The sequence below is a fragment of the Trichosurus vulpecula genome, chromosome 2 (genome assembly GCF_011100635.1).
Source record: "Trichosurus vulpecula isolate mTriVul1 chromosome 2, mTriVul1.pri, whole genome shotgun sequence".
Lineage (NCBI taxonomy): Eukaryota > Metazoa > Chordata > Mammalia > Diprotodontia > Phalangeridae > Trichosurus > Trichosurus vulpecula.
In genome coordinates this window covers 56,198,213-56,269,665 of record NC_050574.1, presented here as the reverse complement: position 1 = coordinate 56,269,665, position 71,453 = coordinate 56,198,213, and the positions used below count along the sequence as shown (strand labels likewise).

Genomic DNA, 71,453 nt, shown 5'->3' with positions numbered 1-71,453 from the left:
CTGAGAGGTTAAATGACCTTTCCAGGGCTACACAACCAGTATTGGCTTCCTGGGTCAGAGGCTGGCCTTTTTATCCACTATGTCATGTTTCTTCTCAGGAATGTTAATAATAATAAGTGCATAAAATACCATATAAACTTGGATTATTGTTGGCACTATGAATGCCACCCACATTTTACATGCAGGAGGCTCAGAGAGGTGAAGAATTTGTTTATATTTATTAGTAAGTGTTGGAACAAGGATTTGAACCCAGATCTTCTGACTCGAAGTCATGTCTTTATGAGTCACTACGAGACTCTGTGAGTCACTGTATCTCTCCCCCTTGTGTGTCCCGCCAATAGCATAAATATTTTCATTTAAGAACGTCACCAGACCAGAAATTCTACCCAGTACAGAATCATTTGGACCAACAGGATTCTATATTAAAATCCAGATCCCTCTGAAAGGGTTAAAAATAGCCAATCACTCATTAGTATGAATTAGCTCATTGCCTTCTTGATCATAAAATTTGGAGCTTAGAGGTCATCTAGTCCAGCTTTCCCTTTTTACAGATGAGAAAATTGAAGCCCTAAGGATGAATTCATTTGCCCAAAGTCATACTAATACATAACTGTTCTATTGTAAATACCAAATGAGTTAATAATGGGTAAAAAGTGCTCCAGAAGCTGAAAATATACGTTGTATATGTGAGATGCTCTCCTCTTTCCCCTCCTCTTCCTCCTCCTTCTTCTTGTTCTTCATTTTTACTTTTCTTTCTCCTCTTCCCCCTCCCTCCTCCTCTTCTCCTTTTCCTCTTTCTCCTCCTCCTCCTCCTCTTGCTCCTCTTACTCCTCTTCTTCCTTTCTCCTCCTCCTTCTTCATTCTTCCTCCTCCTCCTTTCTTCCTCCTCCTCTTCCTCCTGCTGCTCCTCTTCTTCCTACTGTTTCTCCTCCTCCTCCTCCTCATCTTGTTCCTCCTCCTCCTCTTCTTCCTTTCTCCTCCTCCTTCTTCATTCTTCCTCCTCCTCCCTTCTTCCTCCTCCTCCTCCTCCTCTTGTTCCTCCTCCTCCTCTTCTTCCTTTCTCCTCCTCCTTCTTCATTCTTCTTCCTCCTCCTCCTCTTGCTCCTCCTCCTCCTCTTCTTCCTTTCTCCTCCTCCTTCTTCATTCTTCTTCCTCCTCCTCCTCTTGTTCCTCCTCCTCCTCTTCTTCCTTTCTCCTCCTCCTTCTTCATTCTTCCTCCTCCTCCTTTCTTCCTCCTCCTCTTCCTCCTGCTGCTCCTCCTCTTCCTACTGTTTTTCCTCCTCCTCCTCCTCCTCTTGCTCCTCCTCCTCCTCTTCTTCCTTTCTCCTCCTCCTCCTTCTTCATTCTTCCTCCTCCTCCTTTCTTCTTCCTCCTCTTCCTCCTGCTTCTTCTGCTCTTCCTCCTTTTTCATTCTTCTTCCTCCTCCTCCTCTTCCTCCTGCTGCTCCTCCTCTTCCTACTGTTTCTCCTCCTCCTCCTCCTCATCTTGTTCCTCCTCCTCCTCTTCTTCCTTTCTCCTCCTCCTCCTTCTTCATTCTTCCTCCTCCTCCCTTCTTCCTCCTCCTCCTCCTCCTCTTGTTCCTCCTCCTCCTCTTCTTCCTTTCTCCTCCTCCTTCTTCATTCTTCTTCCTCCTCCTCCTCTTGTTCCTCCTCCTCTTCTTCCTTTCTCCTCCTCCTTCTTCATTCTTCCTCCTCCTCCTTTCTTCCTCCTCCTCTTCCTCCTGCTGCTCCTCCTCTTCCTACTGTTTCCCCCTCCTCCTCCTCTTGTTCCTCCTCCTCCTCTTCTTCCTTTCTCCTCCTCCTTCTTCATTCTTCCTCCTCCTCCTTTCTTCCTCCTCCTCTTCCTCCTGCTTCTCCTCCTCTTCCTACTGTTTTTCCTCCTCCTCCTCCTCCTCTTGTTCCTCCTCCTCCTCTTCTTCCTTTCTCCTCCTCCTTCTTCATTCTTCCTCCTCCTCCTCTTGTTCCTCCTCCTCCTCTTCTTCCTTTCTCCTCCTCCTTCTTCATTCTTCCTCCTCCTCCTCCTCCTCTTGCTCCTCCTCCTCCTCTTCTTCCTTTCTCCTCCTCCTCCTTCTTCATTCTTCCTCCTCCTCCTTTCTTCTTCCTCCTCTTCCTCCTGCTTCTTCTGCTCTTCCTCCTTTTTCATTCTTCTTCCTCCTCCTCCTCTCCATGATCTCTGTAGCCTTTACACCCAGAGCACAGATCAGCCATCCTTACTATTTTCCCCACTCTCACTCCTCAGACTGAGCTTCCTGGGGCAGGAGCTAAAATCTCCTTCTCGCACCATAGGTTAGGATACTGAGCACGACTGTTCAGTAAATGACTATCTGAATGAGCCCCATCCTTCAAGGTCCATTTCATCTGGGAAGCATTTTCTAAACTCCTGTAACCTTATTGTCTGTATTAGTACACATAGTAGCAGAGCGATTTTCTTTTCATGTAAGTGGGTCTCCACAACTAAACTGTGAACTCCAGGGATCATAGAATGTCAGTGAGAGAAGGCTCTTTAGAACAGCCCAGAATGGGAAAGCCTAGAATGGCAGGACTGAAAGGGGCATCGGACCACAGTGCCAGAACCAGGAATTACCTTGGAATACAGAACGCTAAAGCTGGAAAGGTTCTTAAAGATCGTCCACTCTGATTTTTTTTCTTCAAATCTTCTATATCCAGCGGTGTGTTGGTAAATGTTTACTAACTGGTTTTCCAAAGAGGCACAATACATTTTTAAGTTTAATTTGCAGTATTTACATTTTCTTCATCACTTTCTTAAGTCTAGACAACCAACAGAACTCTAAATTAAGCCCCAATTTGTAGCATTTGCTGATTTCCGAGTTAGCAATGCTCACACTGAAAATTTTGCAGTTGGTTCTTGAGAGCCGGTATAAGTTGGCTCCTGCATACCCCAGTATATTAGGTCTCAGCCGCTTAATCTGTTACAGGTAAGGATTTGGGACTAGAGGGTTTCTAAGGTTCTTTCCAACTACATCAACCTTTTCTTGATTGTTCTATAGATTTGTCAATGTATGACTATGTTCTTAATTTAACATTTTGTATTATAAGGGTCCTCCCAGCTCTGACACTCTGTTCTCAGGCCCCTCCCAATGCTGACATTCTGTGTTCTAAGAATCCTCCCAGATCTGCAACCATGTTCTAAGGGCCCTCCCAGCTCTGACATCCTGTGTCCTAAGGGCCTTCCCATCTCAGACATTCTATGTTCTAAGAGTTCTTCCAACTTGAATATCCTATATAACCTATGAGCTGTAGTATGGCATTGAACTTAAGAGTTAGGAGATCTGAGTTGAAATCCAAGCTCTGCTGCTTACTAGCTGTTTCACCCAGGGCAAGTCACTTAAAATCTTTCTGCCTCAGTTTTCTCATCTGTAAAATGGTAATGGTAATATGTAGATTACCTCCTTCACAGGGTTTGTTATGCAAACTTTTCAGACATGAAAGTATAAGTGTGAGTTGCTTTGTTGTCTCCCACTGTCCTGGGTGGTCAGCGACTCAGTTGACTGCTGCTACTGATGTGTGAATTTGAGTTATTTAATTTGTGTTTGCCTCAGTTTCCTTAAATGTAAATAATAATAGTAATAACACCTACCTTACAGGGTTATTTAAGGATCAAATGAAATAATTATAGGGTGTTTAGCATGGGACCTGTAATGGCAAGCAGAGTTTGACTTTTTGCTGCTTTTCCTTTTGGAGTGCTTCTCAGCACTAAGGCAGTCAAGTACCTTTGATTGAGTCTTGCCTTTGATTGAATCAAGAGTCTTTGATGACCTCCTTAAGTCACAAGAAAGTCTAAGTCACATGAATTTGAGTCACATGGTTGTGATGCCCTCTGACCCTGAAGAAGTGTATATGTACTCTGAGGTTAGCATTTTGCTTTGGGGGCTCATTCACTGGAAGAGTGTTGGTGTGATGTAGCCAGATGAGACTCTGGGTGGCCATTAAGGAGTCCACCAGCTTTGAAAACACAAATGTTGGTGCTTCTCCCTCTGGTAACTTTGTATGTGTGTAATGGTCAGACAGCTAGAAGCCCCGTCTGTTGATTTGTGTTATTTTCTCTGCTTGTAATTTCTGTTTGTATTTTCTCTGAAGTGCAGGGTGCTGACTTTTCCCCCTGAACTAAGTAAATGATACATGTTTAATCAAAGTAAGATTGTTAACCCCTTAAAGTTGCTTTCCTTTAGAAAAGCAGATCAAAGAACCTGTGCTAGCAGCCCTCCTATGTGCTGGTGTTATTGGCCTTATACCTTTACAGCAGTTGCAAGCAGCATTGTTGTTACAGGGCCTAGTGGGTGTTATTTAAATACTGGCTATTATTATTATCATTATTATTTCTATGTTTAGAATTGAAGCACAGTGAGGGATTAAGCCCCTGCATGGGAGTAGATCCATATAGCATTTATTTTTTACAGAAACTGCAAATGAGCCACCCATTTAGGGGAGAGAAACATTGTATTAAGCAGAGTTTATAATAAACCCTTTTGGTTAGATATTAAGAATTAATAGTTTTCTTCAAAGTATAGTCCCTTGTAACTTCATAATTTGCATACTGAAGGTTCAACAGATTTTTTTCTCCTTTGTAGTTTTTTTAAATTTAATTTTTCCTCAATTACATGTAAAGAAAAAATTTAACATTCATATCTTAAAATTTTGAGTTCCAAATCCTTTTCCTCCCTTCCTTCCCTCCTCTGTCCTTGAGAAAGCAAGTTGATATAGATTATACATGTTCAGTCATGTAAAACATTTCCATATTAGCAATCTTCCAAAAGAAAATGCAGATTAAAAAAAGAATAATAAAGTTTTTAAAAAGTATGCTTCAATCTGCCTTCAGCCTTCATTAGGTAGTTCTTTCTTCAGAGGTGGATAGCACTTTCGTCATAAGTCCTTCAGCATTGCATTGGATCATTGTATTGCTGAGAATAGCCAAGTAATTCACAACTGACAACATTGCTGTTGCTATGTACAATGTTCTCCTGGTTCTGCTCATTTCACTTTGCATCAGTTTATATAAGTCTTCCCAGGTTTTTCTGAAACCATCCTGTTCCTCATTTCTTGTAGCACAGTAGTATTCCATTACATTCATATACCACAATTTGTTCAGCCATTCCCCAAATGATGGGCATTCCCTCAATTTCCAATTCTTTGCCACCACAAAAGAGCTACTATAAATATTTTTGAACATAGAGGTTCTTTTCCTTTTTCTTTGATCTCTTTTGGATACAGACCCAGTAGTGGTATTACTGGGTCAAAGGGTATGCATAGTTTTATAGCACTTTGGACATAGTTCCAAATTGATTTCCAGAATGGTTGGACCAGTTCACAACTTTACCAACAATGCACTAGTGTTGCTATTTTTCCACATTCCCTCCAATACTTACCATTTTCCTTTATTTGTCATGTTGGCCAACATGATAGGTATGAGGTGGTACCTCAAAGTTGTTTTCATTTGCATTTCTCTAAGCAATAGTGATTTAGAGCATTTTTTCATATGACTATAGATAGCTTGGATTTCTTCTTCTTAAAACTGCCTGTTCATATCCTTTGACCATTTATTAATTGGGTAATGAGTCATATTTTTATAAATTTGATTCAGTTCTCTACATACTCTTTATAATTTTAAAAAGCAGCCTTACTGAGCAGTTTTTCCTTACTCTCTTCAACGTTCCTTCCTCCCCATTCCCCCTCCAAAATATATTTAAAATATATGATAGATACACATATGTATATTTTTTCATACATATAATACACACACATATGTATATATTATATAAGCTTTGTCAAGGTCATTTTCAGGTTAATTATTAGTACCTCAACTGAGGAGGATCCCCAACCTGAGATAAGTCTCCTCCCAAGCTCACTGAATATATGGTTTTCTTTAGGCTAATTATGAGAAACTGCCCATTATAGACCTTATCTCCAGATCTCTGCATCAGAGGATGCTGAGAATTTTAATGCAGGCCAGGGTTGTGTTGCCTGAAAGACCAATCATGGATTCAGACAAGACTCTTCATGAACTCAGTCACCCATACCTTAGTCATCTAGCACTCCAAACCTTCAAGACTGATTTTTTTTAAAGGTAAACTTTCTTGATTTCAGAGGCAAAGTGTTTTCTTTATATAAGCAAGAAGAACCCAACCTTTACTTGCTTTACTCCTGAAGATTTGCCCATCCCTCTCAGGTAGATGCTGAAACCTATATTGCTGTGTCTGTGGTTGACATAGAACCCAAAACTCTACAGGCCTGGAGAAGTGTAGCCCTCACCTGGGAATACCTGTGGCGGCCTTTGAGAAAATATTTTTAAAAGTGCTTACCACAGTGCCTCACACATAGTAGGTGCTTAATAACTACTTATTCTCTTTCCTTCTTTTAACTCTTCCCACTATATGCTATCTATCTAGAACCTGGCCAGCCATACCATATCCTCCAGCATAGTGGCTACTCAGTAATTGATTATTTGAATTGTTCTCATCTTTCAAGGTTCGGTTACACTGGAAAGCCTTCCTCGATGACTCTTATGTTCTCTATCGCTAATCTCCCGTAGACTCATTATCTGTATTGCTCATTTTATAGAATGGAGAGTAAAGTAGTTATCTTTTTATGTGGGTGGGGTCTTTCTCAACTAGATTTCAATCTCCCTGAGTCATAGTATGTCATGGATAGGAAGGCATTTTGGAGGGAATAAGCATTTATATAGCACCTACTGTGTGCCAAACAAATACAAATATTATCTCATTTGATCCTTACAACAACCCTGGAAGGGAGATCCTATTATTATCCCCATTATACAGATGAGAAAACAGAGGTTTAGGGACTTTACAAGGATTCAACAGCTAAGTGTCTGAGGCCAGATTTGAACTCAGGTCTTCCTGACTCCAGGCCCAGAGCTCTGTATGCTCCAGCACTAGCTGCCTTTTGGGAGATAGAAGGTTAGTACATAGAATGCCAAACCCCACTGAAACATGTATGATTTGTCCATTGGATTTTACCTTTTAGTGATATAGCATGTACCATATAATGTGCATTTAGAGGGGCATTTGCTGCTAAATATTGGGATATGAGCAGGAGAGACCGATTACCTGTATGATTCTATGAATTAGATCTTTAAATATAGATATCTAGAATAGCTATATCTTCCCAGAGTTGGGCAAATACCCTAGTAAAGATTTGATAACTGATTGAAAGCAATAGGGCTGTTTTCTACAGTGCCTTGCAATTTGCTAAATGAGTTCATCCCAGCAGCTCTGTGAAGGAGGTGGTACAAGTATTATATCCCCCATTTTATAGAGGTGGAAATTGAAACCCAAGGAGTTCACTGAACCACAGAAGTAAGAACTGGAAGTGACTTGCCCAAGTTTACACAACTGGTTAATGGCAGAGCCAAAACTCCAACCCAGGTCCTTGGAACTACAAGGTTATAATGCCTGTATATAATGACACTTGCATATGATAGAACACTAATTATAGTATACGCTCAAGTTTTATGGAAGCAACATTTGAGGACAAGCCCAGCCAATATTCAGACCAATATGTCATGCATTCATTTATCACGGTCTAGAAGAAAGAGTGTCGAACTTGGAATAAGAGACCTGGGTTTTAATCCTACCTTTGGCATATGCTAGCTAGGTAACTATTTTTTAAGACTCAGTTTCCCTTTCTTTAGGAGGCAGGATGGTACAATAGAAAGAGCCCTGGCCCTGGAGTTAGGTTCCAATCCTGTCTCTGGTGCAGTATGATCCTTTAATCTTTAAGATCTTCATACGGTCCCACTGAGGGCTGTAACCCATTTGGCTTTATCACTCCTGGTGCCGAGAGCTATGGATCACCCGTGATACTGGGTTGGCCAATATTTGTTGAATGAATGAATGGACATGTGCTCAGGCCCCTCTAGCTCTAGTCCTGGTCTCTTGCTCAGAGGTGAAGCTAGGTTAGATAATTGGAGCTCTTCTGTGAGTCAGAGAATCTACTGAATCAGCCTACTGAACAATCTACTGATACAGAGACTCACCATTAGTTTAGGCCATATGGGGAAATGGAAAGACAGGTAACCAAAGTCAGAACTGGATTCTGACCCCAACCTTGCCAATTAGCAGTCTTGGACAAGTCACTTATTCTTTTTGGGCCTCAGTTTCCTTATCTGTAAAATGAAGATAATGATTCACTTCCACAGAAGTGTTGTGAGAACTGTGCCAGGTGGTACCAATGTGCCTCTCCAATGGTGGAATTTCTGGCAGTGTGATACGGTGGGTGGGATGGAAGAGGGACTTCCTGAAGCCCCCCAGGAGATTGTCTATGCCACCAATGGGGGAAGGGAAATCTTAGGCACAAGGTCCCCGGATTGTAAAGAAATGAACTTTCACGAGTTAGGGAGGAAGGAATGATTGTGTGATCCTAAATGTAGACTATAATGCAGCATAATGGAAAAAGCATTGGTACATACGAGCTGAATCTCAGTTTCCTTTTCTGCAAAATGGGTGTAATAACACCTGCCCTGCCTATTTCACAGAGCTCTTGTGAGGAAATTGCTTTGTAAAGCCTGGGATGCTATAGGAAGTGTTCTCTCCCTCTCTCCCTCCCCTCTCTTCTCTCTCTTCCCTCTCTCTCCTCTCTCTTTCTTCTTTTTCTCTGTCTCCTCCCCTTGCTCTCTCTTTCCCCCACCTCATAGACCCTCTTTTTTAGGGAACTTTTCTTTAGAAACCCTTTCCGCAGATTGGAAAACGTGACCCAACCTTCAATCCCTTGTCCAGCATCATACAACCAGGATATGAAAAAGGCAGGATTCTAACTCATGTCTTCTTGGCTCCCAGGGTATCTCTCAGTGCATTCCCTCTGCCAGGCAGCCTCTCAGGGCTGGCGTTGTGTGGGTATTAGCTTGCATTTTCCTCCAGTGGTTGGAGCATGCTCATGGATAGAGCCAGGACCCCTCAGCCTCTCCTGGAAATATGATGGGGTGGGATAAAGAAAAGAGAGAGGCAACAAGCCCCCTCCCAAGCCAGGGAGGGGACAGCCATGGCAGCTGGATCTGATGCAATCGGGGGCTCAGCTCCCACAGCAGGAGAGGTTTGAGGTTCATAGGTGGGCACCTCTTGTGTCCAAGCTAATGTAGTGGGTCCTAACTCTAGGCTTGGTTGTCAGTCATTTCCTAATGCTCAGCATTAGGTGTTTGGCACATAGTAGGCACTTAATAAATGTTTATTGATTGACCAACTATTATTCTGCATACCCTAAGGTGATCAGACTATCTTCCCTTCTTGTTAGCACGAAGGGACAGCAAGGAATAGTGAAAAGAAGATTGACCCCAGACCAGCCAATTCTCTTCTCTCTGGAACTTAATTCTCTCCCTTGTGAAACTGGGATAAAAATGTTTTCACTGCCTACCTCACAAGGCTGTTGGGGGGGAAACACTTTGTAATAATTTCTCTTCATCCGAAGTTTTAATGATGACCTCTCCTTTCTGTTACTAGAAGGAGGCAGCCTGGTGGAGTGACTGAATTGAGAGCCTTTTTCCTGAGATCCAGCCTGCCCTGACTCCTGACTCTGCCTGTCACTCACTCTGGGATGGGGTGATTTGGGATGCCAATTCCCTTTTTAGGCTCTCAGCTGCCTCAGTCGGCGGAAGGTGGGGGCTGCGTTAGATGAATTCTGAGGCTTTCCAATCACATCAATCCTTTTCTTGATATTCTATGTTCTTGTAAATGTATGACCATTCCTTAGTTTAACATCCTGTGTTCTAAGATCCCTCCCAGCTCTGACATTCTGTGTTCTGAAGGCCCTCCCAGCTCTGACATCCCTTGTTTTAAGGCCCCTCTGCTCTGACATTCCATGTTCTAAGGGCCCTCCCAGCTATGACATCCTGTGTTCTAAGGGCTCTCCCAGCCCTGACAAGTCTCTGTTCTAAAATTCCTTCCAAATTGAAGATCCTACATTCTAAGGTTCCTTCGGGCTCTAATCTTGTACAAATTTCCTCTATTTCTGACCTTGGACACATTCCCATCATCCCTCTGGACCTTGGTTTCTTCATCTGTAAAATGAGGGGTCTGGCTCTAGGTTCCCTTTTAAATAGAAATTCACAAGATGTAGAACTATGATCTTATAAGACTTACAAGACAGTTATGGCAAAAACCCATTTCTGAGGAGTCTAAGGGGAAAGATGCAGGGCTGGGGTGTCTAGGCAAGCGCAGGCTGTCTCTGGCAGCCCTGGTAGTCTGTGAGTATACAGAGGGAGTGCACTGGCTCCAAGAGCTGGACCTCAGTCTCACTAGGATCAGTCAGGATGGAGCAGTGGGCAGAGCCCCAGATTTGGAGGTGATGGAACCCTGGCTTTGCCCTTACTGCCAGTGTGACCGTGGGCAGGCCACTTCCACTCCCCGGGCCTCAGTTTCTCCAGCTGCCACCCCTGCTGAAACTTCCTCACAAGATTGTTTGTTGAGAATGAACTAGAATGATGGGGGTGAAGCCTTTGTAAACTTCAAAACACCATATAGATTTCAGCTCTCCAAGACCAAGGGGCCAGAGCAGGACAATGGAAAGGACACCAGATCTGGTGGCTGAAGACCTACGTCCAAAGCCTACCTGTGATATTTATTTAATAAGGGTTTGGGAGCTGACTGGCATCCTGGGATTTGTAGTTCATAAGATAACATAATCAGACTAAATGACTGCCCCCCCCCCAAAGTCCCTTCCAGCTTTATACCTCCGATCTTATGAATCAGCCCAGGAGGGCTTAGCAGTGTTCTCACAAGCATAATGGGCCGACTCCACCCTAGGCTCCCACTCAGCTGTTCTCCCACACAGGCCACAAAGAGAGAGGGATATGGGCACAAGATGAAGAATTTATTACTCTCCTGGGCAAGTTGTTGACTCAGAGTGAAGAACACAGTGAGGGCTTTGGTGCCCACGGGCAACCTCCTGTCTCCAGGGTGGAAGTGGGAGCCACACTTGGTCCAAATCAGTCCTTCTGACCAAGTATCTTGAGGGATCCCTGTGCCCTGGGTGGACTGAGAGGCCCGGGAATGTGTGTGTGTGTGTTTGTGAGCAGGCCAGGGCCCAGCCTGATGTTGTGCTGTGTCCAGCCCCAGTCCCCAACTTCCATAGGAAGGTAGGACAAATTGGAAGAGAGAGAGAGAGAGAGAGAGAGAGAGAGAGAGAGAGAGAGAGAGAGAGAGAGAAGAGAAGAGAAGAGAAGAGAAGAGAATAGAAGAGAAGAGAAGAGAAGAGAAGAGAAGAGAAGAGAAGAGAAGAGAAGAGAAAAGAGAAGAGGAGAGAAGAGACCTTGGTGGCCTCAGGGGTATATTGGGCCAGAATTATTGCAGGAACAGAAAGGGCTCAGGGCCTTGGAGGTGCCCCGTGCTGGTGTGTCCTTGGGACAACTGTGCTGATTGGGGGGTGATGGGAAGGAACTAGAGGGGGATGGAGGCCTGGCCCAGCCCCTCATCCCATTCTCCATTGCAGGCTGAGGCAGTGCAGGGGCTGAGGGGAGCCTGCTCCTGACAGCTCCTCCAGCTGCCCAAGACAGGGGCCCCAGCTGGGCCTGGCCTTCTTTTGGAAGATCCATACTCACACTTGGTGGCTTTTTCTGTGCTTTGAAGACCATGTTTGCATTGTTAGGAAGTCCGGAAAAAATTCTCAAACACAAGTAGAAAAAAATATTTACATACCCTGGGGTTGGAAGTAGTGAGAGGTTAAAGGGGGTGCAGGGTCAGATTCTGAGAAAGGAGGGGATCTTTGCAGGCCTCCTCATTGCTCCCCCTAGAGTCAGAAGCTTTCAATGTGGGATGTGGTTAGGGCAAAGAGCATTGGAGTGGAAGTCAGCAAATCCAAGCCTAACTTCCATTCTGTTACTCAATGACCCCCTGAAAAATGAGGGGTTTGGTCTAGGTGGTTTTCAAGGGTCCCTTCAGCTCTGATACTCTCCATTCTAAAGTCCTTTCCATTTCCGACATTCTGTGTTGTTAAGACCCCTTCCAGTGCTGACATGCTATGTTCTAAGGACGCTCTCAGCTGACATTTTGTGTTCTAAGGGCCCTTCCAGCTCTGACATTCTCTGTTCTAAGGACCCTCCCAGCTCTGATAACCTATATCCTAAGGGCCCTCCCACATCTGACATTCTCTGTTCTAAAGGCCATCCCAGATCTGACATTTTGTGTTCCAGAGACCCTCTGGGTTCTCACAGTCTAAATATTTCCAGCTCTTTCTAGGCCCTTCTAGTCCTATCACTTCTGGCTCTAAAGATCCTTTCCTTCCTCATTCTATCCTTCTGTGGCCTCTAACCCAAAGGAAGGGCCAGCTGATGTGAGGGGTCCGTTGGCCTGGGGAGTGTCTGGAGCCTTAGGCTCCTCAATAGAGGCTGGGCCTTCGGGCAGGAATTGCTGTCTTCCATGGCCAAAGCTTGGCCTAACTCTGCTCAGTGTATGTCGGGGACAGGGGGGTGGTCAGGCATTGGGGGCCCCATGGGGGCAGTAGGGGCCTGGCAGCCAAAGGTCACATTCCACCCCCGCTCCCTGGCCAACAGGGCAGTGGAGGGTGTTTAGGATTGGGGGAACCCCTAGGTAGCTGTAGTAATATCTTCATGAAAAAGAATTTGTGATATTGACAACCCTGTTATCCCATTGAAGCAGCAAAAGGACTGAAAACGTCCCCAGGACTGGGGTGGAGATTGGGTAGATGGGAAGGGAAGGCAAGGGGAGAAGGGGCTCCAGACTCTGGAGATTGAAGATGTGCAGACACTTTGGCCCAGGAGCTCCCCCAGAGCTGATGGGGGAGAGTCGGCCATGGGGACAGAGGACCAGGAAGAGCACAGTCTCCCAAACCTGAGGTTGGATCTGTGGTGGTCCTCACTTGTCCCTGGGTGGGGTGATGGGGTCTTGGTGCTGGTGAATTTTAAAACAAGACTGGTTTCTCCTGGAGTGCCCGAGTGTGTGTGTGTGTGTGTGTGTGTGCGCGCGCGCGCGCTCGTGTGTGAGGGTGGGGGTGGGGGCATTGATCACAGAACCTAGGCATCTATCAGGTGTTCTATGACCCATGAACTCAAAGTGGGTGTGTGGAAGTGAGTAAATGGGTGGGAGTAGGGGGATAAGGGGAAGACTCGAAACCCTGTCACCTCACCGCAACCTCACAAAGAGGGTACCTTCACACCAACCCACACACAGCTTCACACAGGCAGCCCAGGGGGACACACTCACACAAACTCACAAATCCATCCTCTCAGGATCCTGTACCTTCCCATGAAATGGGAATATGTACATTCACAAATATACTCCCAGACACACACACATACACACACATATATACACATGCATCTTCACAGAAACACATTTTTATCAGGCATACAAACACGCACCTATGTACACATTCACACCAGGAACACAGGCAAGGGTCTTCAACACAGGACACCCACACACTGAATCTGGGTGTGAACACACGTCCAATCATAGAGTGGACCTGAGAGGTCATCCAGCACAACCTTTGCCTTGACAGCGATCCCCACTACAACCCCCTGGAGCGGTCATCCAAACTCTATTTCAAGACTGCTGGGGAGTGGGAACTCCCTGCCTCCCGAGGCAGCCCCTCTGCTTTGAGATCATTTTAGTTATAGGATTATAAAATAAACCTCGACTTTCTGCCCTGCCCATTCCCTTCTCAGGAGGGCCTTATGGATCCCCTCATTCAACTCCACTCATTTTAAATAAGGGGAAACTGAGGTCCAGAGAAGGTAAGTGACTTGTCTAAAGCTGGGCCCTCCCAAGCAGCCCAGAAAAGGCCCACTGGTGTGCTGCCCAGGAAAGAGGTCAGAGAGGTAGAAGAAGCCTGGAGACTTGGCGGTCAGCCAGTCCAACGCCCTCCTTTTCTTGATGAGAAAACTGAAGTCCAGCGAGGGAAGTGACTTACCCAAGGTCAACAGGTAGTAACCATTAGGCAGGTTTTTCCCTCTGCTATCAGGCCTCCATTTGCCTCTCTAGCTCCTAACTACTGCTCCTGGTTCTGCCCTTAAGAGCAAACAGAACTAATCTAATTCATATTCCAGATGACAGCCCTCTAAATACTTGAGGACAGTCTCTCATATCCCCCTGTCCCAAGTCTTATCCCTTCCAGGCTAACCCTGTCCAGTTCCTTCAACCTGCTCTCCCATGGCATGATCTCAAGACCTTCTCTACTCTGGCTGCCCATCTCTGGCAAATCTCTAGCTTATCAGCATTTTTTTCCAAAATTGGGCACTCCAGATAGAGTCTGACCAGTTCAGAATACCTTTGAACACACACATCTCAGTGCAGGGAACACACATACACAGGTCCTTAGAACACACTCACACACCATCACGTAACCCTGTGATACACACATACTTTCACACACTGATATACATGCACACTAATGTGCAGGACAGAGGGACAGTGTCTTTGGCTGACACCAGGAGTTGAGGCCCAGATGGGGCCCACCAGCCTTTGGGGATGAGTTCCCAGGACCCTGTGGGAACCTTGGTGGAGGTGACTCTGTCTGTCCCCACCCCACTCCACCCCACCCCACCCCACAGGCCCTGGATGGTGAGCAGACACATCAAGGATAGGTGAGGGGCTTTCAGGAGGCTGAGGGCAGTGGCATGTCCATCCTGAGAGCCAGGGAGCTTCTAGCCAAGACCTTGCTTGGCTCCCAACCCCTGTGCCCCCATGACCCAGCCCAGGGGGGCAAGTCTGATGGTCAGAAGGAAGCATGGAGGAAGGGATGGGGGATGGGGAGGGTGGCCTCCACCTCCCTTCTGTCCTGGGCTGGGTCCTAGGCCTTCTTTCCACGGAGCCAGCTCCAGTTTGCCCTTGCAGACCCCCCTTCCCTCCCTGGTAGGCCTTGCTTTGGGCTCCCTCTTAGTCCCCACAAGCAAACAGCAGGTCAGAGGGGCCTCCGAGGCCCATTGGGGCTGGTCAGCTGGGAGCGCATGGCCTGGATGCTGCTGACAATCTTCTTCTGGTGTCCTGTGAGGGTGATGCCCAGGCCACGAACATCCCTGACAAGGCAAAAGAACTCTGGTCAAGGCCACAGACCTTCTCTCCCAAGGCAAGAGAGTATGGATGGTGAGCCATGAGCCCTTTGCCAGGAAAGGGGAATATTTTTTCAGCAGCAGAAATGGACTGCATTGGGACCACCACACTCTCTGAACTGGTTCTAATAATCCATTATTATGGCATGATGTCCTACTGCTGTCCTCTTCCCATCTCTACCTTCCCCTTTCCCTGCCCCAACTCCCTCCAGTTCAAAAGATAAGTGATTCTTAACCTTTCTCTGTGTCGTGGACATTGCCTTTGGTGGTGAGTCTGGCAAAGTCTATGTACTTCTCAAAATAATGTTTTTAAATGCATAAAATAATGCATGGAATTATGAAGAAAACAAATCATATTGAAATAGTTGTCAAAATATATATAAAAAACAAATAAATTCAGAGATCTCAGGTTAAGAACCCCTGTTCTAAAACTAGGAGGAATCTCAGAAATCACTGACTCCAACTGTCTTATTTTATGAATGAGAAAACTCAGACCCAGACAAACTAAGTGAAAAGCACCTTATTCCATGATCCAGTGGCACTGGTCTCCAAGCTTCTCCTCCCATGAGACACCTACACCCCATTTCTCCTTCTTGCATCTTTACCCGCTGCTCCCCCAAGCCTGGGATGCTCTTCCTCTTCCTCTGCCTTCCTCCAAGTCCTGGCTAAAATCCCACCTTCTGCAGGAAGCCCTTTTTGATCTCCCTTCATTCTAGTGCCTTCCCTCTGAGAACATCTCCAAAACATCCAGTTTGTACGTTTTTATTTGTACGTTGTCTCCCCCATTATTAGACTGTAAGCTCCTCGAGGGCAAGACTGTCTTTTGCCCTTTTTTGTATCCCCAGTACTCAGCATGGTGCCAGCATTGGCACTGTTGGCATTTAATAATTACTTCCTGCCTTGACGACTCGACCATAGCTAGTCATTTGCAAAGGAGTAATTGATTTAAAGGCAGAATTTCGGACTCTCAGGTTTGGCATTTTTTTTTCCCACTGTATCATCCTGTCTCCTTCCATATCCCTGCCCCTTGGGCTGGGCCCGCCCTGGTTTGTACTCACTGGACATTCATGCGCAGGACCATGCCCAGAGATGAGTAGCCACCTGCTGCAAAATGCTCCCGGTACCGACCCATCCTGATGGAGTCCAACCAGTCTCCCACGGTGACGCCACCACCACCACCTCGAAGGTCAAAGCAGCTCCGGGCAAAAGCTGGGGCTGGGCACCTGAGGACAGAGGAAGGCCTGGTGAGCAGACATTGCCCGGGCCAGGACCTGGTGCCCTCCAAGAATCAGTCCTGGGGGAATTTGACCCTGGGTGGGGCCCAAAGCTGCAGGCTTCCCTAGTCTCTGGCTGAGGCCAGTCACTGGTTCCTTTGCTCAGCAGTGATCCAAGGGGATTCCTGAGTGGGATCATCGTGATGAGAGGTGGAAGGATCTTAGAGAAGCTTAGAGAACCCAACCCCTTCATTTTAGAGATGAGAGACCTGAGAACCCACAGAGGGGAATAGATAATAGATGAGCTGGGATTCGAACCCAGGTCTTTGGACTCCAAATCCAGGGGTCTTTCCACCACACCATGTGGCATCAGTAGGGCAGGGCCGGTACCTGTTCACTGTGGCAGTGACCCTGAGAGTCTCGGGGTCGCGGATGAGTGAGTCGAGGATGCTGACGATCTGGGGGAAGCGTGGCCTCTGGGTCCGCTCCTTCTGCCAACAGTCCTGCATGAGCTGGTGGAGGGCTGTGGGACAGCCCATGGGGGCAGGGAGGCGGTACCCTTCCTCCACTGAGCTAATGACCTGAGGGGCAGGAAGGTACCAGGATGCGACTTCATTCTGGCATTTGTCCCTCTCCATCCCACTTACTTCCTCCAGCCCCTACACGGCCTTCCCCTCTCCCTCTGGCCTGGCTGTATCTTTTACCAGCTCTCACTCTGCCTGCCTCCCTAATTGACCTCACCACTAAGGCCTCTTTTATCCTGATTCCCCACCAGGCTTCCCACCCTCAAGAACCTTTCATCCACGAGCCTTCCCAACCAAGCTCTCCTTAACTTCTCTGGCCCTCAGCTGGCCTCTCTCCTACGTAACCTCTTCCTGGGCTGGCTCCCTTGCTAGCTTCTCCAGCCAGCTAGAGAATATCTATTTCAATCATACTCATTTTAGTTTTCATTTTCAGAGGCAATCGGGGGCTAAGTGACTCGCCCAGGGCACAATGCGTTCTGAGCGATTTGATGCAGACTCTCTAGCCGGGGGTCTGGCCGGTGCACTGGCCGCCAAACCGGACTTGGGAATGAGAGGGCCTCGCTTGGAATCCTGACTCTGTTTCTAAAGCTCTGGGTGATCTTGGGCAAATCATTTAGCTTCTGGGCTTCATTTTCCTCCTCTGGAAAATGAGCAGGTTGGATAAAAACCCACATTTGAAATCCCTTCCGTCTCCGTCTTGTGAATCCATGTTGTTTCCATGATTCCACACCTCACCCCCAATCCTTCTCTTTGCCCTCCCCCACCTTGTCCCACCCCCAATCCCTCTTTCCCCTGGCTCCCTGACCTTCCACATTCATCCTCATCCCCGTCCCAGGCTGGATACTTACATCACGGTTCGTCATGTTCCAGTATGGCCGCTCCCCGTAGGCCAGCACCTCCCACATCACCACCCCAAAACTCCACACGTCACTGGCGGAGGAGAACTTGCGGAAAGCAATGGCTTCGGGAGCTGTCCAGCGGATGGGAATCTTCCCGCCCTGAGACAGGAAGAGGCAAGAGATGGGGTAGTAGTGGGAGGCTCCCTCACACAGATCAACCCTAAGCTGAGCACCCAAGGAATGGGAAAGAAGGTGTGGGAGAGCGTCTGAGGCTGGCTAGGGATCAGCGTGAAGTCAGAGCATGTCTAAGCTGGCAAATACTATAGATCATCCAGTCCAGAGGAGGAAACTGAGGCCCACAGAGGGATAATGACTTGTCCAAGGTCATACACTCAGTACACGGAAGACTTTGAACCTAGATCTTTTCATTCCAAGGTCAAGGTTCTTTCCATTACCCGGGAAGCCAAGGACAGGGTTAGGAGGGGAACCCCAGAGCACCCCAAGTGCTGTGAACTTTCTACTATCATGGGTTAGGGAGGGGGGAAGACAGAAAGTAGTTAAGTCTGTCAGTCTGGAAGGTGCTCCGATCTTGTGGGAGGAGAAAGCCCTGAGCCACTGAGAGGCACTGTCTGCCTACCGTGGTGGTGTAGGCGGCATCAGGGTCGTCTTCCAGGACACGAGAGAGGCCAAAGTCAGACACCTTGCACACTAGCTGGCTGTTGACCAGGACATTGCGGGCAGCCAGATCTCGATGGACATAACCTAGGTCAGAGAGGTAGCGCATGCCAGCGCCCACCCCTCGCAGCATGCCCACCAGCTGCACGATGGTGAACTGCCCGTCATGGGTCTGAGGGGGAGAGAGAGGCCTGGCAGCCTTAGGCTGGCTTTAGCCAAGGGCTCCCATTGCCTGGCCCAGGGTACCAGCTAATTTGGTCCTTCCCCCCTCCCTCCCTCCTTCTCTTCCCCTCCTCTCTTCCTTCCCTCCCTCCCTCCCTCCATATCTCCTTTTTCCTCCTGTCTTCCCTTTATTTCCTCCTTCTATGTCACCTTCCCTCCCACCTTCTCTTCTCCTTCCCTTCCTCCCTCCCTCCCTTCCTCTCTTTTTCATCTTTTCTTCCCTTTTTTCCTCCTTCTATCTCACCCTCCCTCCCACCTTCTCTTCCTCCCCTTTCTTTCCCTTCCCTCTTTCCCTCCCTCTTCCTGTCCTTCCTCTCTCCCTTTTCTTTCTCCTTTTCTTCTCAGCTTCTGGACAAATGCCCTGAATATTGCCTGTGTACATGCACTTCTCAGCTTTGGCCAGAGGTGTCAGAGAGATCCCATGGGGCAGGAGGGCATTTCTCCTAATGTGGGTAGGTGGGAGCTAGCCTCATCAGCCTGCCTCTAAGATTCCCACCCATCCCCTGCCCTTTGGAATGAGAGGATCCCACAGTCAGTGTGGGAAGTGAGCCCCAAATGGACAGAGAAGGGGCCACTGACTGTTGGGGCAGAGTGAAACACTAGGCTACGGAACCTGGGAGCTGGAGGAGACAGCCCCATTCCCTTCTTAAGCAGATGAGGAGAAAAGATCACATCCACAGTTTGTAATCTGTAGAGACATTCCCAAATCCAGGTCTTCTGGGTTCCATGCCAACCACATTAACTCCTATTGTCTCATCACCAAATCCACAATGAAGAACTGAAGGCACATGAGTGATTGGTCTAACCTGTTCACTTTATAGATAGGGAAGCGGTCACAGAGAGGGGATGTGGCTTGCTCAGGCTAAGGCTAGTGAGTCAGGCCAAGAACCCAGGTGTCCTGATCCCCAGCCACTACTGCACCCACCCACCTTCCTCTTAGGTCTAGCTAGATCAGAGGGCCCAGAGCCAGAGGGCCCCTGGGTATAGGGACATCCTTATCTCCTCCAAGCCTCTGGGGAATTCTACTTTCCCCCAGGTCTCTGAGTCTCTGAGCAGGAGAGAGGGCCAATGGATAGAGGCAGGGAATGGGGGGTGGTCACATACCCTCAGGAAAGAATCCAGGGAGCCGTTCTCCATGTATTCAGTCACAATCATTGCCAGGCGGCCTGGGCAGGGAGGTCAGAAAGGGACAGCTCTCTTGAGGGGGTCCTATCTCCCCATCTCGCTCACTCCAGGTTCCCCCACATCCCACAAGTCCTTTGGGGTCCCTAGCCATGGCTGAGGGCTCTGAAGAAGGCAAAAGTTCCAGGCAGGAAGTATCCAAGGGAAATCAACCTTAAGGCCCTCTTCTCAGAGCTAACTTCCAACAGCGTGGATGGAAGAAGCCATTTGGTATTCAATCTAGGGAGGCCCATAGAGCCACCAAGGAGCCCAGCAAAACTGGGCCAGCTCAGTCAACACAGAGCTGGGCAGGGACAAAGCTAGGCCAAGACACTGACCCTTCTCTTGGACTTTTGAATTATTTTCCCTTAAGCAGTTAGTAGGGGAATGAGTTTCTCTTGGGGGTGGGGAGCAGTGGTGGTGGTGGTGGTGTAGACCCAAGGAGGGTGAGGATGGGTATTTGGGAACGCCCAGGGTACTCACCTCGGGTGACAACACCCTCAAGATGGATGATGTTGGGGTGGTCAAACTGACCCATGATGGATGCCTCACTGAGGAAGTCTCGTCGTTGGCGCTCTGAGGACCCTGCCTTCAGGGCCTTGATAGCCACTGGCATCTCTCGCTGCCCTGGCATCCGCAGGCGTCCATAGCATACCTCCCCAGACTCACCTGAGGGTGCCAGTGAGGCAGTGAGTTCTTCACCCCTCCTCTGGCCTCTGCTGTTCCCCAATCCCTATTAATGTCCCTCACCCAATGTTGTGTAGGAAAGCTCACTTCACAAAGAAGTGAGAAGTAGAGGAAAGAAAGATGGTGATTCCAGTGGGGAGCTCTGCATTGCCTACAAGCAGGTTTGTTGTTGGTTCAGTCATTTTGGTAGTGTCCAACTCTCTGTAACCCCATTCGGAGTTTTCTTGGCAAAGATACTGGAGTGGTTTGCCATTTCCTTATCTAGCTCATTTTACAGATGAGGAAACTGAGGCAAACAGGTGAAGTGACTTGCCCAAGGCCTCACAACTAGTAAGTGTCTGAGGCTGGGATTTGAACTCAGGAAGATGAGTCTTTCTGACTCCAAGCCCAATGCTCTATCCACTGTGCCACCTAGGCTGAGAGATAGCAAATGGTGGTGGATCATGGAGATTGGCCTTGGTTTAAAGAAAACTGAGCTTGCTAAAGCATTTGAAGAGTGGACAATAATCGTTCTGTAGTCTAGTATGCGAAGGGCAGTGCTTAATGGAGAGAGGTGAAGAGTCTGGAAGACCACTTCTTCGGTCTCCTGTCCTTAGTTATGGCGACTGGGAGGAGCTCTGGTATTGGAGGTGGCAGGGCCATTCCTGGTGCTGCTAACGAGTCCGTGCACACATAGGACTATAGTCTGACAGACTGAGAATGGGAAGAAGGTACATTAGAGACCATCTAATCTAACCTTCTCCTTTCACAGATGAGGAAAGTGAGGTGTAGACAGATTGAAGTGACTTGGTCACACATTTGCTAAGGATCAGGTCGGATTGAAGCCCAGGTCCCCTGCCTCCTGAGCAAGGGCTCTTTCCACCATGCATATGGTGTGTGCCAAACATAGAGGAAGCAAGCCATGGTGCCTGGAAGATCAGACCCAGCCTAAGCATGCTGGTCTCCATTGGATTAGAGGAATATTGCATTTTAGATCTGCTGAGGACCTTAGTCCAACCTCCTTGTTTTTCACAAATGAGGAAACAGAGGCCCACATTGAGGCCTGCCCAAAGTCAGTGCGCTATTTCCAAGCCATGCTGGCCAGCCTAAAATGGCTCACCTGAATCGTGGCTGCTGTGCCCACTAGAGGAGGGTACACGTGCTCACACCCCTTCACCCTCCCCAGCCAGTACTCCCATATGCCCCAGCCCCACTCCCCTCAGGTTCTCACCAGAACCAATGATCTTCTCAATATGGATTCTGGAGGCCTCAATCTCACGACTGAAGCTACGTCGGGCTCGCCCAGGTTCTTCATAGGTGTGAGGGTCCGAATAGAACTGGGGCTCAGGGATCTTCCCGGGGGGATGGTTCAGGGGAAGGAAGACTGGGGGAGGAGCTAGAGAAAGGGAGCAGGAAGATGCCTCTTAGATGTCCTGGGAGGATCCCTCCCTTGGTGGGGCCCTTCACAGCCTCCTCATTCCTTAGTGGGACTGGACCCCTCCCCATAATTCTCCTCTTGAGGGACCTCCCCACATAGAAGGCCTATGAGATCTTAAGAGTGTCTCTGTGGAGTCAGGCAATCTACCAGGGGCCATAGATTCTCTAGAGCTGACCTCAGAGGTCATCTAGTGTAACCCATAGCCGAATAGGAAATTTTTTCCACAACATTTGACATGGAGACCTCCAATGACATGGAGCTCACTACCTGAAAACCGTTCCTGAAAGCCAACAGCTCCCAACATTAGAAAGTTAATTATTTTCCCCTTATATTAGGCCAGTATTTGCATCTCTGTAACTTCCACACACCACTCCTAGTTTTGTCCTCCGGGCCTAAGTCAAATAGATCTGATTCCTTTTCCCCACGACATCTCTTCAAACACTAAATGAACTCTCATGCCTCTCACTCAAGTTTTCTCTTATCCATATGAAGCAAGGCCTCCCAGGAGTGCTTGGGGCTTAGCCTATAGACTTTTGGGGTCTCTAGAGAGTCCTGAGGTTCCTAGGGGATCCTGAGTGTCCTCTTTAGTATCTGAGGGCCCTGTTTTCTCTTTATAAGATACAAAGAGCTGGTCTCAAATGTCTTGGGGTCTGTATCAGGTCATGGGCATCTCTGCAGGGTCTGGTGTTCTCCCTACAGAAATCAAAAGACACAGAAGAAGCTCTTGGGATGGGGGCGGGTGGGTGGTCCTTGGTTTTGGAAGTTTCTCTAGGGGATTCTTTCCTCCCCTGCTCTGATGTCCTCCTCCAGGATCAGTTATGGGAGGGGGAATTGGGACCTTAGCCCTTATTCCTTACCTCCTTACCCATCCCCCATCCCTATTTCTGAGGTCCCTCACACTTACCCTGCCCATTCTGATAGTGCATCTTCTCCTCATCAGAGTCCTGGAAGGCCTTGCTGTAGCCACAGTGCCTGGGAGAAAAGGGTCTCGTTGATCCTTAGCCAGCCTTGGCCTCCTAGTTCCTTCCATCCCTTCCTATGCCTTCCCCACCAATGCCATTGTCCTAGATGAAAATCTAGGATGTCTGCCACAAGCCACCCAATAGCCTCACTCCCACCTGGAATGGGATGCTAGACTTGGACATGGGATAGCCTTTTGGAAGGCTTCCTTGCTGCTCCTATCACCTGTGCTCCAGCCACCAGCATTTTCTTCCTCTAAATCTCTTCTTTCAAACACAGAACTCCCCTTCAATTTCCTCAGTAGGTTCTTTGAAATCTTCCTTCCTTTGTCTCTCTCTCTCTCTGTCTCTTTGTCTCTCTCTGTCTCTCTCTGTCTGTCTGTCTGTCTCTCTGACTCTCTCTCTCTGTTTCTCTCTGTTTGTCTGTGTTTGTCTCTCTGTCTCTTTCTGTCTCTCTCTCTCCTCTCCCCCTCTCTCTCCCTTGTTTCTCTAGATCAAGAAAAATTCAAAGATCAAGCAAAAATTCTCCACCAAGACCTCCAAGCCTTGAAGAGGATTATTTTTCCTTGACTGTCATTCTTCTCTCCATCAAACCTATGCCCCCTTGCTTCACTATGCCTCATTGAAGTATCTGCTCCAGATCTCCTCTGACTAAACCTGACTCTTGCTAAGTGTGGTGGAGTAGAAGATGGTCTGGACTGGGGGGTCAGGAGACCTGGGATATAGTCCTGGCTCTGCCCTTAACAAGCTGTAGGATCTCGAGATGCTCCCCTCTCCTCTTGGGCTCTTTCATTCCCCACCTGCAGAATTAAGAGGTTGAACTAAATGGTCTCTTAAACTGAGTGACATTCTGTGGTCCCCTCCAACTCCAAAGTTTAATGTTCTAACATTATGCAGTAAGGTCCATTTCATTCCATTCTAGTGTCTAGCATTGTTCTGATAATCTATGTTCTAACATTCTATGTCCTAAAATGCTATGCTCCAAGATTTCTCCCAGTTCTAACATTTTATGTTCTAACAATACATTCTAAGATCCATTTCAGCTGACATTCTGTTCTATGGTCCATCATGGCTCTGACAGTCCATGCTCTAATATGTCATGTTCTAAAACTCCTCCTAGTTTTGACATTAAATGTTCTAATAATTTGTTCTAAGATTCATTTTAGCTGATATTCCTCTCCAAGGTCTGTCTTATATGCTAAGGTTCTTTTCATTTCTGACATTCTATGTTTGAAGTCTCAATTATGACGTCTAGGCCATAAGGGAACTCATGGCTCTGATATTCTGGGTTCTAAGGTCCCTTTGAGCACTAACATGCTGTGTCCTAAGGCTCCGCCCAGCTCTGACATCCTGTATTCTAGGGGCCCTTCCAGCTCTGACATCCTGTGTTCTAAGGGCCCTCCCAGCTCTGACATACTGTGCTCTAAGGGCCCTTCCAGCTCTGACATCCTGTGTTCTATGGGCCCTCCCAGCTCTGACATCCTGTGTTCTAGGGGCCCTTCCAGCTCTGACATTCTGTGTTCTAAGGGCCCTCCCAGCTCTGACATCCTGTGTTCTAAGGGCCCTCCCAGCTCTGACATCCTGTGTTCTAAGGGCCCTCCCAGCTCTGACATCCTGTGTTCTAAGGGCCCTCCCAGCTCTGACATCCTGTGTTCTAAGGGTCCTCCCAGCTCTGACATCCTGTGCTCTAAGGGCCCTTCCAGCTCTGACATTCTGTGTTCTAAGGGTCCTCCCAGCTCTGCCCTTCTGTGTTCTGAGGTCTCTCCCTGTTCTAAAATTCTAGAATTTGAAGCTTAACCGTAAGCATCTAGGTGGCACTGGATAGAGTGCTGGACCTGGAGTCAGGAAGGCCTGCCCAGGTTCAAACCCTGGGGAAGTCACTTAACCTGTGTGCCTCAGTTTTCTCACCTGTCGAATGGGAACCATAAGTGCAGTTACCTCCCAGGGCTGTCATGATAATCAAAGGGGACAATGTTTTATAAAGTGCTTCACATGCCATAAAGCCGGATAGAAAGGCTGGCTATTGTCATCGCTACCTAAAGATGAAGCTCCATCCCTTCAGCATTGCTTTGCCAATGTCTGCCTCTATGGCTAGGGCTGTATTTTCAGGCTGAGCCTGGGAGATGAGGGGGTAGGGAGAGAAGGGGGAAGGGACGAGGGTAGATGGGAAGAGAGGAAGCTGGTGAAAGGAAACCCTGTGGACTGCAACACAAACACATAGGGAGCCGTCGGAGAGCTGGAAAGTGGAGTCTCCCAGCCCATGAAGGCCTGGTATGGAAGGGAGGTGGAGGGGGAGGGGGCAGGAGAAGATCAGAGGCCCTCCCTACCTCTTCTTGCAGATAAGCAGCAGCAAAAGGATGACCAGACCGGTGATGAGCGTCAAGCAGATCCAGACGATGGTCCTGGTGTCATAGCGGAGCCCTGCTGCAGGAGGCAGGAGGCACCATGAGTTCTGGGGAAGGTGGCTGACCCAGTTGAGGTGGGCAGAGACAAAGGAGGAGAGAAAACCCCCTCTGCCTAGCCTGGGCCAGATGTGGGGGCAACCTCGTCTTCCCCTCCTGCCTCCATGGGGCAACCCAGACTTGAACATTTCATGCAAATCAATCAGGAATCGATCAATAAACACTGATTAAGTGCCTACTGTGTGCCAGGCACTGTGCTGAGCACAGAGGATATGATAAGAGGCAAAAAGTCCCTGCCCCAAAGGAGCTAACAATCTGTCTCCCCAATGTCTTGTTAGTAGGCCTCTCTCAACATCCCTGTACCCCAAATTATTTGGAACTTATTTTCTTTATATAATGATAATAGCCAACATTTCTAGAGTGCTTTAAGCCTTACAAAGCACTTCACATATTATCTCATTTAATCCTTATGATAACCCTGAGAGGTTGGCCTGTTATTACTCTCTTTTTACAGATGAAGAAACTAAGGCAAATCAAGGTTAAGTGACATTCCCTGGGTCACACAGCTGGTAAGTAGCTGCTGCAGGATCTGAAGCCAGCTCCTCCTGACTCCAAGGCCAGGGCTCTATCCATGGGACCACCTAGATACATGCCTGTACTTCATACTGATCTCTGTATTTGAAGAATGCGTGCTAATGGAGAGCAATCATGTTTCACTTTGTCTTTTTTATTCCTAAAGCCTAGCACAGCATCTGGTATGTAGCAGGTACTTAATGAATGCTTATTGAATTAATGGATGGATTCAGTTCCTCATCCAGGGTCCATTGACAGGGGTGGAAAGTGAGAGTGGCACCAGGCATTGATGACAAGGAGGAGGTGACCTGGGTTCTAGGCCTGGCACTGCATGACCTTAGGCAAGTCATTTTCCTACCCTGGGCTTCGGCGTTCTCATCTAGCAAATGGAGCCAGAAATCCCTGCTCTGATTTCTTCCTGGCATTGCTGTGAGGATGTGGGTAAAGAGGCCTGACAAGGATTTCTCCTGCACCTCTCCCTGACTTTTCTCAGGCCTGACTTTCTGGAATAAAGTCTTGCATTTCCATGCAGGGCACATCTCTCTGCCGTAGTGTCCTCTGAAATGAGCAGCTTATGTGGACGGCCTCTAATGTCCTCTCCTGATCCAATATGCTGTGCTTTACAAGCTCTCTAAAGGCTCTCCCAGCTCTGACATCCTGTGTTCTAAGGCCCTCCCAGCTCTGACATCCTGTGTTCTAAGGGCCCTCCCAGCTCTGACATCCTGTGTTCTAAGGGCCCTCCCAGCTCTGACGTCCTGTGTTCTAAAGGCCCTTCCAGCTCTGACATCTTGTGTTCTAAGGGTTCTCCCAGCTCCGACATCTTGTGTTCTAAGGGCCCTCCCAGCTCTGACATTCAGTGTTCTAAGGGTTCTCCCAGCTCCGACATCTTGTTTTCTAAGGGCCCTCCCAGCTCCGACATTCAGTGTTCTAAGGGCCCTCCCAGCTCTGACATTCAGTGTTCTAAGGGCCCTCCCAGCTCTGACTTTCTGTGTTCTAAGGGCCCTCCCAGACATCCTGTGTTCTAAGGGCTCTCCCAGCTCTGACATTCTGTGTTTTAAGGGCCCTCCCAGCTCTGATGTCCTGTGTTCGAAAGGCCCTCCCAGTTCTGACATCCTATGTCCTAAGGGCCCTCTCAGCTCTGACATACTGTATTCTAAAGCCCTCCCAGCTCTGATATCCTATGTTCTAAGGTCCCTCTTAGCTATGACATTCTGTGTTCTAAGGGCCCTCCCAGCTCTGACATTCTATGGTTTATGGCTCTTTCCAGCTCTAACATTCTCTATTCTTCATTCTATGTTCTAAGGTCCCTCTCAGTTGTAACTGTCCATCTGGCATAATGGATAGAGGGTAAGATTCAAAATCAGAAAGTCCTGAGTTCAAATCCTGCCTCAGATACTTAATATCTGGGAGAGCCTGGGCAAGTCATTTAACTTCTCTTGGCCTCAGTTTCCCCATCTTTAAATTGATATAATGGCACTAACCTTATAGGGTTGTTGTATATCAAATATATATAGACTATCTAGGAAAAGTTCCACATTACGAGTGAGCAATTGTCCTTTACATTTCATGTTCCAGGCTTCCTTCTACTGCAAACATTCCCTGGTCCCTTCTTGCTCCATCGTGTCCCCTCTAACTCTGAAATTTTATGTTTTAGGTTCCCGTCTCAGTCCCAAGTGGGCACATGACTGTGACTCAGAGGGGCTTCTGCCCTTCTGTGGCCTCTCGATCCCTCCCACCTTACACTCACTTGGTTTTCCAGTCTCCACTTCCATGGCTGGGCTAAAGCGGCCACAGCCTGCTGAAGTGCGGGCTCGCACCTGGAACACGTAGTGGGTGCCAGGCTTCAGCCCAGAGACAGTTGCCCTGGTGGTTGTGGCCTTGAGGGTGGAGTAACTTTGCATCTCCTTGTCCTGGGACATTGGAGGGAGAAAGGAGCTCAGGAGATTGGCCCTGCCATCTCCCTCCATGCCCGAGCCTGCCACTCTCTGTCCCTCTGTCCCAGCCCCACTGCCTTCACCTTCTCGTAGTACTTAATTTCGTACTCCAGGATGATTCCATTAGGCTGGGCTGGTTCTTGCCAGAGCAGTGTGACGCTGGTCTGCCCGGCTCGCTCCTGGCGGATGGCCACCACTTGGGACGGGGCTAGAAAGGCCAAAGCCATGGGGCATTAGAAAGTCACTTGACTTTCCCTCCCCTTTCTGGAGTCCTCTTTTATGCCTGTGCAAAGATCTCCTCCCCACCCCCCACCCCAACGAGTTGTAATCCTAGCTCTGGAGTGTGAACTTGGGTCAGCTATTTTTGTCTGGGTCTCAATATCCTTACCTGTGAGTCTGTAGGGGATGACATGGAAAGTCTTAAGGATCCCAGTTTATAATCTAAGGTCTTCTTACAGGTCTAATGTTCTATGTTCTAAGGCTCCTCCCAGCTAGGACATTCTATGTTCTAAAGCCTTTCCTAGCTCCAACGTTCTACGTTCTAAAGCCTTTCCCAGCTCTGACATTCTGTGATCTAAGATCCCTCCCAGCTCAGACATTCTATGCTCTAAGTTCCCTCCCAGCTTTGACGTCCTATGTTCTAATGGACTTCCCAGCTTCGACATTCTATGTTCTAAGGTCCCCTCCAACTTTCATAATTATAATTTAAGGTCTCTTCTAGGTCCATGGCTATGTTTCTCTGTCAGTGCTACTTCAATTCTCTTACCCTTCCTCTTGTAAAACCTGGGTGTGCTTATCTAGGCCAAGTGACCAAATGCCCCAAGGCCACCCACCAAGCTGCCTCCTCAGAGGAGCCCTTTGTTGTTTACTTGTTATGGAGCCCACCCTAACTCTCAAACTCCCCGGGGATGGGGCCCGTATGCTCCTCCTACCTGCCTGGTTTGTGGTGATGTTGACAGAGGTCACTCTTCGGGGCTCCAGACTGAGGTCAGACACACCGTTGACGGCCTCGATCCAGAAGGTGTAGTTCATGTGGGCGAGCAGGTTGGCTACCGTCAGGGTCGTCTGCACCAGGTTCATCTGCTGGGGCACAAAGCGGGTGCCACTGCCGCAGGTCTCACAGTGGCCCTGGTCCCAGGAGCAGCGGCGGCAGATGGCGTTGTAAGTGATGTCACTGCGGCCTCCCTTGTCCAGGGGAGGGTCCCACTCCAGGGTCACAGAGGTCCCATTCACACTGGAGATCAGGTTCACGGGGGCAGAGGGAGGCCCTAGGGAGTAGAGAGACCCAGCCCCAGGCCCCAGCTATAGTTCTGGTTGTGGCTTGGTTTATATAGTGGATTTGGGTATGTTCATCTGGTTCTGTCTCAGACTTCTCCAGTACCTAGAGAGCTCACTGAGGGCATGGACTATGTCTCCCTTAGCAGACTGGAGAACCTAAGTGCAGAGACTGTATCTCTTCTATAATGTCTAACCTAGCTTCCTTCTCTTCCTCTGCCCAAAGAGAGTAGTATTCCCAAAGCTTATGTCCTGTGAAATTGTCATTACAGGCCACTGTAATGTGGCCCTTGGACTAAGTGAGAAGATCCCAGAGGCCTGGCACACACCCACAAGACTTTCTGTCATATCCTACTTATTTATATCACATTCCCTCACTAGACTGTAAGGAACACGAGGGCAAATGACCATGTATTATTCAAACTTTGTATCTCCCTTTCATGACCATAATGGTACTCTGCATATAGTAGGCACTTAATAAATGTCTATTAACTGAAGGTTGAATGACCAAGAGAATGGGTCTGGACGGGTTGGTTATCAAGGCTGGCAAATAGGAGGAAAGAGGTCTCGGGTGCCCTGGGTAGGCTGGCCTCACCTTCCACCCCAAGTGGAAGGGGTACTCACGAGTACAGGCTGCAGATGGAGGGTCGAGGGCCGCCCGGTAATAGCTGAGGTCACAGTGGCAGGTCTGGGCTGCAGATGTAGATGCATGGCTGTGTGAGGGGCACCTAGCACACAGCTGGTCCCCTGGAGCTGACTTGTAAGTCCCTAGTTCACAGGCTGCAGAGGGAAAAAGCGATGATGACAGAGTGAGCTGTCTTGTCTTATGCCACAGAAAAGCCTTCTTGGCATATGGACATCCAGAGTGATCCTACCAGAATGACTAACCTTGCTGACACTGTCTGAATGGGAATCTTCTCCTCCCAGGAGTTCACAGTATTATAAAGCAGAATGTTAGAGCTATAAGGGACATTTGGAACACAGAATGTTCAGAGGTGGGGGTGGGGGGGAAGACATTTGAATGTAGTGTTAGACCTGGGAGGGTTCTCAGAACACAGAATGTCAAAACTGAAAATGGTGTTAGAACAGAGACTGTTTACACACTGACGTAATGAAGGATAGAATATTGCTAAACCAAAAGAAAGAATATGGTATAAGATGAATGCAGAGAAGTATGAGAAGACTTATATGAACAGAGGCAAAGTGAAGTCAGCAGAACCAGGAAAACAATAGACATAAACAAAGGATCAGCGAGCATCTATTAAATGCCTGTCAAATGCTTGGTATCAGGGATACAAATACAAAGAACGTAACAATGCCTATTCTGAAGGAGCTTACACATTCAACAAAATCAAAACTGAATTCTACATAATTATAACAACCAAGTTTGACCTGAAAGAAGAGCTGTGAGAATATCCCTCTTTTTTAAGAGGAAATGACTATATATAGTTGACTTGACTGACATGTTGATGGGTTTGACTGAATTGTTTTTTTCTCTTTATTTTTTATTTTTGGTTATAGGGGATGACTCTCAAGGTGGGGGAGGGGGGAAATATTATATTTGGAAATGAAGATGATGTAAAAACAAAAAATCAATAAAATTATTTTTAAAGTACATAGAATGACCCTAGAACACATAATATTAGAGCTAAAATTCAATTTGATTAAAAAATTAAGCAATTGTGTGCTCTACGTAGGTGATATGAAGACAAGAAATTAATAGAGCCCCTCTTTTCAACGTCCCCATATTAATTCTACTAAGTGGATCCTGGGAAGGTAATCTAGTACCATTTCACAGAATGGGAAACAGAGGTCCATGAGGTGAAATACTAAGGCACATGGGTCATGTATAGCATCACCTTGGACCCCAACCCTGTCACCGCTTCCTTCAGGGAGGCCTCTAGATTCTGCAGCACCTCTATTAATGAAATGGTCTCTCCACTGGGCAGTGCAAGGAGACCTGGAGATTCTGGCCTCAACGCTGACAATTTGGACCATCGTCACTGAGTCATGTTCCCTCTTTGGGTCTCACTGAGGGTGTTATATTAGATAATTTCCAACTTCTCTTCCAGTCCTAAATATTGCGACCCACCAGCCCTTCACTAGCTTTCATAAAGAGAAGGACCAAGGACATGGCAGCAGCCCCCTCTGTGAGTGGAGGGTGTGAGTTCCGTGATGCAGCTGCAGGAAAGTCCCTAAGTCTGTACAATGAGGTCCTAAAGTTACTTCCCTAACTCCTCCAGGAAGACACATAGAGAGAGAAAATCGCAGACCCATTGGCCAGTCACCGAACTGTTTGACTAGAAGAGCTATGAAGTATGAATGCAGATTGAGGCACACTTCATGCTCGCCTTCCCCCCCCCCTTTTTTCTCTTTTTTGTTTTTGTTTTTGGGTTTTGTTTTTTTTTTTTTTGGTTCTGTTTCTTCTTTCTCATGATTCACTCCAATGGTCATAATTCTTCTCCATAACTTGACTAGTGTGTAAATTAATTCAATGCGAAGTTATATGTGGAAGTTATATGGGATTCCATGCCGTCTTGGGGGAGGGAGAGGGGGAGGGAGGGAAGAAAATCTGGAACTCAAAATTATGTAGAACTGAGTGTTGTAAACTAAAAATTAAAAAAAAGAAGTGGGCCACTGTAGTGGAAAACACACCAGAGAGCAAGGCAGAAGCCCTAGGTTTGAGCTCTTGCTGGGCCATGCTCCTGGCTGTGCAATCTTGGGTAAATGGCTTTCTCAGCCTCAGTTTTGTCATCGGTAAAATGGGCACAATCATAACTGTGCTGCCTATCTCACAGGGCCATCAGGAGGAAGAACACTGTGCAAACCTTAAACATGCTATAGAAATGTGTGCTATCATCTTAATTATTATTATTATTGACCTGGAGGGGCTCTCTCATGCTTGAGACTGGCATGGAGCCAGAAGAGAGAAGTCAGCTCCACTTAATATATATTTGTAAATTCCCTATACTGTCTGGAGGATTGTGCTAGGCCCTGGGGGTGGTACAAAGTTGAGAGGAGTCCCTGCCCTCGTGAAGCTTACAGTCCAGTAGAGTGCAAAATCTCTTACAGCCTCAGCCTCTTGGTTTAGCGGTCCTTGAGAAGAAGGTCCTGGCCTCACACCTTCAGTGTATCCTCGCAGAAGAGCAGAATCTCAGGAAGGGAAAAGCCCTCCGAGATCACCTAGCCCAAGCCATCCCTTCAGTAGAGTATCTCTGCAGTATCCCAGACCAGTGGCCATCCAGTTTTGCAGGAAACCCTCCAAGGAGAAGGGCCTGGTCAGCTCCCGAGGCAGCCCACAGACCTTTGGTTTAGGATTCATTGGAAGGACATTTTTCCTACCATCGAATCAAAACTTGCCTCTCTGTGACTTCTGCCTCTGGTGCTACGTCTGTCTTCTGTAGACAAGGCAAGGCTATTTTTTTTTCTTTTACAAGACAGCCCTTCAAATACTTGGGGCACCTTGGTGGCTCAGTGGATAAATTGCCGGGCCTGGAAAGTCAGGAAGACCTGAGTTCAAATCCAGCCTCAGACACTTACTACCTGTGTGACCCTGGGCAAGTCACTTCTCTCTGCTTGCCTCAGTTTCCTCATCTGTAAAATGAGTTGCCCAAGGAAATGGCAGATGACTCCAGCATCTTTGCCAAGAAAACCCCAAATGGAGTCACAAAGAGTTGGACATGATCAAAATGACTGGACGACAATAACCTTCAAATAGCTGCAGAAAATCTCGTGTCCCCCTGCTAAGTCTTCTCTGCCACAGGCTTGACATCCCTGGTTTCTTCCCATCATCTTTGAGTGTCATGGATTCAAGGTCTTTCAAGGCCCTGGTCACCCTCCTGTGGACACTAAAGCTTATCACCATCCTTCCTAAACCTGATCACAATTCTCCAGATGTTGTCTGACCAGGGAAGAGGGCAGCGAGCTCCTGCCCCCACTCCGCTTAGTTCGTCAAGTAGCCGACCGTCAGATGAGGTTTTCTTGGCTGCCCGTTCACACTGTTGGCTCATATGGAGTGTGTGGTCCACACAAAGACCCAGATCTTTTTCAGACAAAAGATTCCTTCTCCACATCCCCCTACCCCAAATTGGGCACATCATAGACATTTTAGTACATAGCTGCCAGACCATTAACACCCTCTCTTTATCATCCTCTGATTCATATTTGAGGTCTTTTCTCCCCAGCCAGATTGTAAGCTCCTTGAGGACAGGCGAGGAGGGAGCTGAGGTCCATGTAAGGGAAGTGACTTGTCCAGGTCAAACATCTAATTAGTAGCAGAGTCAGTACTAGATTCCAGGTCTTGAGGCAGTGCAGCTCAATGGGAAGGGCATTGGATTTTGAGTCAGAGAACCTAAGTTTAAATCCTGGTGTGAGACTTTGTGTCTCTGTTCCTCCTCTGTCAAATGAGGGAGTTGAACTCTACAGCCTTTGAGCACTAACTCTATCCTCCCATGATCCTGATATTCAAACTAGTGCTAGAAGTGTCCTTTGACCATCTCTGGGATATCGAGTCCAGAACTGGAGTGTTGCCTCGTGTCATCCACCTCATTCTTTTTCATAAAATTTTAGTAGGATCTTAACGAATGTAGGTTGATTTATTCCCCCAAATTCATGCTTGATGAAGGATTTGGACTGGATGGCTTTAAAGGTCCCTGCCACCAAGATCCTGTTTATGACATTCTCTGAGGTCACTCCTACCTCCGACATCCTGGGTTCTAAGGCCCTCCCAGCTTTGACATTCTGTGTTCTAAGGGCCCTCCCAGCTCTGACATTCTATGTTCTAAGGCCCTCCCAGCTCTGACATCCTGTGTTCTAAGGTTCCTCCCAGCTCTGACATTCTATGTTCTAAGGGCCTTCCCAGCTCTGACATCCTGGGTTCTAAGGGCCCTCCCAGCTCTGACATTCTGTGTTCTAAGGTCTCCCCGCCCCCACTTCTGACACTCTGTGTTCTAAGGGCCTCCCAGCTCTGACATTCTGTGTCCCTGGGCCTCTCCCAGCTCAAATATTTTACCATTGATTCAAAAGTTGGTATTTTTATACACCTGTCATGGAAACCTGGAAATTTCCCCCTTTGAATCCCAATAGTAAGGGATTATAACGTGCTCAGCTGATGCCCATATGGTTATAACATGTCAGGGCCAGATTAATCTGAGCAATGAAAATAAAATAATCTTTAATAACAATACTAATCGCCAGCCCTGGGGGATGTGAGAGATCTGGATGCTGAGGTCGGGGACTAATCGACAGAGACAGATGGTGTTGCTCTGGGCCAATGCCAGGCTGGCCCCATCTGAGGAAGGGATGGGCTGGGGAATACATGTGGGCCTTGGGGCCTTCTGGCAGAGGGCCAGCTGGGGGGCTTTGCCCAGCAGAGTGCACTCCCACCCCCACCCACCTGGCACGGAGCCATTTCCCATTCTCCCCCTATCCCCAGACCTGCTGGTCACACCAGCAGCTGCTTAGAGACCAGGCCCCCCTCTGTTCTCCTATTCAAACAGCTTTAGATTTGACAAATAAGGTGTCCGGCTGTGGACGGCCAAAGGAAATTAATTCTAAATCAGATTTTAAACACAGTCAGGAAGGCCAAAGAACTCGTCTTTCATTCCCTCTCCCCCCTCTCACCCTGCTCAGAAATGAGCCTTTGATATTTATAGAAAGATGATTAGGGCCATGGAGGGTGATTTATATCTTCCATCCAGGTGACAGGAGGGAAGGGAAGCCAGGCTCCAGGTTTGGGGACACTACTTGCTTACCTGGCACCTCTCCCAGCATTCTCCCCCTCCTAGAGTAGAGGAGGAGAGAGCCAGGGCAGGGAGAAGGGTGTGTCACTCCATCCCAGGACCAGCAGACTGGGAGGAAGGAGATTCAGGTACAACACCTTCCTCTGCTGTGTGAGCTCGGCCAGGGAGGTCAGGTCACCTAAGATCTCTGGGCCTCCATTGTAGAATAAGGAGGCTGGACTAAATAGAGGGCACTTCCAGCTCAAAGCCTATGCTCTTACTAGTTTGATTCATGCCCTTGGGTTGTCTGTTGAAGGCCTCTGGACTATGGCTGACCACAAAGCAGTTTCCAAAGTGGCTCTGGTTAAAAGCTGGTTCTGCACCTGTCATAGCACTCAAATGAATGAGCCAAGAGACACTAGCCTTGGGAAGGTGAGGCAGCCCAAGCTAGAACCCAAGGAAAGAGAAGACTGAGTCCAAGAGAAGGAAGGGATGTGGCCATGGTCACACCAGAAGTGAGTAGCAGAGCTGGGCTCTAAATGAAGCTGGACTCAGAGTTCTGGGTCTTTCCCTTTGCTGTCCTTCAGGGAGGCCAAGCTCAGGAGCAGGCGACTTGGGAAAATGGCTGTCAGCATAGGCCCAGGGGTGCGGGAAAGAGGACTCCCGGTGGTGGCCAGGTGGGGCCTTTTGGCTACTCCCTCCCCAGCTCCCCCACCCTCTTTTCTTTCTGTGCCTCTGCTCTAGGCGAAAGGTGGAGGGCAGCTGAAGGAGGCTTCCTCCAGGGGACTCGGGAAATGGAACAGGCTTCTGGCTGCTCAAACAGCGATAAGGGGTCTGGCGGGCTTGGGAGCTGACTTTCCCTGGGAGGCTCTGTGCTGTTTGCTCAGAACAGAGTTACTAAGGGGGGGGCAGGGCAGACAGGAGAGGGCAGCGAGGAGACTGGAGCGGAGCAGCAAGGAGACTGGGCAAGGAGACTGGGCAAGACTGCCCAGAGAAGGGCAAAGGCTAGCACCAGAAAATGGAGGGCTGGAGAAAGACTTCAGAGGTCTCCCCCATTGGGGAGAGAGAGAGGGGGGGGGGAGAGAGAGAGAGAGAGAGAGAGAGAGAGAGAGAGAGAGAGAGAGAGAGAGATATGGATGGAGGGAAGGAGGGAGAGAGAGGCGGGAGAGAGAGAGGGGAGAGAGAGAGAAAGAGAAGGAGAGAGGTGGATTGATACATAGACAGGTGGATCAATAGATAAATATAGAGATAGAGAGACAGAAGACAGACAGAAATTAGATAGATAATAGACATAGGTGGATAGAGAGATAAATATAGATAGATAGACAATAGTAGACATACAGATAAGTGGATAGATAAACAGATGGATAGATAGATAGATGGATGGACAGACAGATGGATGGATGGATGGACACACAGGTAGACAGAGAGACTGAAAGACAGACATAGATACAGTAGATAGATAAATAGATAGATAGATAGATAGATTGATAGATGGACGGACAGATGGATGGATGGATGGACACAGGTAGACAGAGAGACTGAAAGACAGACATAGATACAGTAGATAGATAAATAGATAGATGATAGACATAGGTAGATATAGGGTGAGGAAGAGGAAGAGGAGGAAGAGAAGAAGAAGAAGGAAAAAAAAGGAGGAGGAAGAGAAAACCATACAAGATACCTTTATGCAAAACCTGTAGTGGGGGAGAGGGGTTGGGAAGTTAAAAATGACCCAGCAATGGAGACCGAGGAGTGGTCATACAAGTAGGAGGAGAACCAGGAGAAAGCAATTTCATGGAAAACCAAGGAGGACTGAATATCCAGAGGGAGAGGTTTGGGAACAACGTCATATGCTACAGAGAGATCAAGGATGAGCACTGAGCAAAGGCCACTGGACTAAGCAATTTTGAGATCTCAGGTAACTATCTCTCTGCCTTCAAATTTCAATCACTGTTACGTGCCTCCATGTTCTTCTCTCCATTGGACTGTGAACTCCTTCATTGTAGGGTCTGTATAGAATACACCTCTGTATTCCCAGGGTCTAACACAGGGCTTTGCTCAAAGTAGGCACTAATTTAAACATTGGTTGAATCGAAACGAATTGAATTGAAGCCTATAGCATTGTGATCTGGAGCAGGCAGGCTGGGATCACCAGAGTATCTAAAGGGATCATCTGGCAACTCAGGATGTAGGGAATCCCACAGGGTTCTGGGTTTATTCCTTGACAGGGGCAATTCCATTGTACTCATCCACTCGGGGCTTCTTGTCTGTGTACCTCCCCCTGCCCTGCCCACAGAGCTGTGCAGTCACTTTTAGTGTGTTCTCTTCGGATGTATCACAGGCACACACAAACACACACACACACACACACACACACACACAGCCTATATTTACTTCACACACACACACACACACACACACACACACACACACACACACACACACCCAGCTGCTAGCTACTGCCCTGGCCATGGCACTTTCCTCACATTCTCTAGAGTCCTTAGTGGTGAGGGGACCTTGGCCTGTCCTGTTGCCCCTTCCCCAGTCAACTCAATTTTCCCAAGCAGTGGCAGGGGAGCTGGCTGCCACTTGGTTACCAAAAAGGGATACTGTCCTAGATGGAAAACTTGGGCATCCTGTAGATTGTAAGTTCCTTGAGAACAGGGACTGGTCCGCTGGTGTCTTTGTATCCATCACGCCTATCAGAGGGGTCTTGTACATGGGAGTTAATGCTGACTTTGCTGAGTTAGGGTTGGGGGGAGTCAGAGCAACTGCCGTAGTCCCTTCAGTGTGACCTCTGCCTTCAGGGGCCCAGCTCTCTGATTTCTTTCCCAAGGCTACTGTGGGACAAGGGCCATGTATACCTTAGGATAAGAGTGCCTTTCTCTACAAGGTGTCTTTGTATTTGATTTGTGTATGTCTTTATGAGAGGCAGTTTGGAGCAGGTGATGGTGGAAAAACAGAATGGGTAGAGAGCCACCCTCAAAGCGAAGAAGACCTGGGTTCAAATTCTACCTCTAACACCTACTGGTCATGTGACTTCGAGCAACTACCTCACGGCCGCTGAGACCATATATCCACTCGCCTTGAATTTTCTCACGTTGGAGTCCCCTAAATCAACGACATCACAGGAATGTCCCCTATGCCTTGTATATACCACCCATATACATCCGTGTGGTCTCCCCTATTGGAATATAAGCTCCTTGAGGACAGGGACAGTTCCATGTTTGGTTTCCTATCCCCAGTACCTAGCACGGGCCGGCACTTAGGAGGGGCTTAATAAATTCTTGAGGATTGATTATTTGGAAAGTGTCCTGGGTTTGGAATAGAAAGGATAGCTCTTTCAATACCTGTGTGACCCTTTGGCCAATTACTTCCCCTTTTCTGGGCCTCAGTTTCCTCCTCTGTAAAATGAGAATTAAAAGACAGCCTAAGGTCTCTTGTAGCTTGACTGATCCGCCACGGAACCGTGAAGCGCGGTCACTCACCCACGCAGGCGTCTTGGAGCTCCTCATAACCGGCGCTACACACGCACTTCCCAATGGGCACCAGCCACTCCCCCTCGGCGCTGCAGTACATCTTGGGTGTGTCCCGCTCCTCCGAGTGCCCGACGCACTCCCCCCGAACCTCCACCAGGGAGGAAGAGTCGGCTCCCGTCACTGCCTCCGAGAAGGCAGCCAGGTTGCGCACCATGGCGGGGCATTTCTTGTAGTAAACGCGCAGAGAGAGGATGGCAATGCAAGCTCCGATGTCCTGGAAGGCCAGGTAAAAGCCTCGCTTGCTCAGTGGCCCCACGCCGCGCACCTCCGTGTTGAGCTTGAGGCGCCGGACTCCCAGGTCGGCACCAGTGAAGCTCTCGTCCGCAGCAATGGTGTCGATTTTCACAAACTGACTCTCCTGGGTGCTGGTGCCCAGGTCTCGGTCAGATTCCAGGTAGTAAAGGTTGAAGGTCTCCTTGCACGTCCCCAGCACCCCTGGCATGCTGTTACAATCTCTCAGGGTGAACTTGATCTCGGCATATACCCGGCGGGCACCATCCCGCGGTACCCAGCTTGTCCGAAGCCAGTTATTCTGGTTGGGGCTCATGACGTTGCACACCTGGTACGTGTGGATGGGGCTAAAGAATTCGTCCACTTCATTGATAGAATCCCACTGTAGGGAGAGGACCAAGAAAGGATTGATTAGGGACCAACCCAGGGGGAGATGTGGGGCAATACTCAGTCTGACAGCCAGAACTCTGGGGCACTCACTATGTTCAGGCTTTTGTACAACAGAAGGCAATTCAACACAACAGGTATTGATTACACCGCCTTCTGTGTCTGGCCTTCGGCTCAGTGCTGGGAGAGGCACAAAGAATAAGAAACTTGTCCCTGGCCTCAAGTAGCTGACAGTTTAGTAGGGGAAAGGAGAGCTGGGGATGTAGCCAAATAATTATAAGAAAGAATGTGACAGATGCTTTAGAGAAGTGTTAGATAATGTTTCTGATTCTTTCCGCCTCTGATACGTTCTGTTCTAAGAGCCCCACCCCCCCACCAGCTCTGACATCCTGTGTTCTAAGGGCCCTCCCAGCTCTGACATCCTGAGTTCTGAGGGCCCTCCCAGCTCTGACATCCTGTGTTCCGAGGGCCCTCCCAGCTCTGACATCCTGTGTTCCGAGGGCCCTCCCAGCTCTGATATCCTGTGTTCTGAGGGCCCTCCCAGCTCTGACATCCTGTGTTCTAAGGGCCTTCCCGGCTATACCATTCTCTGTTCAGCTCCCGTTCTCTAAGGCTCCTTAACCCTCTATCTTGAGGCTTTTACGGAGGAGCCATTTTTGAATTTCCAGGTTGCATGAACAAGGCTGCTTCACCAACTAAGCTCTTTCAGGATCCTGAATTCAATATTCTTGGCCTCTGAATGGAATTGAAATGATGCTGATGTGAACAATCAGCATTACTAGGGTGGTACGGGCAGGGTGGCTACAGACGCCAATCACATCCTTTCCTGTCCCTGAGTGTGACCCTGCTGGGCAACATCAATGGTTGAGGGCAGTCAGATCGGGAGCCACACTCCTCATGCCTGACCCAGGGAGGTCCGCTCCCAAGCCAGGTTGATGGGCTACAGGCCACCTGGTCCCTGCATTCCCAGGCAGAGATGCTTCTAGGGGATAGCAGTGCCTGGGCACAATGTTGGCATTGGTGGGGCAGGCTGATGCATGCCTCGGTGCTGACAGAGCTGATTAATTTTTCTGGGTCTCTGGCAGGAGGCAGACAGGAAACAGCTGGCATGTTATTTGGTACTCAATTAACTGTGACAATGGCTTTAACCCCAGAGGTACCAGGGAGAGTCCAAAGACAGACTCATGGAACTTCAGAGTCAGGAGGGACTTTAGAATGTTCAGTGTTAGAACTTGAAGGCACCTTTGAGACAAGGGAACATCAGCAGCCTCAGAAGAGAAGATGTTAGAAGAAGGAAGACTTGCCTTCAAATCCTGCCTCGGATACTAACTAGCTGTGTGACCTTGGGTAAGTCCATTAACCTCTCTGTTCCTCAGATTCCTCATCATAAAATGGGGGTGACAATATCACCTGCCTTACAGGTTTGTTGTGAGAACTAAATGAGATAATATTTGCAAAAGGCTTAGAGAATCTTCAAGCACCATATGAGTTCTAGCAATTATCAAGATGAAAGGGCCCTTAGGGCACAGGATGTTGGAGCCGGGAGGGCCCTTAGAACACAGGATGTCAGAGCCAGGAGGGCCCTTAGAACACAGGATGTCAGAGCCGGGAGGGGCCTTAGAACACAGGATGTCAGAGCCGGGAGGGGCCTGAGAACACGGGATGTCAGAGCCGGGAGGGGCCTGAGAACACGGGATGTCAGAACCGGGAGGGCCCTTAGAACACGGGATGTCAGAGCCGGGAGGGGCCTTAGAACACAGGATGTCAGAGCCGGGAGGGGCCTGAGAACACGGGATGTCAGAACTGGGAGGGCCCTTAGAACACGGGATGTCAGAGCCGGGAAGGGCCTTAGAACACACGATGTCAGAGCCGGGAGGGGCCTGAGAACACAGGATGTCAGAACTGGGAGGGCCTTTAGAACACAGAATGTCAGAGCTGGGAGGGGCCTGAGAACACAGGATATCACATCTGGGAGGGCCCTTAGAACACAGGATGTCAGAACTGGGAGGATCCTTAGAACACAGGATGTCAGAACTGGGAGGGCCCTTAGAACACAGAATGTCAGAACTGGGAGGGCCCTTAGAACACAGGATGTCAGAGCTGGGAGGGCCCTTAGAACACAGAATGTCCAAGCTGGGAGGGCCCTTAGAACCACAGGATGTCAGAGCTGGGAGGGCCCTTAGAACCACAGGATGTCAGAGCTGGGAGAGATCTTCAGGACCATCTAGATGTGTGCTCTCCCACTGCTGACTTCTCCTAATGCTCTGTCTTTGTCTGGCCTATGTCTCATCCCCCCTCATAGACATCGGGCTCTTTCAGGGCAAAAACTCAATCTTGTCTTTGTATTTCCCTCAGTAGCCAACACAGGTTCCTTGAACACAAATCCTGAGTAAATATTTACTGAAATGTGGAGAAGATACTCTCAGAAGCTTTTGAAATAATCCAGGTAAGAGCTAATGAGGGCCCACACTAGGTTCGTGCTCAAGAAAGGAGGGGGATGGAAGAAGAAAGCTTTGGGGAAGGTGGAGGCCGAGGAGGAGGAAGGGAGGGTGTCAGGAGGGAGAAGAATCAAAGGGGACTATTTTTTCCAGTCTGGGTGACTGGGAATGTCAACACTTTTAATAGAAACTGGCCAGTCAGGAAAAGCACTTATTTGTGGGCTAAAATCCATTAGAGCTTGGGGCATGCTGCCTTTGGGGTGCTGGAAGGACAGTTGCGTGGCACTGTTCTGGCAAGCAGCAAGTGAACCTGAGGCTGGAGCTTCAGCCCTAAAAACAAAGAAGTGGGAGCCAACCGGACAGAACTAAGAAATGCAGCCCCAGGGGTGACTGAGAGTGCCCAGGGACCAAGTGGAAAAAAGGACAAGCTGAGGACAAAACTGGCTATGAAACAGGATGGAGTAATGGAGAGTACTCTGAGGGACTGAGTTCAAATCTTGGTTCTGCTTTTAACTTCCTGTGTGATACAGAGCAAATTTCTGAACCCATGTAGGCCTTAGCTGCCTTCTCTAATGTGATCCCTTCATTTTACAGGTAAGGAAACTGAGGGAGGGAAATACCTTGCCCCAAATCCCACACAGTGAGAAAGCAACATGGCTGGGGCTAGAATCCAGATCTTACTGACCTTGAGACCAGGTCTTTATCCAGTACTGTGATGATGATGATGATGTTTATGGTGATGAGATCATCATCATCATTAGTGTCATGTTGGGGAGTAGGAAGTAGGCTACAACCCTGTTTCCCAGCTATAGTCCTTGGGCTCTCTCCTTCAGGTAGAGAGTGCCAGCTGCTTATGACCTCCTGGGGACCAAGATGACAGGGAAGACCCATCCCCTGCCCAGCCACCCAACTATGAGTCAGTAGCCAGTCCTCATCACTTACCCCATGTGCTGGGTACGTGAGCCAGCCCCAGTCCCCGTGGATGGTCGACGTGTCCAACAAGTTCACTGCAAAACAGGAAAGAAGAGCCCTTCAAACCCCATCCGATTCCCCAGAGTCCTAATTATGGCCATCGTTGTACTGTGTCATCATCTTTGGCCTTTCCCTTTTTCTTTGTCTCATTCTCTTAGTCCAAATCCATTGACTCTTACGCCATATTTTTATCCCCATAGTCATGACCTGAACTCAGGCCATTCACCTGGGCTGCTGCAATAATCTCTTTCCTGGTCTCCCTGCTGCTGCCAGCCTCTTCTCTCTAATCCTCATCCTCCACCCATTTGTTACAAGAATCTTCCTTCACAACAGGTATGATCACACTAGTCCCCTGTTCCCAAAGCCTCAATGGCTCCCTATCGCCGTTAGGTTAACACACAAACTTCTGAGTCTGGAATATCAGGCCCTTTTGGATTAGGGCTCTGACTTGTCTTTCCAGTTTAACTTCATATAACTTCCCCTTCATGCCATTCTATAATCTATCCACACAGTCAAGCTGGTGTCCAGTCTTCTTCCATCTCAACCCATTTCCAAAGGCTGTCTTCCATACTTGGACTGCACTGTTTGCCTCATTTTCCCCTCTCAGAAAATCCTCAAGGCCCAGCTCGGGTGCCACCTCCACTGTGGGGCAAGCCTCCCCTGAGCAATCAGTCAACAAGCATTTCATTGAGTGCCTGCCATGTTGTAGGCATTGAGCTGGGTACAAAGATCCAAAGACAAAAACAAAACAGCCCCGCCCTTCAAGAAGCTTACAATCTGTGATTTTCCCTCACAGATGTTAGTGTGCTCTCCTCAAATTTTCTTGGAGCACTTAGGATCTCTCCCCTGCCTCAATCACACTCTGGTGTATTATCTATACATGCATCCCCTCAGTAGGCTATAAGCCTCCTTGAGGGCAGGAACTATTTCATTTGCTGATTTTAGATCCCTAGCCAGAAACAGTGTCTGACATACCATGGTTACTTAATTAACGGTTATTGAGTTGAACTAAGTTGAATTCAATTGTAATGCCCTCTTCCCATGGTTGCCTGTGGAGATGCTACCTGTTTTTCTTTTCTTCCCATTTAACAGTATTTTGTTTTTGCCAATGGCATGTAGACAGTTTTCGACATTCCCTTTTATAAGATTTTGAGTTCCGATTTTTTGTCCCTCCCTCCCCTTTCCCCTACCCAAGACAGTAAACAATCTGATATAAGTTATAAATGTGCAATCATATGAAACATTATTTCCACATCAGTCATGTTGTGAAAGAAGCATCACAACAAAAGGGAAAAACCATGAGAAAGAAGAAACAAAAAAAGTGAAAGTAGTCTGCTTTAATCTGCATTCAGACTCCATAGTTCTTTCTCTGAATGTGGATAGCATTCTCCATCATGAGTCTTTTGGAAGTGTCTTAGATCACTGTATTGCTGAGAAGAGCTAAGTCTATTATAGTTGATCATCGCACAATGTTGCTGTTACTGTGTATATGTTCTCCTGGTTCTGCTCACCTCACTCAGCATCGGTTCATGTAAGTCTTTCCAGGTTTTTCTTAAATCTGCCTGCTCATCATTTCTTATACCGTAATAGAATTCCATTACATTCATATGCCACAACTTGTTCAGCCATTCCCCAATTGATGGGCATCCCCTCAATTTCCAATTCTTTGCCACCACAAAAAGAGCTGCTATAAATATTTTCATACATGTGGGTCCTTTTCTCTTTTTTATGATTTCTTTGTGATATAGACCCAGTACCTGGATCAAAGGATATGCACAGTTTGATTGAAACTTTGGGCATAGTTCCAAATTGCTGTCCAGAGTGGTTGGTTCAGTTCACAACTCCACCAACAATATATTAGAGTTCCAATTCTCCCATGTCTTCTTTATTTATCATTTTCCTTTTCTGTCATATTAGTCAATCTTATAGGTGTGAGGTGGTACCTTAGAGTTGTTTTAATTTGCGTTTCTCTAATCAATAGTGATTTAGAGTATTTTTTCATATGACTATAGATAGCTTTAATTTCTTCGTCTGAAAACTGCCTGTTCATATCCTTTGACCGTTTATCAACTGGGGAATGACTTGATTCTTATAAATTTGACTCAGTTCTCTATATATTTTAGAAATGAGGCCTTTATCAGAAACACTGACTATAAAAATTGCTTCCCAGCTTTCTGCTTTCCTTTTAATCTCAGTTGCATTAGTTTTGTTTGTGCAAAGCCTTTTTAATTTAATGTATTCGAAATTACCTATTTTACATTTCATAATGTTCTCTATCTCGTTTGGTCATAAATTCTTCTCTTCTCCATAGACCTGACAGGCAAATTATTTCTTGCTCTCCTAATTTGCTCATGGTATCACCCTTTGTATCCAAATTATGTACCCGTTTTGACTGTGTCTGGCTATACGGTGTGAGATGTTGGTCTATGCCTAGTTTCTGCCATACTAGTTTCCAGTTTTCCCAGAAGTTTTTGTCAAATTGTGAGTTCTTATCCCCAAAGCTGGAGTATTGGGGTTTATCGAACAGTAGGCTACTATAGTCATTGACTACTGTGTCTTGTGTACCTAACCTATTTCACTGATCTACTGCTCTATTTCTTAGCCAGTACCAAGTAGTTTTGATGACTGCTGCTTTATGATACAGTTTAAGACCTGGTATGGCTAGGCCATACAAATGCATTTTTTTTTCATTAATTCATTTGATATTCTGCTGGACCTTTGTTCTTTCAGATGAATTTTTTTTCTAGCTTTACAAAATAAATTTTGGTAGTTTCATTGGTATTGCACTGAATAAGTAAATTAATTTAGGTAGAATTGTCAGTTTTATTATATTAGCTCAGCCTACCCATAAGCAATTGATATTTTTCCAATTGTTTAGATCTGACTTTATGTGAAAAGTAATTGTGTTATTATAGTTCCTGGGTGTGTCTTGGCAGGTAGACTCCCAAATATTTTATATTGTCTACAGTTATTTTAAATGGAATTTTTCTTTCTATCTCTTGCTGCTGGCTTTGTTAGTATTATATGTAAATGCCAATGATTTATGTAGGTTTATTTTATATACTGCAACTTTGTTAAAGTTGTTAATTATTTCAAGTAGTTTTTTAGTTGATTCTCTAGGTTCTCTAAGTATACCACCATATCATTTGCAAAGAGTAATAGTTTTGTTTCCCCATTGTCTATTCTAATTCCTTGAGTTTCTTTTTCTTCTCTAAAGCTAACATTTCTAGTACAATATTGAATAGTAATGGTGATGATGAACATTCTCGTTTCAGCCCTGATCTTATTGGGAAAGCTTCTAGTTTATCCCCATTACAGATGATGTTTGGTGATGGTTTTAGATAGATGCCACTTATTGTTTTAAGGAATACTCTATTTATTCCTGTGCTCTCTAGTGTTTTTAATAGGAATGGGTGCTGTATTTTGTCAAAAGCTTTTTTCTGCATCTATTGAGATAATCATATGATTTCTGTTAGTTTTATTACTGATATGGTCAGTTATGCTGATAGTTTTCCTAATATTGAACCAGCTCGGCATTCCTGGTATAAATACAACCTCATCATGGTGTATTCCTACCTATTTTCCAAGGCCTTGCTCAAATTCCACCTGCTCCAGAAGGCCTTCCCTTCCCACATCATCTCCACCCTCTGCACCCTCTCAGTGCTGACTATTTACACCACTCCTTTGTGCCTGATCACATGCTGCCCTCTGCTCTAGTTATCTGGGTACTTCTCTTCTCTTGCCTGAGAGACCAAGAGCTTCTTTCAGGCAATGCTTATGTCTTATTCTTCCTTCCACCTTCTTAGAAATCCCACCATATTGCCCCCAAAGTTTCCAGGTCACAGCCTTTCCTTTGCTTTATCAAGGAAAGGGTCTGAAATATTTTCCTTTTGTCTCTATCATGAAGACCTCCACATTTCCCTAGGCATTCTGGGAAGATCCCTGGCACTGGCTGTGCTTTGTACTTAGCAGGCACTCAAGAAATATCTGTTGAATTAATGAATTAATATACTGGGCACCCACTGAGGACAGAGGACCAGATTAATAATACAAATGGCTGACATTTATGTAGAACTCTATGGTTTACAAAGAGGGAGGACCCCTCTGGAGAGAGAATTAACTGATGGACTCCTAGTGCAAACTGAAGCATTTTTTCATTTTCTTTGTTTTTCTTGCTTTTTTTTGGCATTGTGACTAATGTAGAAATATGTTTTAGATGACTTCATATGTTAGGGGCGCTCTGGACCTGGGCCCCCCGAGAGGGTAGTGAGACGCCAGGGAGTCTGGACCTGCTGACGCAGCAGTGCCTGTGTGGCTTCTGTCACGTCAGTACCGGGGCGGCTCTAACTGGAGGAGCTCCACCCTCGGGGAGGAACTGGGGAGGAGCTAACCCGAAACACCCAATATAAGGCGCACCCCAGAGAGGGTCAGCGGGATTTGTGTAGCTTTCTGGTACGCCATTGCAATAAAACTGCTTGTCGCATTCTGGTGGCTGTCTGGTGATTCTCCTCTCGCGTCCCCCGGGAGGAGCCGGAGACGTCCGAAGACCCGTGGGCAGGGTGAGTGTGAGGCGGTAGTCGGGGAGTACGGGGTGCTATTGTGGGGCACACCCGTCCGGCCGCCCACATTCATATATATGATAGATATTATATCTCTTGCCTTCTCAATGGGTAGAGGAGATGGAGGGAGGGAGAGAATTTGGAACTGAAAACAAATTTTTTAAAAAAATATTTATTTTTAGTTTTCAACATTCACTTCCATAAGATTTTGAGTTCCAAATTTTCTCCCCATCTCTTCCCCCCAAGATGGCATGTAATTTTTTGATATAGGCTCTACATATACATTCATACTGAACCTATTTTCACATTAGTCAAGTTGTAAAGAAGAATTAGAACCAATGGGAGAAACCATGAGAAAGAAGAAACAAACAAACAAAAAAATGAGAAAAAATAGTATGCTTTGATCTGTATTCAGATTCTACAATTCTTCTTCTGGATGTGGACAGCATTTTCCATCATTAGTCCTTTGGAGCTGTCTTGGATTCTTGCATTGCTAAGAAGAGATAAGTCTATCAAAATTAGTCATTGCACATCGTGGCTGTTACGGTGTACAGTGTTCTCCTGGTTCTGTTCATTTCACTTAGCATCAGTTCATTCAAGTCGGAAAATAATTTTTAATTGAAATATAGTTTATAAGAGGTAGAAAACTCCCTCTTCCAATGCATGTAGGCGCCTTCTCTGACACTTAAAGTCTCAGAGATGCTTAGAGAAGTAAGAGTTAAAATGACTTGTCCAAGACCACACAACCAGCATGTGTTTAAGGCAGAACTGAACACAGGTCTAGATGGTTTCAAGGTTTCAACCCTAGCTACTACACCATACTACCTCTAACAGTTTATAAAGTGAAGCAAAATATAAGATTCCTGAGGTCAGAGGTCATCTCTTTGTTTCTGAATCCCAGGATCTGGCACAATGCCTGGTACATTGTTATTCAGTTGTGTCTGAATCTTCATGACACCCTTTGGGGTTTTTGTGGCAAAGATACTAGAGTGGTTTGCCATTTTCTTCTCCAGCTCATTTTGCAGATGAGGAAACTGTAGCAAACTGGGTTAACTGACTTGCCCAGGGTCACACAGCTAGTAAGTGTCTGAGGACAGATTTGAACTCAGAAAGATGAATCTTCCTAACTTCCAAATGTGGCGATCTACGCATTATGGTGCCACCTAGCAGCTTTGTCTGGTACCTAGGAGGCCTTTAACAGAGAGAGAGAGAGAGAGATGTGTATATTTAAGAAAATTGAGTTCCATACATTAGGATGATAGATTTAGGGCTGGAAGTAACCTTAGAGGTCATCAGGCCAATCCCTGCCCAGTCCTTGGCCATATGGACAGCGTGTTCCTAAGGACACAGCTCTCAATGGTCAGTTTCCCACTACATACTCATGAAGAAACAAAGGCAAGAAGTGATACACCCAATGTCATATAGTCAGCAAGTACCTGGGTCCTCTGAATCCAAACACTACATTTTTTCCATGTTTTCCCCTCATTAATACCCTAATAAGATGCAGCTGGGTGGTACAGCAGATAGTGCATGGGACTTGGAATCCAGGAGACCTGAGTTCAAACCTGATCTTAGACACTTATTAGCTGCCAGGGAACCCTGGGCCAGTCACTTAACCTCTGCCTGCCTCAGTTTCTTCATCTGTAAAATGGTATAATGATAGCATCTGCCTCCCAGGGTTGTTGTGAGAATCATGAGGTGATATTGTAAAGTGTTTTGCAAAACAAAGCACCATATAAATGCTAGGGATTCTTGGACTCAGAGCAACCCTGTGAGATTGGTCATGAAAGATCAGAATGGTTAGACCATGATACACTCGGTGACATCCCATTTTACAGATGAGGACACCAAGGTTCAATCAATATCACAGTGTGGGGCAGTGGTATAGGCACAAGGAGTCAAAGGGCCTGGGTTTGAATTCCAACTCCGCCTTTATTAGCTGTGTGGCCTTGAGCCAATCACTTCTCTTCCCTGGCCCTGTTTCTTTGTTTGTAAAATAAGAGGACTCTAAAACCCTTTCCAGCTCTGACATTTTGTGAATCTGTAAGAGGCCAGGAGACTCAGCCCTAGCTCACCTAGCTAGTAACCGGTGCAAATGAGGCTAGAACCCAGATCTTATGCTTTGGCATAATACCCTAGTATTTTTTTCGCCACCGATTTTGTGGAGAGTGAATTAGAAGACATCAGAAAGAAGCTGTTTTCGTAGCTCTACTCAATGCCCTGAAGTCTGGGGGAGTGATTCCATATGGCCGGGGGACTGTTTCTATGTGTCTGGGCCTGGGGAGAGAAAGGTGGGCCACGGCGTGGTCTTCTCCCATCCTTCACAGCTCAGGAAAGGGAGGGCAGGGTTGACAGGCTGTGATTTATGGAGGGTTTTATTTAGTTCACTCTCTGGCTCCTGAACTTTCCCCAGCTCAGCCACCTATTACCCCTCACCTGACTGCTCTCTCCCGAGCTCCCTGCCCTTGGTGGCTCTCCTCAGTCAATAAGTTCCCTCTCAACTAGAGACAGAGTGGCATTGAGCCGAGGACTCTACAGGGAACCAGGAGACCTGCGTTCTAGTTCCAGATCAACCAATTAATTAACTGTGTGATCTGGAGCCAACTGCCTCTCTTTTCTGGATCACTGTTTCCTCATTGGAAAATGAGGGAGTGGGATAAGATGACCTCTGAAGTCCCTTCTGGCTCTGACATTTGATATTCTCAGATTCCTTCCAATCCACTATTCTACATTCAGAGGGCCCTTCAAATTCTGATGTTCTGTATTCTAATTGCCCTCCCATTTCTAACATTCTGTGTTCTAAGGGCCCTCCCAGCCCCGATATCCTGTGTTCTAAGGGCCCTCCCAGCTCTGACATCCTGTGTTCTAAGGGTGCTCTCAGCTCTCACATCCTGTATTCTAAGGGCCCTCCCAGCTCTGACATTCTGTGTTCTAAGGGCTCTCTCAAATCTAATGTTCTGTAGTTCTGTACCCCAGCTCTAACATTCTATGGTTTTAATTCCACCCCACCCCCTTTCTCTTTGCCTGGGACCCTTCTAGAAAGACCAACTATCTGCCTGCTTCTCTTTAGAGGCTTAATGTCCTCTCCCTCCTACCTCTGCTCCCAGTTAGGCTCACCTCCATGTGGCTCCTTCCCTTGAATCTGGACAGGCTGTTGCTTCTGCCAGACTAGGGCCCCAACAAACCATTCTCTATCCACCTTTTCCCCGCAACTTTTGTGTGGCTGAGGTCTCAGCACTGGCATTTTCCCAGAGGTCTGCGTCACAGTGTGTAAGATGGGCAGGAACACTCTGGGCATTTGCACGTCATTAGCATGCACCCACATGGAGGGAACCAGTCATTCTTGGGAAGTTCTTCAGTTCAGGGGTTATTGCATCAGGCAGGTTTTCCTTCCCCGGCTGATCCCTTCACTCCTGCCTCACCACCCATTCAGAGTGCCCTAGAAGCTCTAGCTCAGGGGCTGGGGCTGAACAGGCAGAATCAGGGAAGGAGGAAGGACAGACAGGAGACATACTTTCTATGCTGCTCCTGGAAGGACCCCAAGGTAAAGGACGCTGAAGGAAATCTACCTTTAAGTTTGTCTTCTCTCTCCCTCTTTCTTCCTCTCTTCTCCCTTCTCCCCAGCAGACCTCCTGAAGGAGGCAGAGGGAGAAGCTTACCCCTCCTCCCTCTCCACCAGCGTGGGAAAAACTGGGTCAGCCAGTGGGTTAGCAATCTCTCTTCTCTGGCTAGCCTGATGGGTGGCGGAGGGAAAAAGGGGGGCCAGCAGGTCACATTGTAGCGGCCCCCCCCCACCAGGGGCTAGGCCTTAGTTGGAAGGAGACAGGAAAGGGGAGTTATTATCTTCACCATGCCTTCCTGGGGCTCTTGGGCCAAGAGTCATCAGGAAGGAAAGACCCTTTCTTTTCCCCTGCCTCTACCTCCCTTCCAGTGCTGCTTACCCCACAGAGTAGACCCCAGCACTGCTGTTTTCTCTTGTCTCCAAATGTATCCACTGGTTATAAAGTATGTACTGTTAGAACTGGGAAGAAGCTTGTCACAGGAGAGCTGGGAGGGCCCTTAGAACACTGAATGTCAGAGCTGGGAGGTCCCTTAGAACACTGAATGTCAGAGCTGGAAGGGCTCTTAGGACACAGGATGTCAGAGTTGGGAGGGGCCTTAGAACACAGGATGTCAGAGCTGGGAGAGGCCACAGAACAGAGAAAGTCAGTTAGGAGGCCCTTAGAACATAGTATATTAGCACTAGAAGGCATTGTAGAGTATTAAAAGGTACAGCTGGGAAGTACCTTGAAGCACAGAACATCAGAGCTGGCAGGGAATGTGGTGAGTCCCTAGTCCAAACACTGTATTTTACAGGTGAGGACACTAAGAACACGCTTTACTTGAGCTCACCCACTGAAGAGCTGTAGCTGTGTAATGAATGAAAAGATGACTGGATGCAATGTAAATGGAAAGAAAAATCAAACAAAGGGACCTGACTGCTGTGTCTTAGTCTTATTTAGTCTTGAAGAAAAGATGAGAAAGTGAAGCTCCCTCCTTTCTTTGCAGAGGTGAAGGCCTACGGGTGCAGAATGCTGCATTTGCCATCAGATTCAGTTACTGGGTTGGTTAGTTTGGCTTTTGCTTTAATTCTGTATTGCAAAGGATGGCTATTTGAGGAGGGAAGGGAGGATGGAAATATTTGGAAATGAAGATAATAATAAAAATAGAAGATATATTTTTTTTTTAAAGAACTGGGTTTTCAGTCAGAGAATTTGAGTTTTAATCTCAACCATGTTTACTAACTGGCTTGTGGCACTGGGCAAGTGTGAGAATCTTTCTGGACCTTACTTTTCTCATCTGTAAAGTGGAAGGCTTGGATCAGATCAGGGGTTTTTTAACCTGTAGTCTTTGGACCCTAGGGATCAGTGGATAAATTTCAAGGAGTTTGATGAACTTGAATGGGGAAAAATTACATCTTTATTTCGACATAATTAGTTTTCTTTGTAATCCTATGAATTATCTTTTATACAGTTAAAAAAACATTATTGTGAATGAGTGGTCCAAACCGGACTTCCAAAAAGGGTCCATGTGGCCAAAAAGGTTAAGAATCTCTGGTTGATTTGATTTCCAAGGTCATTTCCCTCTTAGAAGATTAAACTCCCTGAGGGCAGGGATTATCTTGTATTTGGACTTGTATCCTCAGTGCTTGGCAAACGGTAAGTGTTTAATAAATGCTTTGGTGCTTGGCAAATAGTAAGTGCTTAATAAGTACTTTGGTGCTTGGTAAATAGTAAGGGCTTAATTAATACTTTTCATTCATTCATTGTTCATTCCTTCCCTCATTCCAGCTCTCGGTCCTATCATCCCATGAATGAATGGTAAAACTGGGACAAATAAGAGCCTGGGATTATTATGGGATTTTTGGATTGTCTGCTGCATCCAATGTAAACCTTTCAAGACCCTCCATAGACGTGGCCCTAGCATCTCTTCAATGCTATCATGAGAATCCCTGGATCATTTTAAAATTAATTTTCATTGATCTTTTGTTAAGCCACCCATATTTCCTGACGTTTCTACCTTCCACCCCCCCCTCCAGAGGGCCACCTTGTAGAAGGGAGTTGGCCTTTGAAAACCCAAGACCTCCCTCATCATGGAAAATAAACTTATAACAAAAAATACCGAAGGGGATGCGGGGCGGGGTGGCAGGAAGCAGGTCAGCAGACCTAACCCAGATATGGAGAGAGTCAGACATTGTATGCAGGGTTCTACACACGGCCCCTCCCCCCCCCCCCCCCCCCCCCCGCAAAGAAGGAAGAGGGGACGGAAGAGGCGCCTTCTCGGGTCTCTTCTTTGGAATAGTTCCTATTTCTGTAAGACTGCTGTTTATAAAGTACGTTCTTCATGACAAAACTGTTGGAGGTAAGGAGTACAGATGTTATTATATCCATTATTTACTCAAGAGGAAACTGAGGCACAAAGAAATTAATTGATTCATCTAGGGTCAGAGAGCTAAAGTATCATTATATAAAATGATATATATAATTCCGATCCTACCGCTGCGACTAAAAATCCAGATGAGTTAACAATATATGGAAAGCGCTTTGCCAGCCTTAAAACACTGTATAAATGCTAGCTATTATATAATTATAACTATACAATTATATCATATAATAACATACTGTATATTATTATATAAAAAAATAATATATATATATATATAAAATATATATAACACATTGTATATTATTGTATCATAATGTGTTATATAATAACATATTGCACGTTACCGTATAATCATATTTTATAATGTATTGCTATATTATCCTTACAATGTTAATAATATCATTGTTATAGGTAGCATTTATATAGTGCTTTAAGGTTGGCAAAGTACTTTACCTCTTATCCTACTTGATCCTCACAACTACCCCATAAGATAGCTATTAATATTACTATCCTGCTTTTAGATAAGTTATCTGAGGCTGGAAAAAGTTACGTGATTTACCCAGAATTAAACAGCTAAGGAAGTATACAGGGCAGGATTGGAACTCAAGATCTCTCAATTCTAAGTTCAGCACACCAGGGGCCACCTAGCTGCCTTCTGTTCAACAGTGGGTACCAGAATCAGATACTGAGAAGTAGAAGGGGCCTCAGAGATTACGTGTGTGTGTGTATGTGTGTATGCACACACATATACATATAAATATAATATATATAAATATATAATATAAATATATATACAATATAATATATATAAAAATATATATAAATATAAATATGTATGTGTGTGTGTGTGTGTGTGTATATATATATATATATATATATATATATATATATATATATATATATAGTCCGACCCACCCATTTTACAGATAAGAAAACTGAGGCCCATGGCAGTGAAGTGGCCAGCACAGGAGGGCAGTAACAGTCACCCTCAGAGGTGATATCTGAACCCTAGCCTGATTCTAAAGCAACTGCTCTTTCTAAGATACTGAAACCGCCCATGACTCCTGTCTGGTTGGTCTCCCCATTCTTCCCCTCTCCGACCTCTTCACCTTTGCTCAAGCTGGGGCCTCCACAGATAACACCCTCCTTCATCCTTTCCATCTAGTTAATTGTTCCGAATGCTTCTCCCGTAAAAACCTGGCTCAAGTTCCACCAATTACTCTAATCTATGATAGCGATCTCTCCCACTCTCCCTGAGTATTATGCCAACTCCCCTAGGCTGGGAGTCCCTTAAGAACAGGAATGTGTATTCCTCAGAGCTGGCCACATTGGAGATGCTTGCAAAAAAAAAATCTCATACTGATCTGAATACGGGCTGCCCCTACACTACCCCACCAGGTGACCTGCATCCTACAAGTGTGCTCTGATTAGCTATTGTCTGCCTGGCCTAAGTATGGATGTGGGGAATGGAGGAACATCTGATCTAGAGGAACTTACAGGTCACCTAGTCCAACCTCCTTATTTTACAGATTAGGTAAACGATGGGTCGGAGAAGGCAGTGATTTGACCAAGGTCATACTGCCAGTGGAAGGCAAATCTGGAATATGAAAACCCAAGTCTAGCATTCCTCGGGGAGGCTGAAGATCCAATGTGAAGTCAGTTGTCCACCAATCTCTTTTCCCCCCACCAAGAAAATGGGGTTGTGATTTTCTCACCAACACTCCCAGTCATAAATTGTAGGTTTCATGGATTTAGAGAAGGAAAAGACCTTGACGGGGGTGGGGTGGGGGGGGTGGGGAGGGTGGCGCTACCTAGTCCAACTCCCTTATTTTACAGAGGGAGGAAGTGAGGACCAAAAAGGTTAGTGGTGGTCACCCAGGTAAATCCTCCAACCCAGTCTGTCTATGCCCGTTTTTGTACACGGTCATTTCAACATTGTTTCCCTCGTTAGGCTGGAAGCCCCTTGAGAACGAGATTGTCTTTTGCCTGTCTTTGTATCTCCAGCGCTTAGCACAGTGCCTGATGCATAGTAGGTGCTGACCAAGTGACCAGAAAAACTCTGGACTGAAAGTGTAGCCTTGACCTCAACTATCCAGCTATTTCAGCAAACATCAAGATATACAGTTATTTGGTATAATTATTTTTCAGTCTTTCTATTTATACATAGCATACATACATATATGCATATATACATATACATATATATTCATTTGCTCTCCTCTTTTCAGAAATTTTATCTTAGGGATATGGCCTATGTTTGGGAACAGTCTATATTCAGACCAATATGAAGCTCTCCTCCCTACGTTCCCCTTTTCCCTTCTCTTCATTCTGCCCCCCTCCTTTCTTCTTTCTCTCTCCTCTCCTGCCCTCTTCTCTTCTTCTCCCTTCTACCTCCCCTCCTTTAATTGACCTTCCCTCTGGTGCCCCTTCCTAGCTCTCACCTTTCCTCTCCTGGTTTTGCTTCCTCTCTCCTCTCCAATTCCATCTTTCTCGCCACCCACGATTCTGCTTTTCTCCCTTCCCTGCCGGCCTGCTTTCTCTCCTCAACGATCCCCTCCCCTTTCTTCCCCTTCTCTGTCCTCTTCCTTCCCTTGTCTTTCTCTCCCCTGCTCTCTCCTTCCACCTCCCTCCCTCCTCCCCTCCCCTTGAATACTAAGCACCACTTGGATGACAGAATCAGAATCCAAAAAGATTTCAACAGGCTAGAAGAACAATCTGAATCTAATAAGATGAAATTTAATAGGGATAAATGTGAAGCTGTACACTTGGGTTTTAAAAAGAATCAACCACACGTGTAGAGGGTGGGGTATGGTTGGAGGGGCTCTAGATAATAAATAAATCCTGTGACAATGATCTGTCAGTCTTAGTGAACTGCAAGCTGAATGTGGGTCAACCGAATGACCTCAAAACAAACAAAAACAAACAAAAAATGAATTCTACAGTGAAGTCGGTGCTGTTTTTATGCCTGGGCAGGCCACCGCTGGAGCACTATGTCCAGATCTAAGCATCCCGTTTTACGAAGGGCGTCGATAAGCCGGACCCCCAGTGAGAGAAGAGGTGGCCTGGTGAGAGATAAGCCGGACCCCTTGTGAGAGACTTGGAGACCATGCCTCACAAGGACTGGTTGAGGGAGTCAGAGATGCTTAACCTGGATGAAAAACAACTTATCAGGGAACATGATAGCTGACTTCAAGTATCTGAAAGGCTGTCATGAGGGAGAGGGATTAGCCATGCTCTGCTTGGCCCCAGAGGGTAGCACTAGAAGGGAGAGGCGGCAGAGGCAGAGAGGCTGATTCCAGCCAGAGTAGGATAAGCCTGGCTAGCAATTAGAGCTGTCCAGCAGTGATGTGGGCCAGCTCAGCAGGTAGTGAGGTCCCTATCATTAGGAGTCTTCAAGCAGAAGATGGGTGTCCACTTGTCCTGATGATAAAGATAGGATTCCTATCTGGGTATAGGATGGATCAGACTGGTCTCTGTCATCCCTTCCAATTCTGAGCTTCTGCAGTTAGAGTTGGTAGGGATGGACCTGAGAGGGTAGATCGCCAGGACAGAGAATGTCAGAGTCAGAGGGGCTCTTGAGAGATGGAATGTCATATCTGGGAGGGATCTTAGAGCATGGAATGTCAGAGCTGAGAGGGCCCTTAGAACAGAGACTGTCAGAGCTGGGAGGGCCCTTAAAACAAAGAATGTTGGAGCTCAGAGGGACATTAGAACACAATGTGTCAAATATGGGAGGGACATTAGAACACAGGATGTCAGAATGACATTAGAACATGAAATGTCACAAGTGGTAGGGTCCTTAAAACACAGAATGTCAGAATGAGGAGAGATCTTTGAGCATCAAATATAGAGTTGGAAGAGATTTCAGAATAGAGAATGTTAAGAGTTGATTGGGATCTTAGAACACTGAATTTTGGAGCTGGAAGGGCCCTTAGAAATCATCTATTACAAGGCCCTTATTTTATAGAGAAGGCCACTTAAAGAAACCATTCTGTTCTCATAACTGGCCACTCTGACTAAATGTGGCCTCTGACGCCTCTCCAGCTCTGATTCTGGGGATCCACATCGCCCTCCTTCTCCTTCTCTTCCTCTGAACTGAATACTAAGTGCTCTGTCCTGCCCCAAGCCTTAACCCATATGGAAGGTGAAGGAGCAGGTGCCCTTTCCCCGCTCATGCTCCAAACGCACCCGCTGATTCTGGAGCTCCTGATTCTTACCAGAGCTTCAATCTGCTCTCATAGTCCTTTGCCCACCACCCCAGGCTGGAGCCTCTCTGGAGAGGCAACTGGTCTAGGTGGAAGGGTGCTGGATTCATAATCACAAGAGATCTGAGTGCGAATCCTAATTCTGACCCTTGTTAGCTGTGTGACTAAGGACAATTTGCTGTCCCTCTGAATCTGTTTCCTGTGAAACCAGGATATGAATACTCAGAGGGCTACCACAAGATAAAGCACATTAAAGGCTCCCCAAACTTCAACGGTTGGAAGGTATTATTACTACTGGATGAGAGGCAGCTAGGGGGCTGGCCTTGAACTTGGGGATTCCTGGTTTCAGGTTCTATCTTGGACACATACTCTGACATCCTAGCTGTGTGACCCCCAAGCAAGTCATGCCAGGCAATTCTCTCTAAGACTCCAAATTACCAAAGAGTTGCTGTCAGCATTAGTGGAGGGAGTTTCCACACCAAGAGTTTCCCATACAGATAGACTCACAAGTTGGTACTCCACCTCCTCAAAAAAGAAATACTCCCAAGCACAAATATGGAAAACCCAGTGTATTTTTAATCAGTTTCTGATGCCCAGGCTAACAGAGCTCTGGATAATCCCAAACAATATATAATCCTAAAGTACTTTCCATCTGATTTTGAAATATAGTGCCTTTCCCCTCCACCTTTCCACGCCCACCAGCACAGTTTGCTTCTTCCATTTGGGGAAGGCCAATATTCAAATTGGTTTATTTTCCCTGGTTTACCCAGCAGCCCCTTCACATCCATTATGCTCCCTCCAGATGTGGTTTCTCACTGCCTTTCCCACCACATACTGTGGCACTCACTGGTTACAGCACCTGGCATTCCCTCTCCCAACCTCTGACCTTCGATGTACTATCCATCCATCAAGTCCCTGCTTAAATGCCAACCCCTCCCCCCACCCTCCAGGAAGCCGTCCCACAGGAGAAGCTGCAGAGCTTCAGAATCCAAAGACCTGGTTTTGAGTCCTGGATCCACCTACTTTCCAGCTGCATGGCTGGGTAAATCCTTCCATTTCTATGACCCTCAGTTTCCTCATCTTTAAGATGGGGATGATAATCCTTGCACCATACCAGTTGGAGGTTGTGGGGGTAAAAAAGTGTATCATGAACTTTAAAACACAAGAGAAACCTGAGCTAGGTATCCCCTCAGCCAGAGGTGCGCTCTCTCTCATTTGATTTCTTGGCACCTTATAATCTCTTATGAAGCTATCAAACTAATTTGCATTGTATATTGTATATTGTCTTACTTCTCCTTACTAGACCTTAAATGCCTTATCTAATTTGTTAGCATAATGAGTTGCATTTTAGGGGATCTAGACATTTTATTTCATAGGCAAAAGTAATTCCTGATATGGAAAAACCCTTCACACATGGTGATTAGCACCTCATACTTAACTTGCAGTTTTAGAGAGTTATCGGGGGCACCAAGAGGCTAGGTGACTTGACCAGTGTAGCCAGTATGTGTCACAGGCAGGATTTGAACACAGATCTTGATTTCAAGGCTGGGTCTCTATCCCCTAAACCACATTGCCTTTCACCTTAAGGAGAATCCTTACAACATGACTGTTGAATTAATGTATAAATGACAATAAGACAGCAAGGCATCCATGTCTTGTGTGGCCAGGGGATGGATGTCAACACAGGGGAAATGGTTCGGGAGGATGAGCCCCTAAAGTAGAGAATCTCCATAGAGATCATTGAGAAGTGACTATCAGCCCATCTCCCTTCCTTATGGAATTGCTTAACTCCTTTTGAGGTTACATTATGATCTGGTGGGTCTGATGGTCTATGTGTGTGTTGGAGGGGGGAGGGAAGTGACTACAGAAAATTTGCCATACTAATGGCTTTCTGATGCCCCAAGAGAGTGGCATCTGGGTAAGAACTCCTGCTTGTGCCCGTGGAACATTATTGGAAATCCCCTTAGTTCAAGCTCAGTCAGGGAAGCCCTGCCTATGCCACAGGGAGTGATGCTGAGGACTGAGATCCTTCTTGTCTGGACTCCAGGGGCATCTATTCTCAATGCCTCCTCCATTCCCAATAGCCTGGGGCCAAGTTGCTTTAAGTCGATCCAATTCGATGAGCATTTATCATTTGGAAAGGAAAATGTCACAATGAGCCAGTCTTGGAATCAGCAAGAACTGGGTTCAAGCTCCCATCTCTGACACATACTGGTTGTGTGACCCTGGGAAAGTCACCTAACTTCTCATGGCCACCACGGAACAGTTATAGAAAGGGGACCAATCTGCACTGGTAAAGAGAATTGTCTCATTGGGGGATTCCCATGTATCAGTGTAACCACAGATCCAGCATATGAATTAAAAGCATTTATTTAGGAGCCTATGTAAGTGGCTTTATTAAACATCTGTATTATGCTGGGAATCCAAAGAAAAAGAAAAAAAATAAGGTCCCTGCCCTTGGGAAACTTACATTCTCCATAGACTCCATCCCAAATCTTGTCTGGAATACTTAGGAGTCAATCACCCCAGAAGGTGTAGTCAGAAAAAAATGATGGCATGACACAATGGAGACGGGGACCCTCTTGCCCCTCCCCTCCATACTATCCAATTCCCTAGTGACAAGTACAATGACCCTGAGCAACATAAACCCATTCTCAAGACAACATTCTTATCACTCAGGACAATGGATTCTGCCCAGAGAAGATGCCCCCTTATCCCTCTAGACAACTGTCTTTTCCTTCAGGACAACAGTCATAATCTTTTAAAAATGACTCCTCCCAAGGACAATGTTTATCCCTCGGGACGATGGACCCTGCTGACAATGGTCCTACCCTAAAGGACAATGACCTCTCTCCAATGGACAATAATCATCCCTCTGGAAATGCCCCTTATTCTACAACAACAACTGCTCCTCAGACCAATAACCCTTCTCCTCCACTCGATGACTCAGATCATGTCCCTGCACCACCACCCCCACCACCCCCAGCCTTCTGGAATCACCTCTTCGGATGCGGCTCTGAGCTTGGTCCCCAGTTCTGCATCAGATGCTGTCTCCAAGAAGGAAAGGGTGTGATGCCCCGACTCCCCGCGTACCCACACCCAACACTTAGACTCCAGCAATGCTAATCTGTCTCTACGGCAGCCAGCAGCAATATTCTCTCCCCCACCCCCATGCTCCACCCTCATGGCTGAGAAGAGCCCCTTAGAAAACCAAACCTACAGCTCCCCAAATTCTTCCCCACTCCCTTCCACCCTGCCCATCTCCTCCTCTTCATTCAGGCTCTACACCCCACCCCCATTCCTCTTAATAATCACTGGATGGTAAAATTCTGAGCCAGAAGGGACCTTAGAAATCATACAGCCCCCTCCCCTTAATTTTACCAAGGAAGAAAATTCATTCCAGAGAAGGAAGACTCGCTTAAACTAAGGTCATGCAGGTAAGTAAGCAGCAGAGTCCAGGATTCAAGCTCAGGTCCCCCACCCTTGGTCTAATAGTCCTGTTGGCCCTGCCATTGCTATTCCCCTCAGAACCAGCCTCTCACAGCAGCCTGGTTCTCTCTGGGCAACACCTTTGTCATCTGTGGTGGCTACTGATCCTCCCTGACTTGCAGGCCCTCTGCATGGACACCTGTGTCCAGGCCCTGGGCTTAGGTATCAGTGGAAAGGCATGTGTGTGAGCTCAGATGCTGGTGTGGAACTGGGTACTCTTAGGGGCTTCGGGGAATAGAGGGAGTTGGCAAAAGCTGTCTGTTCAGGAGTTTACCCTGGCTTAGCCAGAGCCCCATTTTGGACTCAGAATATTAGCCGGTAGGACTCTAGGCCAAGGGTGGCACCCTGCCAGACTCCAGACTGACAAAGTATCTGCTGGAATCTCAAGTCTTGCCTTGAAACTCCAAGAGGGCAGGGACCTTAGGAGGGCATCTAGTGCTGCCTGCAATTGACCAGGAATCTCTCCTCCTGCATCCCCACTTGAAGACCACTATTGATGGGGAACTCACAATCTCCTAAGACAGCCAGAGGTCATGTGGTCCAGTGGCGAGAGCCTTAGATTTAGGGTCAGAGGATCTGGATTTGAATCCTGGCTTTGCCACTTACTACCTCTATGGCATCTAAGTGACTGGAGGCTTCTGGGCCTTACATTCCCCAGCTACAATAATTTTGGAGTGGGACTGGTGTCTCCTAGCTCTAAATCCCACGGTCCTGGATTGCTGATTGTTCACAAATTTTTCCTCATTTGGAGCCCAAATCAGATTTCATTCAATTAGGCCAAGCAAAAGCCTCGCCCCGACTTGTGTTTAATTTATAGCTCACCGTAATTGCCACCTCCTCCAGCAAACTTCCTTGATTTACTTCAATTACTACTGCCCTTTATTATTGGGTCTGGGTGCACCAAAGAGCCTATCAGACCCTAAAGGCAGGCCGGGTGCCATTTTTTTGGTCTATGTACCTCGGACACACCAGGCATTTAATAAATACACATCGAATTTATTTGAATGGTATCCTTCTTGCACAAGACAGACCTCCACATACCTGAAGATAACTAATAGGTACCCCCCTACCCCACCCCAGATTCAATTTTCTTTCTTCTAGGTCAATCAAACCCATTTCCTTCTACTGATATCATGCTGAGTCTGGTTTGGCTCTATCTTAGCCATCCTCTTGGTACACTGCAGTTTTGTCGGGGTCCTCCCTAAAATGCAGGGCTCTGTACTGGATGCAAATACACCTGATAGGTTTCGAGGAAGGGGAACAATCATTCTCTCCTTGTGGACAATATGCCCCTGTCCAAGTCAGCACTGGATCAGGGCATTCTGAGGACCAGGGAGCATGGACATTAGGAGGAGGAGGCTCCCAGGGCAGGTTGGGATGGGAAGGATGGTTAGAAGATTCCCCCGATCCCTCATCACCACCCTCCTCAGTTACAAAGAAAACTCCAGGAACCCCTAGAGAGGAGCAGGGAAGCTGGCTATGGGAGTTGGTGGGGACCCAGTGGTGAGCAGAGAGCCTCGGGGCATGGGGGAAACAAGTGGGGGTCAAGAATGGCATGCAGGGGTTAGAGAATGGAGAATGGAGCCCTGTAAGTAGCCTCTGAATGCTCTGCGATGAATCTCAGCTTCCAGAAGCCAAATCGAGGATCCCTAACTGCTCTCTCTCTCAGGGTCTGATCTCCAAGCTCTGCGTAATAGTCCGTCTGCCCTGCTCTTACCAGAGGCCAATTTCAAGTGCTTCCCACCCTCTCTTCAATTTGATAAAGAAGAAATTTAGAGCCAGGGCACCCGGGTTTTAATTCTAGCTCTTTGCCTTCCATCTTGTGTGACCTTGGGCAAGTCACTTGCCATCCCTGCCTGGCCTCTTATCTCAGCTTGTAAAGTCATGGGGTTTATGGGTGAATTCTGGCAGGTCCCTGTGCAGCTCCAAATCCCCCATCTACTGTGGTCTATTTTTCCACCTGTTCTCTTTGTGACCTCTCTGTGCTTTCTCTCGTCCCAGTCCCCCACCCCCACCCCCACTGTTTCCGGGCCTTCTGTCTTCTCCCTTTTCCAAGTCTTCTCACTTTTTGCTCCCATCTCTGCTTCCCTTTCTTTGTCCCCTCGCTACCTTTTTCCGTATCCTCTTTTCTGTCTCCCTTCTTTGCTCTCTCCTTGCCTGTTTCATCACTTCTGGCTTCTCCCCTCTTCCGATCTCTCTAGCCTCTTTTTAACTCTCCCCCACCCTTCTGCTCTCCTCTCTCTCGGTCCTATATGAGAACACTGTCCCTTCCTCCCACAGTGGGAGTCCCTTCCCTGGGTCCCACGCTCGCCTTTGCCCAGGGGCTCCCTCCTCCACCTCTCTGCCCCTTCTCCCTGACTCCCCCTTCTCCTGTCTTTTTGCCGGTGCCCCTCTGCCGGTCCCGGTTTGCCCACTTCCTTTCCTGCCCTACCCCGAGCCCCTCTCCAGCATGTGCGTGCCCAGGACGCGGAGCAGGAGCCCGCCTGCAGCTTGAACCAGAGCGATAAGCGATGCCAGGAGCCCGAGCCCGAGCCCGAGGCGGAGCCCGAGCTGGGGCGGGCCCCGCCACAGGGCCGCTGCATGCTGGGCTCCGGGGCTCGGGGCTCCGGCTGCCCCCTCCCCCAGGCCCTCCCGCGGGGCAGGGACAGAGGGCGGGGTGTGCGCCCGCTTCTCCAGCTGGGAAGCTGCCCCCCGCACCCGGGGCCGGCTTAGGGCTGGGGGAGAGTGGTCCCCGGGGCAAGTGAACTTCGGGAGCGAGAAGATCCGCAAGCCCCGCCCCCACCTGCCCCCAGAGCCCACCCGCGTGCCCCCGGCGCCCACCCGCGCGCCCCCGGCTTACCTTCGCCGCGGGCCGCCGACATGCAGGTGGCGGCCACGGCCGTGACCACCCAGAGCGAAGAGGGCAGGCCGGCGCGGGCCGGGGCCATGGTCCCGGGGCCAGGACTGGGGCCGGGGGCCGGGGGCCGAGGCCCGGGCCGGGGCCGGGGGCGGGGGCGGGCAGCCCGCCGCGGCTCTCAGCTCCTTCCCGGCTCCTCCGCCACAGCCCCGCGCACGCCCCGCCGCTGCCCGCACATCGGCGCGCACAGCTACACTCGCACTCACACAAGCACACAGCACACCCCCCCCTCCCCACGCGCGCACAGACACACACACACACAGACACACACACCGGCGCGCGCGCGCGCACACACACACACGCACACACACACACCGACACACATACACCGACACACACCCCGACACACACACGCGAGCGCAGCCTGCACCCGGGAAGGAGCCGGGCCCGTCACCGAGTCGAGCCAATCAGAAATGAGAGATTTGACTAGAGCCACCTCACAACACACACATAGACACACACAACACGGACACACATAGTCTCAGACACACACACGGAGACCCTCACACATGCATACACCCAAAGATCCAGATACTCGTCTATTTATTCTCAGACCCACACTCATATATAAACCATACACACAGACACACAACCACCACAGATATACATAGATTGAAACACATACCACAGACACACATAGACTCAAACACATTCACATAGAGACTCACACAAAGACATGTGAACATCCTCATCCTCATAGACACACAACACAGCCACACCAGGACAGAAAGACGCACAGAGGCGCACACGAACATACATATAGATACACACAGGCTGTAATGCAAGGACCCCTAGGAAGACTCACACACCGATGCACACACACAGACATACACACACACACTCACAAAATGTACACTCTCACATAGAGACATTGGCACAGCTCCACCTCCCCTCTGCCTGGGCTCCTTCCCTGGGCTGTTCTAAGTATCTCAACTGTTCTCTCTCTCTCTCTCTCTCTCTCTCTCTCTCTGTCTCTGTCTCTCTCTGTCTCTGTCTCTGTCTCCCCCCCCCCCCCCCCCTTTTCCTGGAATGTGAAAACTGATTTCATTCCTTTCTCTTCTCTAGCTGGGGCTGGCTGGGAGAGCAGAAGAAAAGGGGTGTCTGGGGTTCCTAACCCTCTGTGTCCTACATTTCCCAGGCACTACTCTTTATCAGAGCCCAGCCACATCCTCCCCTCACTCTCTTCCCCTGTCTTCTGTTTCTTTCTTGTCCTCCCATCCCTCTCAGGAAACGGTACCGCTGTCCTACACCTTTATGATGAGACAGAATACACACAGACTCACACAATCACAAACAGACTAACAGAGATTCACACAGAATTGACGCTAGCAAACAGAGGCATTTGCTTCATGCTTTCAAACCTAAAGTTCCAGATTCAGGTGCTTGCTCTGAAGTCCCTAGATATCCCTGTGGGAGGGAGAAAGCCTGGGTCTCCAAGGCAAGAGCTGCTTGCCAGTCTGTGCCCAGCTACTCTATACTATTTTGGGAGGCAGATGAGTGAGAAAGGAAAATCCTGAACCTGGATTCAAGAGGACTGAGTTTAAACATTGCCTCTGACCTACAATAGTAATGTGGTATTGGTCAAATCTGATTTTGGAGGCATCCTGGTAGCAGCAGCCACAAACATTTAAGGTCTGCAACGTGCTTTTACATATTTATGTTAATTAATCTTCACAACAACCATGAGAGAAAAGTGACCAAATGAGACAATATTGAAAAGCGCGTAGTATGGGCACTTAGCAGGCACTTAATACCTGCTTATATCTGCTCCCATCTTACAGATGAGGAAACTGAAAGAAGTTAGATGATGCCCAAGGTCACCCAGCTAAGTGCATGAAGCAGGATTGGGTCTTCCTAGGACCAATTCAGGTCCTCTATCCATTGAATCACCTAACTGCCTTGGGCTTGGACTCAGAAAGAGCTGAGGTCAGATGCTGCCTCGGAACTTTAGTCAGCCCCAGTGTCCTAGTCTACTGAATGAGAGGGTTGGATGAGATGGCCCCTGAGGTCCCTTATGATCTTAGGACCTCTCTGGGCCTCAGTTTCCTCACTTAGAAAATAAGGAAGTTGGGCCCAATCTGCTTTCAGATCTTCAACTCTAAATTTATCATTCTTTTAAGTTTTGATCTAAAGCTGGAAGGAACCTCGGGAGGTCAGCTAGTTTCCATTTTACAGGTGGAGAAACTGAGGACCAAAGATGTTAAGTGACTTGCTCATGGTCACACAACTAGTACCGGGCAGAGTGAGGCAGGACGTGGACCCAGGTCCCCTGACTTCAGAGTTAGTATCCTTATCTATTGCACCAACCTGGCACCAACCTTCCCCTTGTCCTGAGTCAGTTTCCTTCTCTCTAAAATGGAGCTCATAATACATTTTGTTCCCTACCTACCAGGGCCATTGTGAGGAAAGCTTCACAGACATGTGAATTATTGTTGTTATTATTCTGTGTGGCTCCCAAGGGCAGAGCAGCAACCAATGCTACAGGGAGGCAGGTGTCAGCTCGACAGAAAGGAAAACTTCCTAGCAGCCATCGAAGAAGCTGAGAGAGGGAGAGAGGGAACAACCTCGGGCGGTGAATGGTGACTCCCGTCATCTAGGCTACAAAGGGTCTAACTGTATTGGGTTCCTCTCTGGCAGAGGTGGTGTTAGAACATCTCTAATTTTTAGCTAATAAAACAATCTCAGTTTCAGTTGGGAAAATCCCTAAAAGAGATGGCGTGGGGAGACTTGGATTTGGGTGATTAGGGTCCAAATCTCAGTTGTCACTGCCTAGCTGTGTGACTTTGAGCAAATTACTGTGCCTAGACTTCCATTATAAAATGGGGGTAAATACATCTATAGCTATCTAGTTCAAGTCAAGAAACATTAAGCACCTACTATGTGTCAGCTAGGTGGCCCAGTGGACAGTGTCAGGTCTAGAGTCAGGAAGACTCATCTTGCCCAGTTCAAATCTGACCTCAGATTTGAGAGATTTGACACTTGCTGGCTGTGTGACCCTACTTGTCTCAGTTTCCTTGTCTGTAAAACGAGCAGGAAAAGGAAATAGCAAACTATTCCAGTATCTTTGCCAAGAAAACCCCAAATGGGGTCAGAAGAACTAGACACAACTGAAAATGACTGAACAGCAACAACAAAAAAAAACTTGAAGGACTTGAAGTGACTGAACAACAGTGTGTCAGGCACTGTGCTGAGCTGGTGCCATAAAAAAGGTTAAATCAGATCTTGCCTTCAGGGACCTCACCAAATGGTTATGAGGAAAAAGTAAGATAATGTATGGAAAGTGCTTTGCAAAAAATAAATAAATAAAGCCCTTTAGAAATGTTGGACACGATTGTTAGATTTTGAAAAAGTGGGTTCGAAGTCCCTGTTCTCCCCTTAGCTCCATGTGAGACCTCAGGCAAGCCATTTTTTCTTCTCTGAGTCTATTTCCTCATTTGAAAAATGGCAAATAAGATCTCCTGTCCTTCCCTCTTTGGCATGTTTTGGAGATCAGATAAGTTCATGATGTAAAAGCACCATAAGAGATATTATTTTGGACTGGCCCTGGGATTTTGTCAGGGTTGGCAGCCCTTAGTGAAGGACTCCCTCTATCCATGTAGATTGGCACCTATTTAGCACCTTGATATTAGAGATTTGCCTTGGGTGCTGAGAGGTTATAATTTATCCAGGGTAATACAGCCAACAGTCAATAAACAAGCATTCACTTACTATGTGTCAGGCACTGGGTACAAAGGGTACAAAGAAAGGCAAAAATACAGTCTTTGGAGGAGTTCATATAGTAACAGAGAAGACAATGGTTCAAAACTTGTACATGTAAGTTAGCATTTGGAGGTGGATCTGGGGTACCAGAAAAGGCCTTGGGCTAAGCTGAACCTAGAAGGGAGTCATAGAAGCCAGAAGGCAGAGATGAGGAGGGAGAGAATTGCCAGGCACTTAGAAAAGGCTCTGAGTCCAGACCCAGAATGTCACATTCAAGGAACAGCCAAAGAGGCCAGAGACATGGAATCATAAGAGTAAATAGATGATAGTAAAGAGTAAGAAGACTGGAGAGGTAAGAAAGGGACAGGTGGCAAAGTGCTCCCATATGCATGGGACAGGTAGCTCTCCATCCTTCTTCACAAACGGTATACGGATAGGACGTATTTCATTACTGCTGGATTCTTGGTCCTTTCAGTGGCCCAGAAACAAATCCCAGATGCCTCTCCCCTGTCCACCCCCCCCCCAGCTATCCCCTCTCTCCTCCAGTTACCCCTTCCCCCAGCTATCCCTTCCTTCCTCCAGCTATCCCTCCCCCCAGCTATCCCCTCTCTCCTCCAGCTATCCCTTCTTCCCCCAGCTATTCCCCCTCCCATCCCCCCCCCAACCAGGGGCAGAAACCTAGTGTAAGTAAAGGATCAGGGAAAGAGAGCTGGACTTGGAGCCCAGGGTTTGAATCCCACCTCTGAGACTAGATGCATGACCCTGGGCAAGTCCTCTCTCGAGGAAGAACTTCTCAGAGCCTCAGTTTCTCATCTATTGCTTTCCCTCTATTGATTATCTCCAACTTAACATGTCTATGTCTTGTTTGTATGTAGTTGCTTACATATTCTCTCCTTATTAGACTGTGAGATCCTCCAGAGCAGGGACTGACTTTTGCCCTTCTTTATATCCGCAGCACTTAGTCCAGTGCCTGGCACACAGTAGGCACTTAGTAAATGCTTGTTGATTGACTGACTGAAAAACACGGATAATGATATCTGCAGTTACCTCCTTGTTGTTGTCAAGAGTAAATAATTATGTAAATTGATCTGGAGACCCTGAAGTACTCTATAAATACCAGTTATTATTATTCTCAGAACCAGAATTTGCATGCTTCTTTGCATATATTTATAAGTATATGTGCACAGGCATATTTGTGTATTCACTATATATTCCATATATGTATATGCTTATTTGTTGTTCAATTGTTCAGTGGTATCTGACTCTTGGCAGCATCTTTGCAAAGACGCTGGAGTGGTTTGCCATTTCCTTCTCCAGTGTGTCCTCATTTTACAGAGGAGAAACTGAGGCAAATAGGGGTTAAGTGATTTGTCCAGGGTCATACAGCTAGTAAGTGTCTGAGGCTGGATATGAACTCAGGTCTTGGTGATTCTAGGACCAGTGCCCTATCCATTACACCACACTACACTATACTACACATGCGTGTGTGTGTGTGTGTGTGTGTGTGTATGGCTGTGTTGATAAACTTTAATAAGCAGCTGTATAAAAGTACCTAGGGACATGCTTTGTAAGTTTAACCTGTATTATTAATATTTCTTCTATCATTTTCTTAAACCTAGATAATCAACAGAAAGAGAAATTAAGCCCTTATTTGTTGTTTTTGCTAATTTCAGAGGTGCAAATGCTCACTCTGAAAATATAACAATCAGCCAGTTTGAGCTGGCTCCATCACATCCCCACTTACATACATGTTATATTACATATGTATACATATGCACATATATGTATGTGCATATGTGTATATGTACGTATGTGTATATGTACGTATGTGTATATGTATGATAGGGTTTTAGTGTGAGTCTAAATTATATATGTGCGAACATATATGTGTGTGAATATAACTACCAGTCAGTCAATAAGCATTTACTAAGCACCTACTATGTGCCAGGCACTCTGTTAAGCTCTGAGGATACAAAAAAGAGTCCCTGCCTTCAAGGACTTCTCGGTCTAAAGAGGGAGATGACAGGCAAACAAATATGTACAAACAAGCCATATAAAGGATAAATAGGAAATAATTTAAGAGGGGGAAGGCACTAGAAATAAAAGGGGTCAGGCAAAGCTTCTCGTAGAAGATGAGATTTTATTTAGGTCTTGAAGGAAGTCAGAAAATCTAGGAGCAGAGGGAGGAAAGTGTTCCAGGTATGGGGGACAGTCAGAGAAGATGCCCAGAGCTGAGATAAGGAGTGTCTTGTTCAAGGAACAGACAGGAGGCCAGTGTCGTTGTATAGAAGAGTATGTCTTGAGGGATAAGGTACAAGAAGACTGGAAAGATGGCGGCGGGGGGGGGGGGGTGGCTGTAGCAAGTTGTGAAGGGCTTTGAACGCCAGAGGATTTTATATTTGATACCAGAGGCGATGGGGATCACTATAGTTGACTGAGTTGGGGTGGGGAGTACTGATGATCAGACCTGCCTGTGCCTTAGGAAAATCACTTTGGTGGCTGAATAGAGAACAGATTGGAGTGGGGAGAGACTTGAGGCAGTCAGACCCACCAGCAGCTATTGCAGTAGCCTGCGAGAGTGGGGGCAATGTCAGAGGAGAGGAGGAGAGATATTATAAAGGTGAAATAGGCCTTGGAAACAGCTTGGATATGGGGGAGGCAGGATTAGAGATAGTGAAGAATGGAGAATGATACCTAGATTGTGAGCTTGGGGGACTGAGAAGATGGTAGTGCTCTCAATAGCAATAGAGAAGTATGGAAGTGGGGTTGGTTTTGGGGAAAAGATAATGACTACAGCTTGCTGTTTCTCCTTCTCTCTCTCTCTCTCCCCCTCTCTCTTCCTCCCCTTTCTTTTCCCTCTCTCTCTCTCTCCCCCTTTCTGTCCCTTTTTTCTCTCTCCCATATCTCTTTCTCTCCCTTGCTTCCCCATTCTCTCTGTCTCTCTCTGTCTCTTTCCCTCTTTCTCTCTCTCCCTCTTTCTCTCTCTCCTTCTTTCTCTCTCTCCCTCCCTTTCTCTCTCTCCCCTTTCTCCCTCTCTCTCTCTCTTTCTCCCTCCCTCCTTCTTTCTTTCTCCCTTTCTTCTCCCTCCTCTCCATCTTTTTCTCTCCCCTTTTCTCTCTTTCCCCTCTCTCTCACCTTTGCTCCCCTCTTCTCTCTGTCTTTCTCTTTGTCTCTCTCCCTCTTTCTCTCCCTCTCTCCTTCTCTTTCTCTCCCATTTCTCCTTCTCTCTCTTTCTCCTTCCCTACCTCCCTCTCTTTCTCTCCCTCTTTCTCTCTCCTCTCTCTCTTTCTCTCCCTTGCTTCCCCTCACCCTCTCCCTCCTGCCTTCCCTCTCTCTCTCTCTTTCTTTCTCTCTCCCCTCTCTGTTTCTTTCCCTTGCTTCCCCTTCTTCTTCCTCTGTCTCTCTCCATCTGTCTCTGTCTCTCTCCCTCTTTCTCCCTCTCCCTGTCTCTCTCTGTGTCTCTGTCTCTCCCACTCTTTCTCCCCTCTCTCTTTCTCTCCTTTGTGCTCTCTCTCTCTCTCTCTCTCTCTCTCTCTCTCTCTCTCTCTCTCTCCTCTATCAGTATATCCATATGAGGCAGCATGTTCTTGGTGGATAAAGAGAATTGGCCCTTAGAACCAATTCTGTCACCCTAGGCAAGTCACTGAACCCCGTAGGCCCTGATGGCCCTCTCAGACAGCATACTGATGTGTCCTTGTAGAGGAAATTATTCACTGGCAACTCCCAACACTGAAGATATCACAAGTCCAGACTAAAATACATATACTTAGGTTTGTATTTGTATGTATTTTGATTTATTGCTTTGTTGATTGTCTAGATTTAAGAAAGTGATAGACAAAATGTTAATAATGCAGCTTAAATTTAAGTGTGTCTGGAATACTTTGTTCCCCCAGAGAGCTAGTTGTTAACATGTTAAACAGCACAGTCCTATATATGTGTGTATGTATATATATATACATATATAGACATATGGATATACATATGTATGTGTTTGCATACACACACAGTCCGTGCCCACACAAACATGCATGGTGCTTCAAAAGCTTTAATAGCTCAAAACTGGACTAAGACTTTTGAGACATGTATGTAGGCATCCATGTAGCTATCTACACATATGAAGGTATCTATGTGTATGCACATCAACACACATATGTGTACACATACACGCATATACATACTTATGTATTCAGACAATTTCAGAGACCATCTAGCCTAATTTGTGCCTGAGTTGGAATCTCTCTGACATTGTCCCCCCAAGGTGGTCATCCAGCTTTTCTTGGAAGACCCCCACAATCATCAGCTAGCATTTCCATAGTGATTTGAGATTTACAAATATTATCTCATCTGATTTTCACAACAACCCTGGGAGGTAGGTACTATTAATATGCCCATTTTACAGATAAGGAAACTGAGGCAGAGAGAGGTTCATTGACTCACCCAGAGTCACCCATCTTGTAAGTGAGGACTCAGACCTTCCTGCC

General features: G+C 47.2%; 1 protein-coding gene across 2 annotated transcripts; it reads right to left on the bottom strand.

Annotated features, from left to right (window-relative positions):
* Window positions 1-14,879: 14,879 nt before the first annotated feature.
* EPHA8 (EPH receptor A8) lies at window positions 14,880-63,304 on the bottom strand. 2 transcript variants are annotated; one of them, XM_036744966.1, is made up of 17 exons: window positions 63,217-63,304; window positions 42,170-42,234; window positions 38,121-38,784; window positions 29,534-29,689; window positions 28,567-28,902; window positions 27,718-27,842; window positions 27,448-27,610; window positions 25,053-25,149; window positions 22,671-22,738; window positions 21,560-21,724; window positions 20,146-20,331; window positions 19,606-19,667; window positions 18,242-18,451; window positions 17,614-17,763; window positions 16,632-16,822; window positions 16,086-16,250; window positions 14,880-14,994 (listed from the first exon to the last, which is right to left on the bottom strand). In XM_036744966.1, the coding sequence occupies exons 1-17, from the start codon at window positions 63,302-63,304 to the stop codon at window positions 14,880-14,882; spliced, it is 3,006 nt and encodes a 1,001-aa protein (XP_036600861.1). The 2 variants fall into 2 exon arrangements, with proteins under 2 accessions (XP_036600861.1, XP_036600862.1); XM_036744967.1 differs by having other exon boundaries at window positions 25,053-25,146.
* Window positions 63,305-71,453: the final 8,149 nt, after the last annotated feature.

Bases quoted from the DNA above. Each gene is read 5' to 3' on its own strand.
- EPHA8 (XM_036744966.1), bottom strand. From the start codon at position 63,304: ATGGCCCCGGCCCGCGCCGGCCTGCCCTCTTCGCTCTGGGTGGTCACG. The intron at 38,785-42,169 runs GTAAGTGATGAG...CTCTCCCTACAG, and splicing joins TCACGTACCCAGCACATGGG to TGGGATTCTATCAATGAAGT. The intron at 18,452-19,605 runs GTATGTGACCAC...TCTCCCCCTCAG, and splicing joins CCCTGGATTCTTTCCTGAGG to ACCCATGACGGGCAGTTCAC.